This window comes from Populus alba, chromosome 19 (genome assembly GCF_005239225.2).
Source record: "Populus alba chromosome 19, ASM523922v2, whole genome shotgun sequence".
Lineage (NCBI taxonomy): Eukaryota > Viridiplantae > Streptophyta > Magnoliopsida > Malpighiales > Salicaceae > Populus > Populus alba.
The window spans coordinates 7584321-7656409 of NC_133302.1; the positions used below are offsets into that span (position 1 = coordinate 7584321).

A 72089-nucleotide genomic window follows, 5' to 3' on the forward strand; every position below is an offset into this window, starting at 1 on the left:
TTGATTTTTCTTGTTTTTTTTTTTTGTATTTTTTTGAAAACGAGCAATATCAACGTCGACTCTAATACGGAAAATCAATGATTTTAAAAATGACGCGTGAAAAGTCGAACGCGTTCGAAAGACCCTTAAAAAATTAAATTCTTTTTTTGGACGACGTTGAAAATGCTAAAATGATGAAAATATATTTAAAAAACATATTTTTTGGATTTTCTTTGTTTTTCTCTATTTTTTGGAATTTTTTTGAAAATATCAAAAAACATGGGTCAAAAATTGGGTAGCAACAAGCTTGGTTGCTTCTCATTCTTTTGAGATCAGGATTTATAGCCTTGTCAGGATTAAGTTATTATGATTATTTCTCTTTATGAGAAAGATCTTGTAATCTTTGATTTTATCTATAAATAAAATTGGAGGGATGGTAGTAAGCTCCAAGTTCTTGTTCTGCTCCTGGTTCGTTGTTCTTTGATTAAGCCAAGTTTATAATTTTTTTTAATAATATTTAATTTTTATCAAATACAGTAATGATTAAGCCAAGTTTTTTATTACTATTTTTTTATTTTGAATAAGTTATAAAATTATAAATATTTTGCAATTTCACCTTATTATTTTTTAATCTATAACTAATCTATCAAATTACAAATATTTTTATTTATTTAACCCCTACTATGTTTTAGTTTTTTCAAATTTGGTCTTTTTTTTATTGCTATTTGTTTTATTGACTATCATTTGTTAAATTATTATTATTATTATTATTTTTTACAATTTCATCTTCTCTTAGTTTTTTTTCCTGCCAAATTTTACTCTCATTTTTTTTGTAGTTACTTTTTTTCTTTGACAAGTTTTTTTATTGATATTTTTTTCATGATTTAATTACCAATTAAACCTTTAATTTCTAAACAAGTTAAGTGGGATAAATCATAACTAAGTTCCACAAATAGATAATTAAACTATGATTGATTTATTGATATTAAAAATATAAAATATAAAAACATTGTTTTATATATATATAATTAAAAATTATTTTAAGAAGTATAGCAAGACAAATATAAAAGATGCACTTCTTCTTTTTAATTTTAATTGTATTCATGAAAAAATAAAATTTTATTTCTTTTCTGTATAGATGCCTCACAACAGCCTGTTTGTTTTTACGTTTTAAAAACGTTTTTGAAAAACATTGATTTTTTATTTTATTTTTTTGCTTTGCTTCAAATTATTATTTTTTTTCTAGTATTTTCAGATCATTTTAATGCGCTGATGTCAAAAAATATTTTTTTTAAAAAAAGTATTTCGATATATTTTTGAATGAAAAATATTTTTGAAAAGTAACGACAACCACACTCTAAACACCCCTTTACACCCAATCATACTAGCCACGCATGAGCATAAGCAGGTCAACTCTCCAAATAATTAATTCAAAATCAAGCTTGACCTGAACTAGGTCACAAATTGACTAGTCACTAAATCCATCTAATGGGTAAGACTGGGTTTGATATCTTTAATTTTTAGAATCGATCTAATGTGTAAGAAGGCAATCCCAGGAACTCATGATAGGCTAGCAAGATAGGTGAGTATGGTTGATTTGTTTTGAGTAAAAATTTTTCTCAAGTAATTTTTTTCTCAAACATGGTTGAAAAATATATTTTTTATAAAATATTTTTTTTAAAAGATAATGGTTATGATAATGGTGTAATGATAGTAATGAAAGAGGTAATGGTGATGATAAAATATATTTTTTATAAAATATTTTTTAAAAAAGATAATGGTTATGATAATGGTGTAATGATAGTAATGAAGAGGTAATGGTGATGATAGAGAGATGAAGGTAATAATTAAAATAATTGGATAATATTATAAATAAATTATTATTTGTAAAATGATTTACTGAACTTCATGGAAGGTTAATTGATTAGTTTTTCTATAAAATATACTAGAAGAAACAAACACAAAAAATCCTTTAGGGAAAAAACATAAAAATCTAAAACATTTTACTTAAAACAAACAAAACTATACTATTCACTTTCAAATTCTTGTGTTCACACTTCAGATGAGCTTTTTCAAAATTTTATGTTTTGTTTTGTTTTTATTATTATTATTATTATTTATTTTTTTAAAAGAAGTTCTTAATAATTTGGTAGGTAAAAGCAACTTGGTATATAATGTTTGGTAGGTTAAGTAATTGGTTACTTCCTAGCAACTTCCTTCTTATCAAACAATACATTAATTAATTGTTATGATTGAGCTGACCATTACTAATTACTAATTACTACGTAGTGTTTGGAAAATGATGTAGATGTTATTTTTTTAAAGTATATTTTATTTAGAAATTTATTAAAATAATATATATTTTTTATAAAATTAATTTTTAATATTAATATATTAAAATAATTTAACAATATTAAAAAAAATTAATTTAAAACTAAAAAAATTTCAACTTTTTTAAAAAAACAATTAGACGTTAATACCAAACCAGACTTATGAATGCTAGCTAGCTTTAACATTATTGAGGTCTGTCAAATTTATTTGGAGTTGCTTGACCCTTGTACTCTTTTCTCTGCGCTATTACTGGAATAATCTCTTTATACCATTCTCTGCGTAAAGCAGCTTTTTCTCAATAATGTGGAAATCAAAACTTCAAAACTCTAAACCAAACAAAACTTGGAAATCAAGAAACATGCATAAGCCAACTCAAAAAACATTGGTGCCATATTTGGCAAATTTCAAATCAAAATAAAGTGTAAACTTAACATATTAAGGCAATAATCATCATGTTAACACATTAAAAACATTGCATTTAAACAATAAAAAAACAATCTAGCAAGCCTCATAAACTCCACTTTCAAACCTTGTAAGAATATATCTTCCAAGCTTGAAATCTTCAAAAGGAATGGATTTCTACTACTGCTTTCCTTTCTTATATCTCTAAACCCATCAAAAACAAAATGGATCCTTTTGAGCTCGTGAGCATAATTTTGGATCCTTTAAACATTAACCAAATTTCTTCCCTCTTTCTTTCTCTTTTTTTTCCCTCCTCTTTATTCCTCTAATTACCTCTTTTTTTATAGGCAAATTTAGAACTTCTAGATGAGTTTGCTGGAGTTCTAATAAACCAAAACTAAGTTGGTTTTATCATAGAATAAATGCTTTTGGATTTAAATAGTTATGTAACAAACTTTGAGGCTAGCGTGAAGTGTTTCACCCATTTGATCTTGAGACAAGTGTTCCCAGCCTTTGATTATGGGAGTTTTTAAGTGTGAATATATTATAAAATTAGGTGGTTTTGTGTGAATGGGTATCTCAATTAAGACTGATTGGGTTGGCCATTTTCTTGGTTTTGCTAGAAAAACTTCAACTTCAACATTGCCTAAGACCGCTTGAACTTGGTAGAAAGGATGCATACTTTCTTACTAGATCCATTTTGCTTAATTCGGAGATTTGTAGCTGCACATTCACTCGTTTGAAAGTGCCAACCCAATGAGCATAGAATCTGAAAATACAATAATGACTAATCAAGGATAAGATATTGTTGAGATCATTAGAGAAAATGGAATATAAACGTTTGATTTCATGGAAATAAGGTTGTAGAGGGAGTGTTTCTTAGTTAAATGATGGTGGTTACAACCTTAAAGTGGTCGAAAACACCATATTCATTCTCCTGAAAATGCCTACTCAATTAACAAAATTTGTTGAAGAATAAGATGCACAAGAGTGAGCGACGTGTCGTCCAGGCTAAACCCTACAAATAAGGGTTTTAAATTTGGAATTTAGTAAACTTTAATTAAATCCCTAATCTTTCAATTTCTTTTAAGCTCACTCATTATTATCTCATGAACTCTTAATTTCATGCAATTTTATCTCTGTCAAACTCAATTATCAACCCTAAAATTAAACTTCTTTTACAATTTGATCATTGGTTTCTGATTTGTTAATTGACCATCAAACTTTTAATTTTCTTCGATGTGACTCTTGATTTCACCAATTTCAAACCTTGAAGTCTTGTGCGTCTTACAAATTGGTCTTTGATTTTTTATTTGTTCAATTGGGTCTTTCATTGCCCATCAAACTTTGAAATTTATACAATTAAGCCCCTTATTTGACTAAATTAACTTTTAAAAATTGCAATCTGACTCCCAAATTTGTCTTCTTCTAATTAGAGCCTAAATTGACTTCAAAAAGTCAATTTTCTTGCAATTAAACCCTCTATAAATTCGATTAAGCTTTGGAAAAAAATGAATTGAGTTCTTAAACATCCAAACTTTAATTGTCCTCCTCGAATTGGAGTTTCTTTGTTAATAAGATTTTTATTAGTTGAAAATATACTATCAAATCCAATTTTGATCTTCCTCAAACAATCTTTGCCCATTTCCTAGACGTTCTTATATGTTCTTCTCATATATATTTTCTTCCAACATTTCTTTCGATTGTTTTTGTATTTTTTATGTGGTGTCTCAAAAATAGATATCAACATGAGGAATGTGATTTTCTCGTCAACATCACATACTTTAATTACTTGACATCTATTCTCAAATTGAAGTCCTGTGAGCAGTCTTTTTTTGCTTCAAAATGTAAGAACTAGGTTGCAAAGTCCCCTTGCAGTGCTTTGAATGCAAGAGCAAAGTGAATTATTCCTTCTACGACTGTTTGGAGTGTGATTTTTATATTCATCCCGAATGCTTTCCAATATCACGAAAGGTGAAGCATAATGAATTGCAGAATCTTAATGCTACATGCCTTGATTTAGATCTTTCAAGAGAAGATGATAATTTGCATAGAACTATCAAATTGTTAAAGAAAAAAAAATGGATTCTCATCTTAGATGATTTATGGAACTCTTCTGAACTACACACAATGGAAATTCCTGTCAATTGAAAAGGATACTAGCTGATTATGACAACTCGATCAGAAATGGTTTGCAAACGGATGAATAGACACTTTGTGAGAGGGAAGCTTGTACTTCGTCCATGGAGAAACTTGGAGATGACAAAGCACTTTCTCCAGAAGTGGAGCAAATTGCGGAAGATGTTGCAAGGGAATGTGCTGGTTTGCCATTGGAAATTATTACAGTGGCAAGAAGCTTAAGGGGAGTGAATGACCTACATGAGTGGAGGAATACATTCTCTTGTATTGTGCATTATTTCCTGAAGATCATATAATAAAAAGGGATGACCTCATAAATTATTTGATCGATGAGGGAATAATGAAAGGAATAAAGAGCAGTCAAGAAGCATTCGACGAGGGCCATACAATGCTTAATAAACTTGAAAATATTTGCCTATTGGAAAGGCTTAGTGGCGGTATTTTTATCAAGATGTATGACTTGATTAGAGACATGGCTATCCAAATACAACAAGAAAACTATCAAATCATGGTTAAAGCAAGTGTGCAATTAAAAAAATTGCCGGATATAGAGGAGTGAACAGAGAATCTTGTGAGAGTTTCACTAATGTGTAACCAAATTGAAGAAATTCCCTTAAAGCAATTCACCAAGGTGTTCCAATCTGTCAACTTTATTTCTATGTGTTAATACAAGGTTGCCATTTATTTCAGATTCATATATATTCTTCCAACATTTCTTTCAATTGTTTTTGTATTTTTTTATGGGTTCCAAAAATAGATCTCAACACGAGGAATGTGATTTTCTCCTCCACATCACATGCTTTAATTACTTGACATCTATTCTCAAATAAGTCCCGTGAGCAGTCTTTTTTGCTTCAAAATGTAAGAACTAGGTTGCAAAGTCCCCTTGCAGTGCTTTGAATGCAAGAGCAATGTGAATTATTCCTTCTACGACTGTTTGGAGTGTGATTTTTATATTGTTCTCGAATGCTTTCCAATATCACGAAAGGTGAAGCATAATACACTTACGGATTCAACAAGTGAAGATGACTCTGGAGAATTGATGTTTGTGAAATGACAAGGAACTTATATATATAGAAGTAGCCATAGCCCAATCGAGCCCTAACCCCTTGGCCTAATCTAGCCCAAAAGGAAGAAAGGTGAAGAAAATAAAGAATGAAAGGCCTAACCGAGCCTGAAAAAAGAAACAGTGAAGAAACAACGAAGAAGACAAGGCCCAATCGAGCCCGAATGAAGAAAGGGAGAGTAAGTGAGGAGAGAAAGAGAGAGGATAGAAGGGAAAACAAAGAAAAAAAAAAAAGAAGATAAAATAGCATGCCAAAATTGACCCCAAAAAGGGTCCAACTAAGACCTACCCCCTCGACCCAACTTATACCTGCCCCCTTGGCCCAACCAAGTCCCACCCTCTTGGCCCATTCGAGTCTAACAAATAGGCCCAACCAAAGCCATTTTTGTTTTGTTTAACCAAGCTTAAAAAACAGGAACAAGAGGATAAGACAAGATGGTGCACAAGAAGGGAGAAGTGAATGCAGACATGAAAACTAAGGGAAGGACAGAAAAAAAAGAGAGGAAAAAAAAAAAGAACAAACCACTAAAGTGTTACCGCTATTCTACAATTTGCACACACTAGACCATAAGAAGATTCCATCAATACCAAGAAAAGTTACATTCAAAGGAAATTGCATGTCCTGTATAAAATGGTTTTTTTCATTTGCTGATACGTGTGTTACAGGCACCATTATCTTTTTTTTTTTCTTTTTAGTTTAGTCTTTTATTCTCCAATCTATTTAATTCATCCTTGAATTTCAATCTAACTAAGCTCAATAAAGGTATAATCAAGAATAAAAGAAAGGAAGAGAAAATAAAGAGAAAAAGTGGCCCAATAGGCCTTCAATATATCCCAACCAAAGGTAGGCATCATACTAATATTTAAGACTTCCCTCTCAATAAGTCAATTTCATGTGATGTGAGATGTATAAATATTTCAGGTGATCAGATAATAACACATATACGATAATATAATATCACACACAACAATCACAACACATATAATGTATTCCCTTTGTTGTATATTATTTTTCACTTGAAGTTTATTAACTTAGACATCGAAAGACTTGCAGGAGATTATGAGTCATGGGCTCATCTCTAAAAAAAAGCATTTCTTCAGAGCTTAGGATACCAATTGTTAGGGGTGAGCATTTCCGGTTCGGTTCGGTTTTTCTCCAAAATAAACAACCAAACCGGAAAAAAAAAAAAAACAAAAAAAGACACCCGAAACCGAACCGGGCCCGGCCCAAACCGGCCAGTTTCGGTTCGGTTTGGGTCCGGTTTTTTAGCTAAAAAACCGGACAAACCTATATGCATTTTTTGGGCTTTTTTTAGACCTTTAATAGGCTTTTTAATGGGCTTTTAATGGATTTCTGATGGGCTTACAATTAATTATGCTATTATCTCATTTTCTTTGAAGATTCCAAATATATTTAATTTTTTTACCCTTAAATATTCAATTGTATTAAATTATTATTATCAATCTTATGTTTATTAATTTTTTTTGCCATTAAATATTCATTTATATGAAATTATTAGTGTCAATCTTGTGTTCAATATATTTTTAACTTACTAATATTTTTCTACTTCTGAAAAGTTTAAATAAATAACAGTATAACACACACTCACGATCACACACCAATAAGTTAAAATCTAAATTACAAAATACAAACCATTGCTTTCAAAGGGCTTAACAAAAAAATAACAAATAACATTATCATAAAACACTCCAAGCCACAAAAAATAAATCTTCATGTGCACAACTGCACATCATCTCAATAAAAAAGCACTTCAAGAGCATTGCACCTTGATTCCTGAAATTCATAATCTAGAATTATAACATGATAAATTAAATCAGAAAATATAAAAATTAAAAAAATATATATTTATACCATCCGTTTGGGGTAGTGCCACTGGATGAAGCATTTTGATTTTGAAGGTTTTCCATCTATAATTACCAAATGCAAACTACTTGGTTAGTTTACAGAATCAAATGCAAACAGAATAATGAATACTTCCATTCAAAGAGCAGTTTACCCAAATCAAATTCAAATCAAATAATCTCATGATAAACAAGACAGCAAAATGCCATATTGGAATGATGTTCCATGGCTGCAAAATTCAGTAGACATGAAACCAAGACAGAACAGAATTGTCCAAGAACCAAAATCACAAACACCAAGGCATTAAAGTTGAGAATTCAGTAGTCATATTATTGCAAATCCCAGCTCACAACAGCAGGGCTGGAACTACATGGCCGAGGCAGAAGACTATACATTTTATGAAAGACTTTCCAGATACTTGTTCTAGCACACTGCTTTGATGGAACTACAAAATGGGTTGTGAGGTTTTGGTACAAGTTTAAGGGTTACCACGCTCCTATTTTCTTCATGTGGGCATTTGGCAGCGACATGCCGACATGGATAAATGACTAAATGACTCTAAATTCTAATTTAAACCTAAACTAGAATTTATCACCCAACAAAATTTATTAAAACTAACAATAAGCTTAACTGCATGAATTAATTAGAAAGGAGAAAAAAAAATTAAAACTCACTGGTTTAATGGTTTTAAGAGGCTGATCAGGGAGAAACACTCAAACACCGAGTCACCGACCGTGTTGATCGCGATCCAGTGGAGAGTCTGGAGACTGAGGAAGAAACGTCAAAAAAATTAGCTTAACAGGATTAAAATTAACAATAACCTTAACCGAATTAATTAATTAGAAAAGGGAAAAAAAACTAAAACTCACTGGTTTTTACTTTTGAGAGGTTGAGCCGTTGAGGAAACGTCGGTCGCCGGTGGTCGGTCTAAGGAGAGTGGACACTGGAGAGTGGAGAGGGAGAGGACAGGCGAGGGGGCGAGAGGGGACAGGGGGTAAGGGGACGGGGGGGCGTTACTCGGTGTCGGTCAGTGAGTAGTGACTACACTGACTAGTGAGAGTGAGAGGCTGAGGGGCTAATAGGCCAGAGGAGACTGGAGGAGAGAATCGAGAGTTTTCAATCTTCAATTTGAAAGTTTACTGTTAGTGTTTAGGGTTAGCGGAGAGGAGAGGGGCGCGGCGTGCAACAAATGAACAAATTTTTCTATTTATATCAGGGAGTACGGAGCAGAGTCAGCGGACCTTTTTTCTTAACCGGTCCGGTTCGGTCCGGTTAACCCGGTTTTTGCACTGCAAAACCGAAAACCGAACCGAACCGGGGTTTTTTCTATATAATCTATTCGGTTCACTCGGTTTTTTTTTTTCGGTTCGGTTTTTTCGGTTAATTGTTTCTCGGTTTTCTCGGTTTTTTCGGTTTTCCGGTTTTTTTGCACACCCCTACCAATTGTGCCACAACCTGACTCAACTTTGAAGTTTTTTCTTGATTTTATAAATGGCACCATCTATGAGAACCTTAGCAAAAGGTAGCTTATTCTTATCTCGAAAACCTCACCTAAAAGTTATTTCCATGATTGATGATTTAGAAATACTAGGGCATTGGAAATTAATTGAACTAGCCACTATAGCTGCATCAACTACTTTAGATCTACAATAAATTACCCTTCAAGTAAAAATGCTCATGAAAGTTGATATAATATCACATACAATAATCATAACACTCTTTGTTTTCTTTGTTATACGTTATTTTCCACATATAGCTTACTTAAACATAAGAGGATCCCTATGCTAATAGGGGACTTGTTTTTTCTTGACTTCATCGATAGCCATTCAAAAATTCGATTCCCATTTGTTCATTGTCTGAAAGAGGATCCTCGGGAGGTAATATTCTTCTCTGCTTCTCATGTAGTTCAGAGCACAAGAAAGTGAGAAAATTAGTGTTACAAAGACACCAACTGAGGTAAGATGCAATATGTTGCAAAAATGATCCTCGAATCTCTTTAATTCCACTAGCATTATTAAACTTCCATTCTTATTTTTATGTAGTTTTTTCAAAGACATTGGCGTGAGTCCACACGTTAACTCACTAAACAATTAGCTTATGATTCTTTTGCTGAAGTTCTTAATGACTTGCAACTTGCTATATCTTGTAATAAAATGTTTGGTAGGGAAAGCAGTGGCTTCCTTCCTGGCAACTTCCTTCTTATCAAACAAACAATAATTAAATATTCCTGTAAGATTTATTAATCTTTTCTGATGATCTGTGCTTCCATTTCTGATTGAATCGAATCATCTGGAGTTCAACATCTTCCACTTCTAATCTCATTATACACCATCCCCTCTGGACGTAACAGATCTCATTATATATTCTTCTCTGATCTGTGTTTTCTGCTCTCTTTTTTCTGAATACTGCTTAAGCAAACCAGCATTTGAAGAACATCTAGAATCCAGGTAAAGTATTTATATTTCATTTTGGTGTATTTGAATCTTTCAGGTAAAACACAAGTTGTAGAGATTTTATTGAGAAACTTCGGAGTTGGGATCGTCATTAGTTTCTAAAAAAAATATTGATCTTTACCGGTTTTTATAACCCATGCCTTATGGAGTTCAAATTAAATTGAACCTAAACCTTGAATTCACTGTTTTTTTTCCTTCTTTGAAGAATTCTTTGCTGTTTTTAGCTTAATATTTTAGTTTCAGTATTGGGATGGGGTTTCACACGGTAACTCACTGAAAAATTAGCTTCCGATTCTGAAACTTGCAATCTAATCTTTGGTAGGTACAGTTAGAACTTAATCAATAATTGAACTCGACTGATATTATAGTTTTGTTATTACATGCTCGTTTTGCTATCAACTTCAACTGCTTATCTTAAAAACAAGGTTAATTTCTTCATGTTCTTATTTTAGATCACTTGGCAGGATTTCTTTTCTGACAATGACTTCAAAATCGGTTTCTATACAATATTTATTTGTATCTGCAGGGTCAAAGGAGAAAGTGTATGAAAATGGTTAGACAGATTGATCCATTTTGGAATCATGTTGAGAAGTTGGATGATGGTTCTTTCAAGTGTACATTTTGTGGGTGTGAATTTGCTGCTGCTACTTCCATTTCGAGGATCAAATGGCATTTGTCAGGAGTGAGAGGGCGTGGTGTTAAAATATGTGAGAAAGTTCCTGAAGAAGTTCAAGATGCAGCCCGTGCAGCTATTGATGGCCCTCCAGAAAAAAGAAATAAATATGAAGCAGGATCGAGCAATAATGAGGTCACTAATGCAATTTCAGCTCCTGCAAAAGAACAGAACAATGAAGTGATACATTTAGACATGGCACAACAAGAAGCAGCTTTTTCCCCTGGAGAGCTCGTATGTTGGATGGATAGCATCACTGATAAAGAGATCGAGTCTATGTTGGGACGTAGTTCTCCTGAAGAGCTTCTGCATGATGCATTGGAGACTGTACCGAGAACAGAAATGGTGCAGCATCTGGAGAGAGGTAGCTCTCATGAGAGGACATCAATTAATCAAGCTGGTGAGCCTCAAGGAGAGTCATCCGAACCAACAAATCTATTGTGTCTTGGCAATGAAAGAAGTTATGATCAACTCTGTTCTCCACCAGTAAACAATGATGTCACGATGAATGACGTGCAGAACATTGTTAATGTGTTGGAACAAAGCAATGCAGTGCATGACTGTTTGGCAGGGGATGCTGGAAGGATACTAGTGGGAGTTCAGGGCAAGGAACAAGGTGCGGGGGAAGACAGAATTTGTTCACATTTAGAAGCGGAAAATGGCATGGGAAACACTGGTGAAGAAGGATCTATTCAGCATGTTGACAGGAGTTTCTCTCTTGGGAGACACACAGTTGATGCACATGAGAAGAGAAGAGAAGCAACACAAAGAATAGATCTAGTGAATCAACTAGCTGGTTTTTCAATGGAGGAGGAGGATGATGATGTGGAGGACAATAGAGGAAGGTTAGTGCAGTCTGTCGCAGGAGCTAGCTCTTCTAGAGGCCTTGAATACAACACAAGTGAGAGTAGAGGAGATCCAATTCCTCTTAGCTCTACAAAGTTAGTGGGTCGAGCATTTGAAGAGAATAAGAATGTGATATGGTCTCTGTTAATGGATGATAAATTCTCAACCATTGCCATTTATGGAATGGGGGGAGTTAGTAAAACGGTAATGCTACAACATATCCATAACGAGCTTCTAGATACTTCTCATTGTGTTTACTGGGTGACCGTGTCTCGAGATTGCAGCATTTATAGATTGCAGAATCTTGTTGCTAAATGCCTTCGTTTAGATCTTTCAAGAGAAGATGATAATCTGCGTAGAGCTGTCAAATTGTCAAAAGAACTAGTGAAGAAACAAAAATGGATTCTCATCTTGGATGATTTGTGGAACTCTTTCGAGCTACACGTAGTGGGAATTCCTGTCAATTTGGAAGGATGCAAGCTGATTATGACAACTCGATCAAAAAAGGTTTGTAACCAGATGGATAGCCAACACAAAATCAAATTGAAGCCACTTTTTGAGGTTGAAGCTTTGACTTTATTCATGGAGAAACTTGGAGATGACAAAGCACTTTCTCCAGAAGTGAAGCAAATTGCAGTTGATGTTGCAAGGGAATGTGCTGGTTTGCCATTGGGAATTATTACAGTGGCAAGAAGCTTAAGGGGAGTGGATGACCTACATGAGTGGAAGAATACAGTGAATAAATTGAGAGAATCCAAATTCAAGGACATGGAAGATGGGGTATTCCGGTTATTGAGGTTTAGTTATGATCAATTAGATGATTTAACACCACAACATTGTCTCTTACACTGTGCATTATTTCCTGAAGATCATTTAATTAGAAAGGATGAGCTCATATATTATTTGATCGATGAGGGAATAATAAAAGGAATGAGGAGCAGTGAAGCAGCATTTGACGAGGGCCACACAATGCTCAATAAACTTGAAAATGTCTGCCTATTGGAAAGTGCTCGAATGGTGTATGATGGCAGTAGATGTGTCAAGATGCATGACTTGATTAGGGACATGGCCATCCAAATACAGCAAGAGAACTCTCAAGTCATGGTTAAAGCAGGTATGCAATTAAAAGAATTGCCGGATGCAGAGGAGTGGACAGAGAATCTTGTGAGAGTTTCACTAATGTCTAACCAAATTGAAAAAATTCCCTCGAGCCATTCACCAAGGTGTCGCAATCTGTCAACTCTATTTCTATGTGATAATATGGGGTTGGGATTTATTTCAGATTCATTTTTCATGCAATTACATGGGCTCAAGGTACTCAATTTGTCTGACACTGGAATTAAAAAATTGCCTGATTCTATCTCTGATTTGGTGAGTCTCACTGCATTATTGCTCCGTTATTGTCGATTCTTAGGCAGTGTACCATCATTAAGAAAGCTCAGGGCACTAAAGAGGTTAGATCTCTTTGAAACTGTACTTAGAAAGATACCTCAAGGAATGGAATGTCTATCCAACCTCTGGTATCTCAGACTCGGTTCATTTGATGAAAAGGAGTTTCCTAGTGGGGTAATACCTAAACTCTCTCACTTGCAAGTGTTTGAATCTGGTGCTTCGTTAACAGTTAAAGGAAAGGAAGTAGGGTGCTTAAGGAAGTTGGAAACTCTGGAATGCTGTTTTGAAGGTTGCTCTGACTTTGTGGAGTTTCTCAGATCTCGGGATCAAACCAAATCACAATGCAAATACAGAATCAGTGTAGGGCATGTGGATGAATATTTGGAATTGTCTTGGGCACATTCCAGGAGAAGTAAAGCAATTGGTTTGTATAACTTGAGTATCAACGGAGATGGAGATTTTCAGGCCATGTTCCCAAATGACATTCAAGGACTGGACATTATTAAGTGTAATGATGCAACAACTTTATGCGACATTTCACCCGTGATAATGAATGCAACTAAACTAGAGTTCCTCAACATTCGGGAGTGCAGTAACATGGAGAGCTTGGTTTTATCTTCTTGGTTCTGCTCTGCTCCACTTTCATTGCCATCTTCCAATGGTATATTTTCTGGTCTTAAAGAGTTTTATTTCTATGAGTGTAAGAGTATGAAGAAGCTACTCCCTCTTGTCTTGCTGCTAAACCTCAAAAACTTGGAAAAGCTTGTAGTTGAAGAATGTGAGAAAATGGAGGAGATAATAGGAACAACAGATGAAGAAATCAGCAGCAGCAGCAGCTCCAATCCGATCACAAAATCCATACTCCCAAAGTTAAGAATTCTGATATTGAAATATTTACCAGAATTGAAAAGCATCTGTGGTGTAAAAGTGATTTGCGAATCTCTTGAATATATTGAAGTAGACACATGTGAGAAGCTGAAGAGGATTCCAATTTGTCTTCCGTTGCTTGAAAATGGCCAGCCATCTCCTCCCCCTTCTCTTAGAAGAATTGGGATACATCCAAAAGAATGGTGGGAGACAGTAGTGGAGTGGGAGCATCCTAACGCAAAGGATGTCCTTCTACCCTTTGTACGTTTTGAATCATTGAATTTCAGGTAACCATCGTGTTTTAATTACTCTCGCCCCCTCTCTTTCTTAATCTTAGAACTTGTTTTTCTCACTGATTCTTCTGTTCATTTATTATTTATTTAATGTGGAATTGGATGGCTCTTCGTCTTTTCATGGCTTTTAACTATTTGGTGATACTTTTTATAGGCGAGACGTTGATCGTTTTTTTCGAGGATATGAAATGCTGAGCAATGGTTTTTTGTTGCCTCTTCCGGATTCGCTGCCATCAAATATTGATCCAGAGTTCTAAATTTTACTGTTGAGCAATGCTTTTCTGCAAAGAGCTTGGTTGCTTCTCATTCTTGTGAGATCGGGATTTATAGCCCTGTCAGGATTAAGTTATTATGATTATTTTTCTTTATGAGAAAGATCTTGTAATCTTTGATTTTATCTATAAATAAAATTTGAGGGATGGCAGTAACCTCTAAGTTCTTGTTCTGCTCCTGGTTCTTTGTTCTTTGAATGGTTGTGAGTGAAAGTGAGGTTTGAAAATGGAATATTTCGGTGAGTGTCTATTCAGAATTGATAAGTGAAGTTATGATCGAACATTTCAGCCAATTTTGAAAAACAAGCTGGTGCAGACCTGTGCAGGGCAAGCAATTTGCCCATCTTGGGCTCAATATATTGTTGTCTTGACTGCAACTTCTACGTTGATGAGCGATGTATTAAAAAACATCCTCAAGAAAATAAAATTTTATATTATTTTTTTTTTTAGTTATTTTTTTTTTATATATTTTTATAAGGCCATGTTTGGCAATAGTTATTTTTTTTTCTTTAGAAAAACTGTCAAGTAAAGCTTAAGGGTGTGTTTGTCAAACACCTTCCTAGACTAAAAAAGGTGATTTTTTTTATCAAAAAGGTGGCAAACCAAACAGGGCCTTAAAATGTCTGGCCCGGTTTTGACCCGACTAGGTTGACTCGAAAACAAACCAAAAAAAAAAAAAAAACAAAATCAAAACATATTAAACATGAAAAAAAACATAAAAACTCAAGATTTCTTGGATAAAACGGATCAAACACAAATCAAATGAAGAACACAAAAAACATTTAAGCTTAAACCTGGCACGTGCATCCCAAACCAGACTAGATTTCAAGCAAACAAAGGCATGGTTTTATTTGCAAGCTTGTATAGATCAAGAATCAAGCAAAAACAATTATCGATTATCACTCAAACACCATGATTTGGTCAAAGTATATTTTGAATAGTTGAAAGAAACCTAAATCTAAATGCATGAATCTGTGTTATTGATGCTTTTTAGACCTAGATTATTTGCTAATCAAGTTGTTTGAAGGATTCTATGCAAATAAATTGACAAAAAATGGTTCAAATAACAGAGTTAAGGTAATCTTCTTTTCAAGAATATGAAGACTACTGCTTTCAAAACCCAAAAACTGCATAGAAAAAGCCAGTTATTATCTAACACAGAATAGTCATTTTAAGCCTCTAAAGCGTGCTCTTTTTAATTATAACAAACCACATTGTCATGCCAAGCATAGTTGAAATAAAAGATACTAACAAAAACAATAAATTGTAAAAAATCATGTAAGAGATTCTAAACTTTAAAACTACCAACTTAAAACAGCCTATATATTTATGCATTTTTGGATTCAAAAATGTTATTTTAAACCTTCAATAAGAACCAAACAAAACTTAGAAACTTAGAAACCCAAAACATGCATAAGCCAACACAAAAAACATCATAACCTTGTTACTATATTTGGCATATTTCAAATCAAAATAAAGAGTAAACTTAACATATTAAGACAATAATCATCATATCAAAACATTAAAAAACATTGCATTTAAACAATAAAAAACAATTCAACAGGCTTATGGACTCCACTTTCCAAACTTGCAAGAATATACCTTTCAAGCTTGAAATCTTTAAAAGGAATATATTTCTGCTAGTGCCTTCCTTCTTCTTATCTCTAAACCCAGCAAGAACAAATTGGATCTTTTTGAGCTTGTGAGCTTGATTTTTGATCCTTTAAACCTTAACCAAATCTCTTCCCTTTTCTTTTCTCCTTCTTTTTCCTCCACTTTACTTCTCTGATTACCTGTCCCTTTACAGGGTGATTAAGAACTTCTAGATGAGTTTGTTAGGGTTCTAACAAACCAAAACTAAGCTGGTTTTATCATAAGATAAATGATTTTGGATTTAGATGGTTTTGTAACAAACTTGGAGGCTAAGGTAAAGTGTTTTACCCTTTTGATCTTGAGAGAAGTGTTCTTAGCCTTTGATTAGAACCTTTCTGGGAGTTTTTAAGTGTGAACACACGAAAAAATTGTGTGGTTTTGTGTGAATGGGTATCTTATTTAGCATTGACTAGATTGGCCATTTTCATGGCTTCGCTAGAAAAACTCGAAAGTCAACGTTGCCTGAGATCACCTAAAGTTGGTAGAGGGAGTGCATTCTTTTTTATTGGATCCATTCTTGCTTAATTTAAAGGTATGTAGCTCCATATTCATTCGTTTGAAAGTGTTAACCCAATCAACATAAAATCTAAAAATACAGTGATGTGTGATCGGGGACAAGATGTTGTTGAGATCACTGGAGAAAATAGGATATAAACGTTTGATTTCATGGAAATAAGATTGTAGAGGAGGTGTTTCTTAGTTAAATGGTGGTGGTTATAACATCAGAGTGGTCAGAAATGCCATAAACATTTGCCTTAAAGTGCTTACTCAATGAGCAAAAATTATCGAAGAAGAAGATACACAGTGACCGAACGATGAGTCGTCTAAGCTAAACCCTACAAATTAGGGTTTTTAATTTAAGATTTAGCAAACTTTAATTTAATCTATAATCTTCCAATTTCTTTTAAGTTCATTCATAATTGCTTCTTGAACTTTTAATTTCACGCAATTTCATTATTGGCAAACTCAATTACCAACCCTAAAATTGAGCGCCTTTTACAATTTGATTCTTGGTTTCTGATTTGTTCAATTGAACTTTTAATTGACCATCAAACTTTTAATTTTCTTTAATTTGACCCCTGATTTCACACAATTCATTATTTCTAAGAAACTACTCATTCATAGATGTTGTAGTCTCACTTTCAGATAAAACGGTCAACTGATTCAACTTGGTCAGGCCAATTGGTTGAATGGTTATTGCAGAATTCTATAATGTAATATTCTCATCATTATTTGGTATCTCTTTCTAATTTCTTGCAAGGATTTAATATCAACCATTTAGTTGTCATTTCATACAACCCAGAATTAATTCACTAGCTCATTATTTAGCTCAACAAAATTATTTCTTCAAAAATTATTATTCTCATCAATCTAAAAAATTCATTATTATTTTGATAAATTTACTTAATTCATTTGAAATAATCTTACACACACAGGCAACCCTTTTTTTTTTTCAAACATTAAATTACCATTTATCAACACCTGGGGAGCATTTCAAATAACCATCCCTTTGACCATACTTTAATTATACTAACCTTCCCAACACACAAATCAACATTCAATTGCAATACAAACAAAACTGAATTTTTTTCCCATTTATTCCACCTATTTATGAAATTGCCATTAATAATAAGTCTACATGGTATTTTTTGTTCGTCTACTGCTACCAATCTTATATGGTTTTTAAAAATTCTGATCGCTATCAAATTATAACCCAAGGTAGATAAATGTGGCATGAGACTACATGTGAAATTTAAGCTTGATCCAATAGTCGGATTAAAAGGTCAGCCTGATAGCGTAAAACTCGACTATTTGTGATTTTTCATTAGAAATCTGATTTTTCTTATTCTATCCTTGCATAAATTATACCAATTATTTCACCAAATCCTTTGGACCATTTTCTTATCCCAAGTATATTTAATTTTCCTTTTTACTAATTATCTTATTTACAAACATGTTTCCGGTTCGCGATAACTTTACCGATTTTTATTTAGGTTTACATCAATATTTTTACATGCAATTCTTTCTTAAAATTCATTCTTCATGTTCATTATAATTCCTCAGAATTATTTCTCATTCTCAAAAATAAAATTACTTTAAATTTTCCTAATTCTTCTATCCATCAAAACTCGTTGTCAGTTTCACTACCGTCATGAATTTGTTTTAAAATAAAAGTTATAATCCTTGAAATACCTTTAAATTTATTTGAGGGGAATCATTCCCTCCATTATTTTATTTTCCTCATTTATCTATCTCTTTTAGTTCCGAGTTTCCATTATTAATCAAGGTCTTATTATCGATCTTCGATCATACTTTTACGTGGAGGTTTACAGAGATGCTTCCTAGAGATACTTCAATCGCAGAGCTAATGATTTGAGATAAGCCTCGGAGATATAACTGGCAAGGAGTATTTTGGAGATGCCCTTGTAAGTGATTCTGATTTTCTGGACTAGCAGAAGTTGAAGATTTTAACAAGGGGAAAGTGACTAAAGAAGAAACAACCATAAAAAGATAGCATTAAGGTAAACTACTATATCTATTTTTTTTTTTTTGATCAAATGTAAGAATTGTATAGATCAAAAAGAAGCTGGAGACCAGCAATACAAGGAAAAGGGAACGAAGTCCCTTTTCTAAAACAAAAGCAAGACAAGCTTGCTGGTTAGAAGGCAAAAGGGAACAAACTCTCTTGTACAAACCATAATCAAGACAAGCTTACTAAATAGAAGCAAACTAAAAAAAAAATGTGATTATTCAAGCTTGAAGTGGTTTAATCATGCTAGACGACTGTTGATATGGATATCACCATTGTTGGGATAATCTTTACAGTCATTGAAATTATAGAAATGTGATTATTCTGTCTCAAGAGACCAAGCTTCTTCAATCCCAAATACTGCAGAGCTGACCATCAGTGGCTGAAGCCCTCCTGCTTAATTTCTTTGTTATTCAGTTCTCCATTTCCATTATCACAGAAACCATTGTCTTTTACTTGCTTCTTTGCATTCTCTGCAGCTGACGAATCATTCTCTTTTGCTTCTTCTTCAGCTTTTGCTTTCTCTTTCTCTTTCTCTTTCTCTTTCTCTTTTGCTTCTTCTTCTGCTTTCAATCTAGCACTCTCCTTCTCCTTTTCTTTTGCTTCTTCTTCTGCTTTCAATATAGCGTCCTCTTTCGCCTTCTCGAGTGCTCCTATGAGGCCCTCCAAGCAAACCTTGGCGTCTCCAGAAATAGTCTTCGGCATCAAATGCTCTGCTACTTCAGCAGGAGTCATTTTGGTTTCCCCCAACAACTCCTGGATTCTGGCAAACAAATGGTGTGAATCAAGTCGAAGGTAGTTCTTCGCCAAAACCTGGAATGCTTCGAAGCTACAATAGGACAATTCTATGTGCTTGTCCATCCTTCCTTTCCTGATGAGAGCTGGATCAAGTTTCTCCACAAAATTAGTCGTGAAAACAATCAGTCTTTCTCCTCTGCAAGCTGACCAGAGTCCATCAACAAAATTCAAAATCCCAGAAAGAGTGACCTGACTCTGTTTGCTATCTTCTTCCTTGGGCAGCTTCGGCTTTGGATCCTTCTCATCTCTCTCCCCCTCTTCCTCCTTCTTCTTCTTCCTTTGACCGGTTAGGTTAAGAGAACAGTCAATATCCTCAATCACAATAATGGACCTGGTTGTTGTCTCGATCAGTAGCTTTCTCAACTCAGTGTTGTCCTTCACAGCAGTCAGTTCAAGATCATATATATCGTAGTTCAAAAGATTGGCCATGGCTGCAATCATAGTTGATTTACCAGTCCCTGGTGGACCGAAAAGCAGATACCCTCGCTTCCAAGCCCTTCCAATTCTTGCATAGAAGTCTTCAGCCTTGCTGAATATGACAAGATCATCAACGATTTCCTGCTTCCTCTCTGCCTCCATTGCAAGCGTCTCGAAACTAGCCGGATGCTGAAACACCACATGCCTCCAGTACGATCCACTGTTAGTGTAAAGCTTCCTCTGACGATTCCTCACCTTGATTTCATTACCCTCTTTCAAGACATGATTCACGTAATCCCCGAGGATGAGTTGCCGGTGTCTCTTATGGAAAGTGAGCTTGTAGTACTTCTTCTCATCCGTTACAGGATAGAAAGAAACAGATTGCGTCTTGGAAATATGTTTCCCTGAAGCCCACCTAAGTTTGACTCCATTGAATTCATCCTCAACTTCTTCATAATCATCCATGCTAAGAACAACCGACTGGCTGTTCTTGACAACATCAGCCTTGAGCCGCTTTGCTTGCGTAGATGAACGAGAACCAAGATAATTCTCAATGGCAGAGTAAGCTTCACTACGCATGAAGCGATTGCCGGTGAATTCATTGAAGCTAATTTGAATGTAAGGGTAAACGAAAGTGAAGGCCCTTTTGGAGTATTTATCAAAATATTCTTGTACACTATAGGGACAATATTGCTTGAACATGGCCCAAGCAAACATAACACTTGCAATCACAGAACCTACTTGAGTAAACATATCTGCTGGGTTCATTTCTTTTGTCTGTTCGATTCTCCTCCTCCTCCTCTTTCCTCTCCACTTGTGTGTTTTGTGCAAGAATTTTATAGCCCGGCAAGCGGAGATAGCTAATCTTATTGGCTAAGTCAGCAGTGTCACAGGTGACGCATGCATGCTCAAATTTAGAGACACAGCGCAGCAATTTAAGAGGAATATACATAGAAATTAATGAGCCCTATGCAATAAGTAAGGAACAACCTTAGTAGTCCAGCTTAAACAAACAGCATGCTACACAGCGCAGCAATTTAAGAAACAAAATTAAATCAAACCATCACCACAACCATGTACCCAACAAAGCCTTATTAACTGCTTTCACACAACTAACCAACCATCACCACCACCACGTACCCAACAAAGCCTTATTAACAGCTTTCACACAACCAACCCTCCAACGTCAATTTGGAAACATCCCCGATCCCATTTAACCAAATGAGGATTAACCTCCTCATCTATTCTTGAAAAAAAAAATTGAATCTCTAAAATTTACTTTCTATATCTCCAAGAGAGGTTAAAACTCCAACTAATCCAGGGAGGGACAAACAAATGGGATTAAGCAAGTTACCTGATTCACAGAGCACATAACATGTCAAAGGGGAAGGAAATAAGTTTAGTTCTTGATGCATGGGGAAACAAAAGACAAATTATCAACGTGTGTTGCAGCGGTTCAATATTAAATGTATGACAAAAAATCAAATAGATAAGAATAAAAAAGGAAGAAGTTAATGACACAAAACATGAGTACATAAACTAGAAGGAAAGAATCTCCAATCAAATAAAAAACAAGAGAAAACACAATCGAAAACTCACTCACTTGGTAACAATGGCAACAACATAAGCCAAAGTTAATGCGAGAATGCAGTTGAAGTTATTTATATAAAAAAATGCAAATGGAATTATCAAAGAAACAGCAAGGCCATAGAAAGACGAAACTAAACCTGTAGCCCGCAAGCTATGAGTCTCAAGGACCAACATAAGCAATGAAAAGAATTCATCTTCATGGTCCAACACCTTATGCAGAAATGGTCTAGTTGAGAATAATTAAGAGGCTTAACCTAATAGGTTAGCCAACCCTTTCTATATATATGAGTAGGGCAATATACAATAGTAAAGGTGGAGATTACCATATAAGAATATGACTACAATATTTCCTATATAATTACATTCTATAATACGCCCCCTCAAGCTGAGGGTGGAGGATCAACCCGAAGTTTGAATCTAAAAGCAGTAAATGAAGCAGCAGGAAGTGGCTTAGTGAAGACATCGGCAAGTTGATCCTGAGAGGAAATAAAACGAATCTGAATCTCCTTCTTCGCAACTCTATCTCGGAGAAAATGATAATCAATCTCAATATGTTTTGTGCGAGCATGAAATATAGGGTTTGCGGACAAATACGTGGCACCAAGGTTGTCACACCAGATAATAGGGGCAGAAGGAGTCGGAATCTGAAGATCCGTTAACAAGTACTGAAGCCAGATAACTTCAGCCGTGCCATCGGCTAAGGCTTTGTACTCAGCTTCTGTCGAAGAACGAGCAACAGTGCGTTGCTTACTCGATTTCCATGAAATTGGCGTCTGACCAAAGAACACAAGATAACCACCTGTAGACTTTTTATCCTCAATACTACCTGCCCAATCTGCATCTGTAAAACCGTGTAAAGCAAAGGAAGAGCTGCGAGTAATATGTAAACCATGTGATGTCGTACCACGGAGATAACGTAAGATGCGTTTCACGGCAGCCCAATGGGATTCTGTAGGAGCATGCATAAATTGACAGACCCGGTTAACAGCAAAGCAAATATCCGGGCGTGTGAAAGTGAGATATTGGAGAGCACCAACAAGTTGCCGAAAACGAGTAGCATCAGAAAACAATGGATCCGGCATAATGGTGGCTTTGGATGCCGAAATAGGAGTATCAACTGGTTTACAGGATAACATACCAGCTCGTGTGAGGATATCAAGTGTATATTTATGTTGACAAAGCATAAGTCCCAGACCAGTACACTGCACTTCAATACCCAAGAAATAATGAACATCACCCAAATCCTGAAGTTTAAATTCTGAGCTCAGTAGCTGAATGAGTCGTTGTAGCAGAGTTCCATTATTACCCGTAAGCAGAATATCATCAACATAAACCAAAAGATAACAAATATCACTACCAACCGAGAAGATAAACAATGAGGTATCCACTTTAGAAGCACGGAAACCAATGGATAATAGAAAATCATTCAGACGAGTGTACCAAGCCCGCGGAGCCTGTTTTAACCCATATAGAGATTTATGCAATCGACATACATGACCTGGGAGTGCAGAATCAACAAAACCTGGAGGTTGTTTCATGTAAACCTCTTCATCAAGGACTCCATTTAGAAATGCATTATGAATGTCAAGCTGATGAATTTTCCAACCACTCGAAACTGCAATGGAGAACACTAAGCGGACTGTTGCCTGTTTGATAACAGGACTAAAAGTTTCTGAGTAATCAATACCTTCTTGCTGAGTGAAGCCCCTAGCAACCAGGCGCGCCTTATACCTCTCAATGCTACCATCAGATTTGCGTTTAATTTTGTAGACCCAACGGCTACCAACAACATTCATGGACGGATGAAATGGCACTAAAGTCCATGTTTTGTTTGCGCGTAAGGCCTGAATTTCCTCTCGCATAGCATTATGCCACGCCTCATATCTGTTAGCATCAGGAAAAATAAGTGGCTCATGTGAGGGAGGAGAAGTTACCCGACTGAAGGAAGCAGCAGAGGTGGCTGCCGTGTTGGTGATCAGCGTTGTCTTGGGCTGTCTCGGACGAAGAACCATGGGGTGTTTAGGAGCAGCGGGACATGGAGTAGCAACACCTGTACCTGGAATGTGCTGAAGAGGATAAGAGGAGAGATCAACACAAAGTTGCAGACCAGAAGGTGAAGCCGGGGAGGTGCGGGGTTGTGCCGCAACTGAATCCTGCAAGTCAGAACCTGTTCCTGCACAATAATCATTGGAAAGACAAGCATGTGGTGATAGTATGGCTGTGTGGGGTGGTGAGGCAGGGTCGGCTAAATCAACGGGCAGGGGAGCAAGCTGGGGGGTTGCGGCAAGGGGCAAAGGTGAGTTGGGAAGGAAGAGGCTGAAAACAGGAAGGGGGTTGCAGTGATGGAAGATAGGTAGGTGGAGTGGGGGGAACCGGGGGTGTTGTTACCTGTTCAGACTTTTGAAAAGGAAAGACACATTCATGAAAACGAACATGACGGGAGACATAGACACGACCAGACTCTAAATCAAGACACCGATAACCAAGATGAGACGAGCTATAGCCTAAAAACACACAAGGAGAAGACCAAAAATCTAATTTATGAGCATGATATGGACGTAAAAATGGAAAACAAAGACACCCAAAAGTGCGTAGAAAATTATAATCAGGAGTGCGATGAAACAGACACGCAAAAGGAGATTTATTTTAAAGAACAGGAGTAGGCATGCGATTAATAAGATAGACCGATGATTCCATAGCATAGTTCCAAAAACGCAATGGGGCATTACACTGTCCTAAGAGGGTTAGGCCCGTTTCGACAATATGTCTATGACGACGTTCAACTGTGCCATTTTGTTCATGAGTATGAGGACAAATTAATCGATGATGAATACCAATTGTTTGAAAAAATGTATTTAATTTTACGATATTCACCACCCCAATCAGTTTGAACAGATTTAATTTTAAGAGAGAAAACTGACGCTCACAAGTGTCTGAAAACGTTGAAACGTGGAAAATACATCAGATTTCGCAACAAGCGGATAATACCAGATATATTTTAGTGTGCGCATCAACAAAGATAACAAAATAACGAAAACCATCAGAAGAAAACATTGGAGCAGGGCCCCAAACATCACTAAAAATTAATTCAAGTGGGGTAGAAGTTTTGTGACCCATCGGTCGTAATGACAAACGGGATGACTTGCCTAATGGACATGCTTGACATTGAGTAAAAGATCGTTTAGACGTACAAATAATTTTATTATCAGAAACTAACAAATTTAGAATGCGAGGAATTGGATGACCTAAACGACGATGCCACAAGTCGGCAGTCGCGGAAATGCAAGGAGACCAAAAAGCTTGAGGAACTGACTTAGCCGAGGACTCGGAGAGAACATAAAGACCATCATGACTCCGACCGGAAAGAAGAACTTCCTTGGTGATGAGATCCTTCACATAAAACACAGAATCGTGAAATTCAAAATAAACATGATTATCACGACAGAATTTCTGAACAAATAACAACGGTTTGGTAATGTGAGGCACACGAAGAACATTAGTTAATGTAAACAAGCGTTTGGGGGAATATAAAGTAGTATGTCCAACATGGGATATGTCAAGGGCCTTACCATCACCAACATGCAAGAAATCATTACCAAGATAAGGAGCAGAATCAGTTAGAGTTGCAAGATCAGGCATCACATGTTGATTCGCGCCGGTGTCGGGAAACCAAGTCGTTGCAGCAGAATCATTCGCAACAGCAAGGTGAGCAGAGGGCTGCTGTATGCTGCTGCGAAACTGATAGCATTGAAGAGCTGAATGGCCAGGAGTGGAACATAATTGGCAGCGGACATGTCCAGACCACTGCCCCTGATTTGGCCGAAAATCTGCAGCAGAGGTGCGCCTGTTCTGCCACTGATTTTGCCTCCAATCTGCAGCGGAGTGATCTCTGTTTGGGGCCTGAAATCGGTTGGTGTTTGAGCGCCAATTACCTCTAGAACGTCCCCTGTTTCGGCTGTGATTAGTCATGGCATAATAAGCAGAATTCGGAGGTGTTGGCAGTAATGGTGGCTGCTGCGGCAGAGAAGAAGAAGACAGCAGTGATGAAGAGGATGAACCGACAGCCATGGAGTGAAAAGAGTTCTTGTGCAGAAACTCATGGGTAAGGAGATGGCTATGAAGATCAGCATACGATAGCGGTTCAGCCTTGGTTATGAGACTAGTTACCAAGTCTTTGAACTCACCGCGAAGTCCATGAAACACATAGAGATTGAAATCTTCAAGGGACATTGGGCGACCAGCAGCAGCCAATTCGTCAAATAACGATTTGGCTTGCTGCATATACATACTAACCGATGCATCACCTTGCCGAAGGTCTTGAAAGGAGCCATGTAGTTGCATGATCCGAGAATTAGATGGAGAGGCAAGTGCCTTCTCAAGCGTGCGCCAAACACAATGTGAAGTAGAACAATCGACTACAAGATGCAGCACATCCACGGAAAGAGAGGAGAGTAGAGCACTCAAAATAAGTTGATCTTGTTGCTTCCAACGAAGAAAAGAGGGGCTGATGGCAGAAGAAGAATCAGCCGAAGCATCAATCATATGAGATGGAGGACACGGCAAGGAGCCGTCAACAAACTGAAAAACACCTTGACCAAGGAGATATGGCTTCATCTGCATTCTCCAATAAAGATAGTTTGTGTTCGTAAGTTTCAATGACACAACATGGTGGGTGTTTGATAGAGGAACCATTGAAGATTGTGTTCCCATAAGAGGCAGAGAAACGGCAGAGCCAGCAGCAGGAAGAGGGCTAGCCGGTGATGATGCATCACCGGTGGAGGGAGAGATTGGAGCAACGGCAGCAGGAGGAGAGTCCATGGGGGAGAAAATTAGGGCCGGCTGCAAAGAGAGAAAATATTAGGAGGCTCTGATACCAAGTTGAGAATAATTAAGAGGCTTAACCTAATAGGTTAGCCAACCCTTTCTATATATATGAGTAGAGCAATATACAATAGTAAAGGTGGAGATTACCACATAAGAATATGACTACAATATTTCCTATATAATTACATTTTATAATAGGTCTTCTTAATGCCAATACCTTCAAGACGAAAAATCCACAATATTCAATAATGCAAATATTCAAAGAAACATAAGCACAAGCCAACCTTTTGAATAAAAGTAAGTCAAGTAATTGCATCTTACCAAGAACATATAAAAAAACATTTAAAAAAAGAGACTTGATTAACAAATGAAATTGACAAACTCAAACAAAAATGAGAGAATTAAGAGAAACCGAGATGAAAATCTCAAGTGGGTCACAAAAATATCAGCTCCCATCACTTAAAAACTTGAAAAATTAAGTGGGTGGGCAAACAATTATATGCAAAACGAGGAATGTGGACATGCAGGTATGTATAAGTATGGGCAAGCAATTACACCGATGGAGTAGGTGAGGGCGAGGATCTGAGATCAAGAAAAGGTGTGAAAGATACCGAGATTCCCTACTTCGGTGATGAGCACCTGCTAGTTTCCTTCAATGCCAAGCAGGAAGTTGAAAAAACTTGTACTGGATGCCAACTGATCCTTTCAGGCCCTGCCTACGGTTGCTTGGACTGTGAATTCTACCTCCATGAATCATGTAAAGACATGCCATCGGAAATACAACATCCATACCACCCTCCGCACCCTCTCCGTGCTCAAGTTGCTGAATATGGTTCAGAATGTGATGCCTGTCACATGCCAATTAGGAAGGTTTTTTATCGATGTTCTGAGTGCGACTTCAATCTGCATATTCTATGTGCTAACAGGTCTCTAAAGGTATCATCTTCCTTAAAATACAAGGGCCATGAGCACGATCTCTATTATTTTGCGGCGAGCTATTTCAACGAGTATTCTCTATGCAACACTTGCCGCAAGGTTTGCAAGGGCTCTTACTATATCTGTTTAGAGTGCAAATACTATGTTCATCTGGACTGCATTCCTTTACCGCGAGTTGTTGAGAATGATGGCCACTCCCGTGACTATTCCCATTACCTCACCCTCAAGGATTGCTTTGTTGAAGACGACTCGGGTCAGTATTACTGTGAACTTTGTGAGAAAGAAAGGGATCCAACGTATCATGTTTACTACTGTGATCAATGCCCTGATCGCAATCCATATCTCGCTCATATTGAATGCCTGATGTTGGAGGTAAGGCCAAATTTAAGCCCTTATGGAGGAAAAATGTGAAAACATGCTTGCATTATTGTCTAATTTTCAACTAGTACCATGCAACTTCAATTTGCTTTGCTATATATACATATTCAAAATCTCTTAATCAGACATAATGCTCTGAACTTCATGCGGGACTCGTCCTTTCATGCTTTGAGTTGCATTTGTTTGTGGTGTAATGATTCTCATGTTTTATTTGGTGGACATGGTGAACTTTCTTCGTGTGGAAGAAACTTCACTGGAGGCGATAACATGGGTTGTTTTACAGTTAATGAAAGCAGAGCTCAACTCTGCGAGTACCTCTGCCAAGATGGTTGATGATGGAGATGTAAAGGGTGATACGAAGTGCCTTGCTCTCGTCAAGTACACAGCTATCCCACCTGAGAATCAAATTAAGGTTAGGCCATTTGAAGCATAGGTTAATACTATCTTGTGTTTAATTTTTATCAAATAAATAAGGATGATAATATTCGAACTTGTGATCGTTTGGTCATAAAAGCTCTCATACTATATCAAAGAACTAATTCAACCCAAAAACTTAAGATATTAGATAAAATATCAAAATATGATTTATATTATTTTCTAAATATTATTTTAATAGCTATCAGGCTGAATGTCATGCTTACTCTAAATTTATGAGGTCTATTTTTGTAGCGTTTAATTACTTGAATACTACAGCAATTTACTTGAATCAACATAGAAAAAGAAGGCACTGATGCATTCAAAGCTGCTCACAATGTTTTACCCTCCAATTATATTGAATAGACGTGTAAGTTTGGTTTGTTAATTCTCTTCTTTCTCTAAGATGCAGCTTAAAGGTTTCAGGCATGAACATATCCTGGTCCCTGACGATGAGGAATCAGAAGCAAGGAGAGCTTACTGTTCTTGGTGCGATGGCAAGATTTTTGGTCCAGGCTATATCTGTCAACAATGTTCGGGAAACTGGCATATATCATGCGCTAAATCGCCCCCTCAAAAGACACACTTTCTTCACTCACAGCACACCCTAACTATGTTTTATCCTCATTATTTTGAGTACTTTATATGCGATGGCTGTAGAGATCTTTGCCATGATGTTGCCACTTATCATTGCCGTGAGTGCCACTTCTTCCTTGATATGAAATGTGCTTCTCTACCTGATGATCAGTGCGAGCAATTGAAGAAGACAGAAAGCAAAACTATATATTTTTGCCACAAGCATAAATTAACAAGAGCCAACTGTGCAAGAGGAATTAAAGAGAAATGCAAGGTCTGTCAGCTCCGTATCTCCAGTGCAACATATTGCTGCATTAACTGCAACTTCTTCCTCCATGAATCCTGCCTCGAAACACCACAAGAAATACAACACCAGTATCACCTGCAGCACCCCCTTCTTGGTCGGGACTTTGATGGAAATCCAAAAAACTGCAGAGCCTGCAATCTGCAAATTTGGGATATTGCCTATTACTGTGATATCTGCGATTTTGCTCTCCATTTTACATGCGCTACTTACTTAACTTCCACTCTCAAACATGAGTTCCACCGTGAGCACACACTCTTTTCCTTCGTAGCATCGGATCTAGGGGATCAGGGCTTTATCCAGTCGCTAGAACCACAACCTTCAAAAGGCAATTTTTGTTGCGAGACCTGTGGAAATGATTGCAGTGGCTCCTTCTATCGTTGTGTTGAATGCAACATTAACCGACATCTTGAGTGCATTCCATTGCCATTTAAAGTTCAGCAAGAAGACCATCATTTGGATCCTATTACTCATGGAAAATGTAGTCGAAGATGATTCTGGAGAATATTTGTTAGACAATTGACATTTTTAACTCTAGTGTTTCATGTTGTTTAATCAAGTATTGTTTGTTTTTCTTTTCTTTCATTTCTGTTTTGATTTTGTTAAAGTAAATCCCTTGTTTTTCTGATGTTGTTGCTGAGATTAGTGGCAGCATATTCTCCACTACAGTTAGTGGCTAGTGACAGCAAATTGTCCACTACAGTTAGTGGCTGATAACTAGGGAGGTTTGTTGTATTTAAAGACATGCAGTTAATGAAATACTCACTGAGACATTTTATCAAACACCTTGTGTGTAATTCGTGTTCTTCAATACCAGCATTGTTGTTCTTGATTGTGCATCCCTTCACCTGCACAAAACACAGCAACACAATTCTTAACAGTGGTATCAGAGCATCTCAGATCTTACAAGACCAAAACACTTTTTTTTTTTTCAAAATCTCAAAAATGACATCCAACAACTTACTTTTAAACTCCCCCATTATATTTACTGGTGAAAACTACCATATTTGGTCAGTGAAGATGCAAGCTTTTCTTGAAGCTTATGATCTTTGGGAAATTGTTTCCGAAGACAAACCAGTAGCTCCCTTACCAACAAATCCCACTATGGCTCAAATCAAGTTCAGCAGTGAGGAAAAGGCAAAGAAATCCAAGGCGAAATCAATCATCCAAAATGCTGTGGCAGAAAGCATTTTCTACAGAATTATGGCATGCAATTCAGCCAAAGAGGCTTGGAACAAACTAAAAGAAGAATACCAAGGCAGTGACAGAACAAGGCAAATGCAAGTGCTGAATTTTGAAGAGAGATTTTGAGGCACTTAACATGCAAGAAGATGAAACAATCTCTAAGTATTCTGATCGAATTTCACTAATTATCAACAACATCAGATTACTTGGAGAAGACTTTCCTGACAGTAGGATTGTGGAGAAGGTCCTTGTGACTCTTCCTGAGAGGTTTGAATCCAAAATCTCCTCTCTAGAAGAATCAAAGGACCTCAGTAAAATCTCATTAGGTGAACTAATGAGTGCTCTTCAAGCACAGGAGCAACGAAGAACAATCAGGCAAGACAGATTGACTGAAGGAGCCTTTTATGTGCAAAAACAACAAGCTGGAAAAGGAAAGAAGTTGCCTAATCTGAGATTCAAAGGCAGAAATGAAGGGGGCAGCACTAGTGAAGCTTCAAAACAAAAGAAGTTTCCTCCTTGCACTCACTGCAAAAGAAACACACATTCAGAAAAATATTGTTGGTGGAGGCCAGATGCAATTTGTGGAAATTGCAAGCAATCAGGGCACATCACAAAGGTCTGCAAGTTCAAAAAATCAGATCCAAAACCTCAACAAGCTCACCTAGCAGATGAAGTTGATACACAGGAGGAGCAATTCTTTGCTGTCACTTGTTTCTCAAACAAATGATCCAGCTGATACTTGGCTTATTGACAGTGGATGCACACATCATTTGTGCAATGATGCTGGAATGTTCAAAACCCTTGATGAATCTTACAAATCCAGAGTAAAGGTTGGCAATGGAGAATTTCTGGAGGTCAAAGGCAGAGGGTCAGTAAATGTTCAAACAAGTTCAGGTATCAAAATCATTCCTGATGTGTTATTTATACCTGAAATCAGTCAAAATTTGTTAAGTGTTGGACAAATGATGGAGAAAAACTATTCTCTTCAGTTTAAGGATCATAAATGCATTATCTTTGATCCTTCTGGAGAACAAATGTTCTGTGTAAAGATGAAAAACAGAAGCTTTGTTGTTGACTGGGATAAAGTATCCAATCATGCATATGTGAGTGCTACTCAGGATGTTTCAAATCTTTGGCATAAAAGATTTGGACATTTCAATCAAAAGGGCTTGTCAATTTTGAAACAAAAGGAAATGGTTGCAGCATTGCCCACATTGAATGGTGAGATTCAATTGTGTGAAACATGTCAACTTGGCAAGCAATCAAGGCCACCATTTCCTAAAAGGCAAGCATGGAGAGCCAGCCAAAAACTTCAGCTCATCCACACTGACGTGTGTGGACCTATGAAGACAGCCTCATTATGTGGTAACAAGTATTTCATTCTCTTTATTGATGATTATACTAGGATGTGTTGGGTGTATTTCATCAAATTTAAGAGTGAAGTATTTACAATCTTTCAAACATTCAAAGCTTTAGTTGAGAATCAAAGTGACATGCTAATTAAATGCTTAAGATCTGACAATGGTACTGAATATACTTCAAATCAGTTTCTTGAGTTTTGCAACAGCAGAGGCATTGTGCACCAGTACACTACACCATACACACCACAACAAAATGGTGTATGTGAGAGGAAGAACAGGACAGTAATGGAGATGGCTAGATGTCTCTTACTTGAAAAGAAAATGCCAAACAAATTATGGGCAGAGGCAGTCAATACCTCTGTTTACTTGTTGAACCGACTTCCAACCAAAGCACTGGAGGGCAAGACACCATACGAAGGCTGGAATGGTGTTAAACCTGCTGTAGATCATCTTCGAATCTTTGGCAGCATATGCTATTATCATATAGCTGAGCCAAAGAGGAGCAAACTTGACAACAAAGCTCAAAAGGGAGTTCTTGTGGGTTATGGAATAACGACCAAAGGATACAGAATTCTTTGCTTACAAACAGAGAAGGTAATTCTCAGCAGAGATGTGAAGGTTGATGAAGCAATCACATGGGATTGGGAACATCAGAAAAATATGATTTCTGATCAACCATTCACCATTCAGCCCCAACCAGTAGCTGATGAATCAGTGGATGATTTTCCAGTTAGAGGCACAAGATCATTGGAAGATATTCACCTAAGATGCAACATGGCAATCCTAGAACCAACCAGCTATACTGAAGCTCAAGAATTTCCAGCATGGAGGAGAGCAATGGAGGCAGAAATGGAAATGATCAACAAAAATGCAACATGGCAGCTGATTGAAAGGCCTAAGCATCGCAAGGTGATAGGTGTAAGATGGGTTTTCAAAACAAAACTCAATTCAGATGGGTCAGTATGCAAACACAAGGCTAGATTGGTGGTAAAGGGCTATGCTCAGCAATATGGTGTGGACTACCTAGAGACCTTTGCTCCAGTAGCAAGGTATGATACTATTAGACTTCTCATTACACTTGCAGCACATAACTCTTGGCAGATTCACCAACTTGATGTCAAGTCTGCCTTCTTGAATGGATTTCTTGCTGAAGAAATCTTTGTAGAGCAACCCGATGGGTATGCTGTTAAAGATAAAGAAGATCATGTGTATCTACTTAAGAAGGCCTTGTATGGGTTGAAACAAGCTCCCCGAGCTTGGTATGACAGAATGGACACACATCTGCTTCAACTTGGGTTCAGCAGAAGCCAAAATGAAGCAACTTTGTATGTGAAATCATGTGGTAACCATTTTCTAATTGTATCTATTTACGTAGATGATATGCTTATAACAGGAAGTGAACTTGGAATGATCCAAGAGTTCAAAGATGAAATGAAGAAGATGTTTGAGATGTCTGACCTTGGAATGATGAATTACTTCCTTGGAATGGAAGTGATGCAATCCAGCAATGGCATTTTTACATGCCAAAAGAAGTATGCTTCAGACATCCTAAAAAGATTCAAAATGGAGGATTGTAAACCAGTGGGGACTCCTATGACAACAAGTATCAAGCTTAGCAAGGATGATGAATCTGAAAAAGTGGATGAAAGTTTGTATAGAGGCTTAATTGGCAGCCTTCAATATCTTACAGCAAGTAGACCTGACATATTATTTGCTGTGAGTATTCTTTCAAGGTTCATGCATTCTCCAAGGGAGACTCATTTCATTGCAGCAAAAAGGATACTTAGATACATCAAAGGTACCATTGATCTTGGTATTTTCTGTCCAAGATCATCAGAAGGGGCTGTGGAACTAAAAGGTTATACTGACAGTGACTGGGGAGGCTGTGTTGATGATTCAAGAAGCACTTCAGGGTATTTATTCTCACTCAATTCAGGTGTCTTCACCTGGAGTTCAAAGAAGCAAGAGACAACAGCTCAATCCACTGCAGAAGCAGAGTACATTGCTGCTGCCGCTGCTGTCAACCAAGCAATTTGGTTGAGGAAAATGTTAAAGGATTTGGGACATGAACAGGTTGAAGCTACTAAAATCATGTGTGATAACAGTTCTGCAGTATCAATTTCAAAGAATCCAGTCTTTCATGGACGTACAAAGCATATCAAAATCAAGTTTCATTTTATTAGAGAAGTTCAACAATCTAATGAAGTGATGCTGATTCATTGTTCTTCCGAAGAACAACTTGCAGATATATTTACCAAACCACTACCTAAAGAGAGATTTGAGACATTAAGACAAATGATTGGAATTTGTCGTCAAAATGTCAAGGAGGAGTGTTAGACAATTGACATTTTTAACTCTAGTGTTTCATGTTGTTTAATCAAGTATTGTTTGTTTTTCTTTTCTTTCATTTCTGTTTTGATTTTGTTAAAGTAAATCCCTTGTTTTTCTGATGTTGTTGCTGAGATTAGTGGCAGCATATTCTCCACTACAGTTAGTGGCTAGTGACAGCAAATTGTCCACTACAGTTAGTGGCTGATAACTAGGGAGGTTTGTTGTATTTAAAGACATGCAGTTAATGAAATACTCACTGAGACATTTTATCAAACACCTTGTGTGTAATTCGTGTTCTTCAATACCAGCATTGTTGTTCTTGATTGTGCATCCCTTCACCTGCACAAAACACAACAACACAATTCTTAACAATATTACTGTGAGATTTGCGAGGATAAAAGGAACCCAAATCATCCTGTTTATTGCTGCAAGATGTGTAAGGATAACTGGTTCATTGCTCATATTGGATGCGTGATTAAAGAGGTGAAACATGTAAATTGCTTTGATTATTCGTTAAAAAACTTCCATAACAAATCATCTGCAAGCCTATATCTTTAGTACCTTATTAGAAATACTGGAATGGTGGAATAAAGATTTGGGATCAGACTATGAGGAGACCTCTAGCAAGGAGGATGATGGGACCTCCCTTTCCAGTCATTCTGATCTAGAGAGCTATGCAATGGGAGAGCATAATACGGAAGGCCCTGGAATTACTGAACTTGATTAAAACATCGAGGGTAATGCAAAGGCAGCAAGGCATTCATCGTGGAGTGATGATTTGGGATCAGACATTGGAGAGACTTCTGGCAAGGAGAATTGTGGAACCGTTCTTGAGAGTGATTGCAATGGAAAGCACTCTGCAATTGTTGAACTGGATGAAGAGCCAAGGTAACTTCATCAGGAGATTAAAGCAAACAGGTTCATCTCCAGACTCAAAGCTCATCAGAAAGTTTTTCAGGCACCCCACTGTCAAGTGAAAATCTCTAGTTAATAGAGATTTTTTTGCTGCTGCAACACTCTTATTCAATATACATTTTGTTGTTAGGTTTGCTTCAGCTGTACCCTTTCAGTCCAGTTCATGTAGCAATTGAGAAACAATGTTAAGATCTGAAACTCATATCGAGATTAGTCCTTCCTGTACCAGAAATTCTATGTATTTCCTTCAGGATAACTATACACATAGAGGTAGGAATACTAACATAAATATTTAGAAGAGGTTGACAGAGGCTAAGCATAGATTCAACCTGGGAGATATGCAGAGGCTTGTACATTTAGAATTAACTCATAAGAATTTAAATTTTATTTGAAAAATTCATAAAATTAAAAAAATTTAACTTGATGTATTTGATTTTAAAGAACATATATATATATATATATATATATATATATATATATATATATATATATATATATATATATATATATATAGTATGATTTTCAAAGTTAGGGTATGTCTTCTTAATGGCAATTCTAAACTAAGAAAAATTAAAGTTAATGGATCGATATTAATCAAAATGAAAAAGAATTAGTTCTTCTTTGACAAGATGAATATTTTACTGTCTTTATTATTCTATTACTTCAAATCACATTTTTGTTTATTGTGTATCGAGGTGATTATTTTCGGTTTGGTTCGGTTTTTATCAAAAAAAAAAAATAACTAAAAACAATTTTTTTTTGAAAAAACCGAAACCGGTTCAAAACGACCGGTTTTGGTTTTCTTTTTAAATCGATTTTTTTTTGTTTGGCTCAGTTTTGGCTTGGTTTTTTTTCGGTTTGGGTTTGGTTCGGTTTGGTTTTTTCGGTTTCAGGCTTATAAAACCAAACCGAACCGGTCTATTTTTTCAAAATTTTAATCGATTTAATCGGGTTTTTTTCACGGTTCGGTTTTTTCAATTATTTTTTTTTCAGTTTTCTCAGTTTAATTGGTTTTTCGGTTTTTTTTTGCTCAGCCACAGTGTATCCATTCAATCCTTACGAGATTTATATTCTGATATGTTAGAAGAAGATTTGAGAGGAAAGCAAGTTTTTCTCTTGTTTATATTCCTTTTTATATTTTTTAATTACAAGTTTATTTATAAATATAAAATCCTAGACAATTAAACATTTAAACTAAATAAAAAAACTAATTCTAATTTATCTGATCGAGAAAGCATGCCTAGAAAGCATACTGTTGACTTCACCTATGCACCAATTCAGACAATTCTTTACCATATCAAGAACAACAATTTCCTATTTATTTTAATTATCAAGTATCGAGAAAGCATGCTTTTAACGTTACTGCTTTGCTTTGCTGAGTCCTCGAGTCATCATCAGTTACCACTCAAGATTCCAGGTCAATATTGATAAACACGCGGCCTTGCTCCTTCTCCTTTTTCCGAAGTCAATAACGAAGCAGTTTCTTTTTCTTGTTTGGGCTCTAAAAGGAAAGTTTACGACTTTTCGACATTGCTCCTTCTCCTTTACGACTTTTCGACATTGCCTTTGGAATTTTCCGAAGTCAATAACGAAGCAGTTTCTTTTTTTGGGGGGCTCTAAAATGATTATATATTTTTCAGAACAAACTTCCTATTTTGATTTCTGAAACAAGTTAAGTGGAATTACTGAACTTGATTAAAACATCGAGGGTAATGCAAAGGCAACAAGGCATTCATCTTGGAGTGATGATTTGGGATCAGACAGTGGAGAGACTTCTGGCAAGGAGGATGGTGGAACCGTTCTTGAGAGTGATCCAGGAAAGCAAAATCACGAGATGAAAGATTGCAATGGAAAGCACCCTGCAATTGTTGAACTTCATCAGGAGATTAAAGCAAACACTCTTACTCAGTATACATTTTGTTGTTAGGTTTGCTTCAGCTGTACCCTTTCAGTCCAGTTCATGTAGCAATTGCGAAACAATGTTAAGAAGAAGATTTGAGAGGAAAGCAAGTTTTTCTCTTGTTTATATTCCTCTCTACATATTGTTCTTTTGATTACAGGCTTATTTATAAACATAAAATCCTAGATAATTAAACATTTAAACTAAATAAAAAAACTAATTCTAATCTGATCGAGAAAGCATGCCTAGAAAGCATACTGTTGACTTCACCTATGCACCAATTCCGACAATTCTTTACCATATCAAGAACAGCAATTTCCTATTTATTTTAATTACCAGTGTTTAGTATTATAATGTACTTCTTATTTAAAAATAAATTAAAATAATATTTTTTATTTTTTATTTTATTTTTAAGTCAAAATTATTCATATCTCCACGGCAAACGCTTTTAACGTTTTGCACTGCTTTGAATGATTAATCAACACGCGGCCAAGGAAAGTTCCTAGCTCCTTCTCCTTGACGACTTTTCGAAATTGCCTCTGGAATTTTCCGAAGTGAATAACGAAGCAGGTTCTTTTTTTTTTTTTAGGCTCTAAAATGATTATATATTTTTTCAGAACAAATTTCTTATTTTAATTTCTGAAACAAGTTAACTGGTATAAATCATCAACACTATTTTTTAAAAAACTAATATTTTTTTTTCATATTTTTAAATTATTTTAATATACTAACATAAAAAAACAATTTTTAAAAAATAAAAAAATATTATTTTAATATATTTTTAAATAAAATATATTTTAAAAAACATCACAGCCACATAGTTTCTAGTTTCTGAGTCCTCGAGTCATTATCAGTTACCACTCCTTCTCCTTTACGACTTTTCGACATTGCCTTTGGAATTTTGATCCAACGGGTTTCTCCATTAATGGATCCTTATACTCTTCTCTCCGCGGTATTACTGTAACAATCTCTTCCACATCTCATCTCATTATACCATTCTCTGCTCCCAGCTGTAAATCATTTCTTAAAACCATACACTCTTCTCTTCCCTGTGCTTTCTGCTCTTTTTGTCTGAATACTGCTCAGGCAGCAAAGCAGCTCTTGCAGAACATCTTGAATCCAGGTAAAGTATCTATACTTCATCTTGTTGGTGTTTTTGTTTTTCACTTCCAACTATTGTTTGAATCTTTTCAAGTAAAGGACAAGTATCACTACTAGTAAGTGGCGGAGCCATGTAAAAGCAAAAGCAAAAGGGGCAATTGCCCCTTAATTGTTTTTTAAATATTTTTTATATTAAAATATTAATATAATAATATGGTGAGGGTTGATACATTGATTTGTGTTTTAATATATATAAATATATATGCAGCATCCTAGCTCATTTCTTATTTCTCCAAACTTTCCCCTTTTCTTTTCTTTTTTTTCCGTTAATTATTCTAGAGCTTTTCTATTTTTTTTAGCTGCTCTCTTTCTTATACAATTTTTTTTTTCAAATTCAGTTAAGCAACTTTAAGTAATTTTTTTCATTTTTTTTATTTGTTTTATTATTTAATTTTAGTTTTATTTTTTAAAATTATTGAAAATATTAGGGTTTATAATAATTTAGAGGTTTTGATATATATAATATTTTGAATCAATCAAAGATAAATGATAATGGATTAGACTACAAGATTTTGAACAATAAGCATTGATTTAATTGTTTTGAATTAATTGAAGGTTATATCATTTCTAATTGAATTGGTTATGATATAAAACTAAACCGAGATAAACAATCAAACATTCAAATTGTTGTCATCAAGTAAAATTGTTTTAGCTTGAGATTGTATGATGTTAATTTCATTGTGCTCTTCTATAAAATAATCAGGACAGATGATTAAATAATTTATATTTTATTTGTTTTTTTTTCTTTTTTTTTTGTTTTCGTTAGACAATTTGTGTTTTGCTGGAAAAGAGTTAACACGTGCGTGCAAGCCTGATTTTAATCCGTGCATGTTGGTTTTTTCTTAAAAAAGGAAAGAAAAAAAATTATTGCCTAGGTAACTTCATCTGGAGATTAAAGCAAACAGGTTCATCTCAAGACTCAAAGCTCATCAGCAAGTTTCCCAAGTTCAGGTGCCCCACTGTCAAGTGAAAATCTCTAGTTCATAGAGTTTTTCTCCTGCTGCAACACTCTTACTCAGTATACATTTTGTTGTTAGGTTTGCTTCAGCTGTACCCTTTCAGTCCAGTTCTTGTATCAATTGCGAAACAATGTTAAGAAGAAGATTTGAGAGGAAAGCAAGTTTTTCTCTTGTTTATATTCCTCTCTACATATTGTTCTTTGGATTACAAGCTTATTTATTAATATAAAATCCTAGACAATTAAACATTTAAACTAAATAAAAAAAACTAATTTTAATCTGATCGACAAAGCATGCCTAGAAAGCATACTGTTGACTTCACCTATGCACCAATTCAGGCAATTGTTTACCATATCAATTACGTGTTTAGTATTAAAATGCTTTTAAAGTTTTCACTGCTTTGCTGAGTCATCATCATAAGTTACCACTCAATATTGATCAACACGCGGCCAAGGAAAGTTTACGACTTTACGACATTGCTCCTTCTCCTTTTTCCGAAGTCAATAACGAAGCAGTTTCTTTTAATTTTTTTGGGCTCTGAAAGGAAAGTTTACGACTTTTCGACATTGCCTTTGAAGTTTCCTTTTTTTTTTTTTTTTTTTTTTTGCTCTAAAATGATTATATATATTTTTCAGAACAAATTTCCTATTTTAATTTCTGAAACAAGTTAAGTGGGATAAATCATAATTAAGCCCCATAAATAGGTAATGAAACTATGATTGATTTGTTGATATTAAAAATAAAAAAATATTAAAAAACATTGTTTTTTTATATATTTCTAATTAAAAATTATTTTTAAGAAGTATAGCAAGACAGATATACAAGATGCACTTCTTCTTTTTAATTTTAATTGTATTCATGAAAAAAGAAAATTTTCTTTCTTCTATGTATAGACACCTCACAACAGCTATCCATTGAGATGAAGTGTGTTTGAGAGTGTGGTAACAATTGTTTTTTTAAAGTGTTTTTCATTTCAAAAACACATTAAAATAATTTTTTTTATTTTTAAAAATAAATTTTGACATCAGCACATCAAAATGATATAAAAACATCAAAAACATATTAATTTGAAGAAAAAAATAAAATAAAAAATTTTAATTTTTTTCAAAAGTGCTTTTAAAATACAATGTCAAACACTGAAGAGTCATGCTAGCCATGAGTATAAGCAGGTCAATAAAGAGTCATTCTAGCCATGAATATAAAATATAAAAATATTTTATATTTTTTTTCAGTATATTATTGGAAAATATGTTTTTTTTAATAATAGTAGTAATAGTAGCGATTGTGATGGTAATAAAAATAATAAAATGATAATGATGGAGGAGATAATAGCGATGATGATGAGATAGAAATAATGATTGAGAAAATTGAATGATATTATAAATAAATTATTATTTGTAAAATAATTTGTAGAATTTTATAAGTTAATATTTCAGATGAGCTTTTGTGGAAGTTCCAAAACTGGGGTGAGTTCATATGTATGATTGACCTGGCCATTACTAATACTACCGTAGTGTTTTTCAAATAAAGTAGATGTTATCTTTTAAAGTATATTTTATTTAAAATTTATTAAATTAATATATATATTTATTAAAATAATTTTTAATATTAATATATCAAAACAATTTAAAAATATTAAAAAATTAATTTAAAACTAAAAAATTTTCAATTTTTTTTTTTAAAATGCAATTAGACCTTAATACCAAACCAGACTCATGAATGCTAGCTAGCTTTAACATTATTGGAGGTCTGTCAAATTTATTTGGAGTTGCATGATCCTTATACTCTTCTCTCTACGCTGTTACTGTGACAATCTCTTTATACCATTCTCTGCTCCCAGCTGTAAATCATTTCATAAAACCATATCCTCTTCTCTTGCCTGTGCTTTCTGCTCTTTTTTGTCTGAATACTGCTCAGGCAAAGCAGCTCTTGCAGAACATCTTGAATCCAGGTAAAGTATTTATACTTCACATGTCGGTGTTTTTGTTTTTCACATGCAACTACTGTTTGAGTCTTTTTAAGTAAAGGACAAGTATCATCAATAGTTTCCAAAAATAAATCAACTGATCTTTCTCGTTTTTTACAGTCCATGTCTTACGGAGTTCACACTAAATCGACCCTTAACCTTGAACTTTTTATATATATAAATATATATGTAATTATTTTCTGTTAATTTCAACCTTTCTAATTAATGTATAGAAATTGACTTAATGATAGTTTTACAAGTTTTTTATAGGATTGTTCTTTCTAATATTGACGGAGGTCAGATTGAATTTGCAAAAGCTGCCAATTGCCAAAAATAGTGTACAAGACAAGGTGTGGGGGAACTAAAGCTAGAAATTGGAAGGAAGATGAAAATAATTAATTGCACCATAGTTTTAATCAAGTTAAAGGCTGATGACAACTTCGGTAATAAATTCAAAACTCTAAGGTTTTGAATTCATTTGCCAAGGCAAGTACCTTGACTAGAGTTAAGAAAAAAATGTATCATGAAGTTAAAAAAAGGTTTTCATAAATATTTATCTAGCGTTTAAAATTAGTTAAAATTATTTATATTTTTTATGAGAAGTTATATCTTGAAATTTTAAATTTATTGCTAAGCCAAATACCATACTAACTAGAGTAAAACAAATATGTAGATTTAAATTTATTGGGCAAATACCTCACTGACGGTTTTCATTCAACTTATCTATTGCATCAATTAAATGTTATTTATGTATTTAGTTGATTGAGAAAATTCTGAATGATGGGCTATAAAATTTTTATTCAATACTGTGACTTTATTTTTCTATAGGAAAAAAATGGTTCGATCAACCGATCCATTCTGGAATGATGTTGAAGATATGAATGATGGTGGCATGAAGTGTAAATTTTGTGGGCATTTATTTTCCCAGAATACTTCCATTTCGAGGATCAAATGGCATTTGTCAGGAGTGAGAGGGCGTGGTGTTAAAATATGTGAGACAGTTCCTGAAGAAGTTCAAGATGCAGCCCGTGCAGCTATGGATGGCCCTCCAGAAAAAAGAAATAAATATGAAGCAGGATCGAGCAATAATGAGGTCACTAATGCAATTTCAGCTCCTGCAAAAGAACAGAACAATGAAGTGATACATTTAGACATGGCACAACAAGAAGAAGCTTTTTCCCCTGGAGAGTTCGAACGTTGGATGGATAGCATCACTGATCTAGAGAACGAGCCTATGTTGGGACGTGGTTCTCCTGAAGAGCTTCTGCATGATGCATTGGAGACTGTACCGAGAACAGAAATGGTGCAGCATCTGGAGAGAGGTAGCTCTCATGAGAGGACATCAATTAATCAAGCTGATGAGCATCGAGGAGATTCATCCGAACCATCGGATCTATTGTGTCTTCGCCTTGGAAGATGTTATGATCAACTCTGTTCTCCACCAGTAAACAATGATGCCAGGATGAATGAAGTGCCATCAATTAATCAGCCTGATGAGTCTCAAGGAGATTCATCCGAACCAACAGATGTATTGTGTCTTGGCCTTGGAAGATGTTATGATCAACTCTGTTCAACAGTAAGCAATGATGTCATGATGAATGAAGTGCAGAACATGGTTACAGTGAGGACAGCACCAGTGTTACAAGTGTTGGAACAAAGCAATGCAGTACATCACTGTTTGGCAGGGGATGCTGGAAGGATACTAGTGGGAGTTCAGGGCACGGAACAAGGAGCGGGGGATGATGGAAATTGTTCACATTTAGAAGCGGGAAATGACATGGGAAACACTGGTGAAGGATCTATTCAGCATGTTGACAGAAGTTTCTCTCTTGGGAGACACCTAGTTGATGCACACAAGAATAGAGGAGAAGCAACACAAAGAATTGATCTAGTGAATCAATCAGCTGGTTTTTCAATGGAGGAGGATGCGGAGGACAATAGAGGAAGGTTAGTGCAGCCTGGCGCAGGAACTAGCTCTTCTAGAGGCCTTAAATACAACACAAGTGAGACTAGAGGAGATCCAATTCCTCCTAGCTCTACAAAGTTAGTGGGTCGAGCAGTTGAAGAGAATAAGAATGTGATATGGTCTCTGCTAATGGATGGTAACTTCTCAACCATTTGCATTTATGGAATGGGGGGAGTTGGTAAAACAACAATGCTACAACATATCCATAATGAGCTTCTAGAAAGAAGAGACATTTCTCATCATGTATACTGGGTGACTGTGTCTCGAGATTTTAGCATTAATAGATTGCAGAATCTTGTTGCTACATGCCTTGATTTAGATCTTTCTAGAGAAGATGATAATCTGTGTAGAGCTGTCAAATTGTCAAAAGAACTAGTGAAGAAACAAAAATGGATTCTCATCTTAGATGATTTATGGAACTCTTTTGAGCTACACCTAGTGGGAATTCCTGCCAATTTGAAAGGATGCAAGCTGATTATGACAACTCGATCAGAAGAGGTTTGTAGACGGATGGATAGCCAACACAAAATCAAATTGAAGCCACTTTGTGAGAGGGAAGCTTGGACTTTATTCATGGAAAAACTTGGAGATGACAAAGCACTTTCTCTAGAAGTGGAGCAAATTGCACTAGATGTTGCAAGGGAATGTGCTGGTTTGCCATTGGGAATTATTACAGTTGCAAGAAGCTTAAGGGGAGTGGATGACCTACATGAGTGGAGGAATACATTGAATAAATTGAGAGAATCACAATTTAAAGACATGGAAAATGAGGTATTCCGGTTACTGAGGTTTAGTTATGATCAGTTAGATGATTTAGCACTACAACATTGTCTCTTATACTGTGCATTATTTCCTGAAGATTATATAATTGAAAGGGATGACTTCATAAATTATTTGATCGATGAGGGAATAATGAAAGGAATGAGGAGCAGTCAAGCAGCATTTGACGAGGGCCACACAATGCTTAATAAACTTGAAAATGTCTGCCTATTGGAAAGGGTTTATGGCGGCAGTTGTGTCAAGATGCATGACTTGATTCGGGACATGGCCATCCAAATACAGCAAGAGAACTCTCAAATCATGATTAAAGCAGGTGAGCAATTAAAAGATTTGCCGGATGCAGAGGAGTGGACAGAGAATCTTGTGACAGTTTCGCTAATGTGTAATCAAATTGAAAAAATTCCCTCAAGCCATTCACCAAGGTGTTCCAATCTGTCAACTCTATTTCTTTGTGAGAATACAAGGTTGCGATTTATTTCAGATTCATTTTTCATGCAATTACATGGGCTCAAGGTACTCAATCTATCTACCACAAGTATTAAAAAATTGCCTGATGGTATCTCTGATTTGGTGAGTCTCACTGTATTATTGCTCTGTGAGTGTAAGAACTTAAGGGGTGTACCATCATTAAGAAAGCTCAGGGCACTAAAGAGGTTAGATCTCTTTAAGACTGAACTTAGAAAGATGCCTCAAGGACTGGAATGTCTATCCAACCTCTGGTATCTTAGGCTCGGTTCAATTGGAAAAAAGTTGTTTCCCAGTGGGATTTTACCTAAACTCTCTCACTTGCAATTGTTTGTATCTAGTGGTGTGTTAAATGTTAAGGGAAAGGAACTAGGATGCTTAAGGAAGTTGGAATCTTTGAAATGCCATTTTGAAGGTCACTCTGATTTTGTGGAGTTTCTCATGTCTCCACAAAATCAAACCAAATCACTAATCAGATACAGAATTTTTGTAGGGCCTTTGGATGATGAAGATTATTATGGAATGTATATGAGAACTCCCAGCAGAAGTAAAACAATTGTTTTGTGTAACTTGAGTATCAACGGAGATGGAGATTTTCAGGTCATGTTCCCAAATGACACTCAAAAACTGGAAATTTTTAATTGTAATGATGGAACAACTTTATGCGACATTTCATCCTTGATAAAGTATGCAACTAAACTAGAGATCCTCAACATTTGGGAGTGCAATAACATGGAGAGCTTGGTTTTATCTTCTTGGTTCTGCTCTGCTCCTCCTCCATTGCCATCTTCTAACAGTATATTTTCTGGTCTTAAAGAGTTTTATTGCCGTAATTGTAAGAGTATGAAGAAGCTGCTGCCTCTTGTCTTGCTGCCAAACCTCGAAAAACTGGAAAAGCTTGTAGTTCAAGAATGTGAGAAAATGGAGGAGATAATAGGAACAACAGATGAAGAAATCAGCAGCAGCAGCTCCAATCCGATCACAAAATCCATACTCCCAAAGTTAAGAATTCTGATATTGAAATATTTACCAGAATTGAAAAGCATCTGTGGTGTAAAAGTGATTTGCGATTCTCTTGAATATATTGAAGTAGACACATGTGAGAAGCTGAAGAGGATTCCAATTTGTCTTCCGTTGCTTGAAAATGGCCAGCCATCTCCTCCCCCTTCTCTTCAATACATCAATGCATATCCAGAAGAATGGTGGGAGACAGTAGTGGAGTGGGAGCATCCTAACGCTAAGGACGTCCTTCTACCTTTTGTACGTTTTCGAGCTGTATGAATTACAGGTAACCATCGTGTTTTAATTCCTCTCTCTCCCTCCCTCCCTCTCTTAATCTTAAAACTTGTTTCTCTCACTGATTCCTCTGTTCATTTATTATTTATTTAATGTGGAATTGGATGGCTCTTCATCTTTTCATGGCTTTTAAATATTTGGTGATCTTTTTTATAGGCAAATGGTGAAGGAAGGCAAGCCTCATATTCAACAAGGATTGAAAACAAGGCGTGTTTCCTCTTCCGGATTCGCTGCCATCAAATATTGATCCAGAGTTCTTAATTTTACTGTTGAGCAATGGTTTTCTGCAAAGAGCTTGGTTGCTTCTCATTCTTTTGAGATCGGGATTTATAGCCCTGTCAGGATTAAGTTATTATGATTATTTTTCTTTATGATAAAGATCTTGTAATCTTTGATTTTATCTATAAATAAAATTCGAGGGATGGCAGTAACCTCTAAGTTGTTGTTCTGCTCCTGGTTATGAATGCGGCCATGTTATGATCGAACATTTCAGCCATCTCCATGAGTTAACACTCGCCAATTTTGAAAAACATCTGTGCAGGACTGAATATACGAGTGCCCCTTCATTGCTCATGTTGGATGTGTTCTCAAGGAGGTGATATTGAGATTTATTCAAAATGTATGCCTTCAATTATATTATATAGAGAAATATTAATCTGATACCAGGTCACATATGTGAAAAAAAAAATCAAATAATTTTAGTTTGCTAATATCAAAAATAATTTTTTAAAAGTAAAAAATATATTTTTCAAGTGAAAAACAATTACTACCACATTTAAAAACCAATTCTTTACTATATCAAGAGCAACAATTTCCTATTTATTTTAATTACCAAGTGCGTGTTTAGTATTATTGTCATAACCCAATTTTTAACATTTTTATTTTAATTATTTTATTTACTGAAAAAAATGATGAAAAATAAATAAAAATAAAATAAATAAAGAATGAATTAAAATTTAGGTTAAGGGCAGGGAAGTTTAAAGATTTAATTAAATTCTTGAATAGTTTAATTAATCAAATCAAGGATTTAATTGAAGAATTGATAAGTTCTGAGACTTAATTAAGCTTGAAATTGATTTAATTAATCCAATCCAGGGTTTAATTGGAGAATTGATAAGTTTTGAGACTTAATTAAGCTTGAAATTAATTTAATTAATCAAATCAAAGGGTTCAATTGGAGAGTTGATAAGTTTGGGACTTAATTGGACTTGGATTTAATTTAATTAATGAAATCAGGGACTTAATTGAAGAAATAGCAAAGTTTGGGGTTAATTGGGGGCACAATTGCAAGAGATTAAAGTCCAAGGACTAACTTGTAAAAGGCACCGCAATGCAGGGATCTAATTACAATTTAACTAGCGGCTTAATTACAAAACTTTCCAAACGTCAAGGGCCAAAATGCATATAGCTGTGAATATCGAAAAGTCACCGTTTCCCGTTATTGTTCTTCTTCCTCACCCGACCGAAACGGACGCCCACCGCCGCACAGCCATTACTTCTGCAATTATCACACTTTATGGTTGGAAGAAACGGCATTGTTTTCTCTGGCTATAAAGCCATAGAACGACTGGGCACCAAAAAAAGAAGAAGGAGAAAAACAAAAAGGAAAAACTGGGGGAGGAAAACAGAGAACAAAAGAAGAAACTACAGAAAATAAAAAGTAAAAAAAACAGAGCGGTTGAACGGAAGGAAAAACAGAGCACAGACAGCGGCACAAATTCACAGACGAGTGGGAGAAGCAGGGTGGAAGAAAAAGATAAAAAACATAGCGGAAATACATAGTAAAAAAGCACAAAAAACACAGAAACAAGAAAGAAAGTAGGCAGGAAAGAAGATCGAAGGAAACAGGGATCAGGGTTTCTAGCCCTGCCTTGGTCTCAAAACGCAAGCAAATACAAAAAAAAAAAAGAGAACCAGTTCGGTCATTCGCCTAAGTTTCTGCTCCGAGTCATTAGCAGCAGAAGAAATAAGACCAGAAAAACGCAAGGAAAGGTTGAAAAGGTGCCCTGCCAAGCATGGTTCATTCACACAGAAGGAGCTCTGCCATCGTCTTCGTCGCCTCCTACCAGCCAGGTAAGCCGCTTCTTTTCGTCTGGGTATTGTTCAATTAGCATCACACTGTGCAAGTGAATTTTAATTCACTTGCACAGTGGAGCACACGCGTAGATTAATACGCCTGTTGCTTTGCCCAGGCCTGTTACTGGGTGGTGCTGGCTGGATTCAATCCAAAAAAAAATTAAAAATTTATATATATAAATAAAAATAATATAAATTTATTGGTTTATTTTATTGATATCAGAATTAGGAATAAAAATACCAGTTTAAATTTATATTATTTATTATATTTTATTTTTATTTAGCTAGAAAAAAAATATAAAATATGTACATGCGTAAAAATAAATTTATTTTATTTTTTTATTCATTGACACTAGAGTCAAGAATAAAAATATTGATCTAAATTTATTTTATAGCTACGTAATATTTACCAACACTAGAGTTGAAAGTATCCGTAGTTGAATATTCCTTGACACCAGAGTTAGGAATATTATAAGCAAATTATCATAGCCTAAACTAATAAAGGTTTAGCAATTTAAGACAAAATCAGCAATGTAGTTTGCCTTAAGCAGAACGTTTAAGAGGTGATAATATCTTCTCTTTTACGTAACTAGTTCCAAACCATAGAATCTCTGTTGACTCGTTAGGGTTCCTAGTGATCATAATACTAGGTGACGACTCTTTAAAGAAGATCTTTTCCCCTAAAAGAACAAGATGCCAAATAATCTGTGTTCTTTTTCCATAATCGAGATTATTTTTAGGGCCGCCATGATGTCGAGTGTGACAATTATGATGTATAATATTTTTTATTTTAAAATATATTAAAATAATTTTTTATTTTTAACATCAACTTATTAAAATCATTGAAAAAAATTAAAAAAAACTTTAAATTTAATATTTTTTTAAAAAAAAAAAATACTCTTAAAAAATATCTAAAATAAAAAATTGCCGCTTTTCCAAATGGGTTCTCGAGAAACATATCTTCGCCGCAAAAGCTTTGTGCATTTCATGATACCTTTGTTCGTTGACAATTATTGCAGTGCTAATAATTTGCAAGCAAGCAAGATTGCATTGCCAATAATTTGACATTAAAGAAGCTGTTTCCTTTTCCTTTTTCTTTTTTTCCTGAAATGATTATATAATTTTTCAAAACAAATTTGCTATTTTCAAAAACAAGTTAATTGGGATGTCAAAGGAAAGCGGTTATAAGCAATAATTAAGTTCTATAAATAGTCAACAAATTAACTGTGATTGAATCTGTCATTGCATGATACATGGAGATGAACGTAACAACATACTCAAATAAAACAAAGTCTTGACACCCAAGGCACCTCATAAACCTCAAATGGGAAATTAAAATTTTGATTAACAGTTTCGAAATCTCTTTTTCATGTGAAGAAACAGTACTTTGATAATATGCAGAACTCACTAGTTTTTCTATTTCTCCCTTGTATTCGAGGTGTGTTGTCCTACCAATTGGTGTATTAAGCCTAAATTGTTTGTTAAAACTTATAATAGGCTTTAGGCTAGTTTATTAAGTCCAAATCTTAATTTTAATAGTCCAACCCGTGGATATTTGTAGTGACCATGAAAAACTTAGCCAACCTAATATATCAAACCTATTTAAGTATAAAAAAAAATTTGAATGGATCAAATCTATAATTTTGTAAAATATCAAAAGTTGAGTTGAATATAATTATGGATCCAAACCCGACGTAACTATATTTATGAACTTTTAGAAAAGCCTTTCATGTACGCTTATTATTAGAATAAATTTTCTTTAAAATATCAAAAGTTGGTCTTTTCACCCTTTTCAAAATATTGTAATTACTTTTATACTCTTAAAAACAAAATTAACATAACTCTCTTACAAGAGCATTTTTTTTGTTGTTATCATTTCACATTGGTTTTATTGTAAATTTAAAGGTTACTTGGGGGCATTACTGTATTTGACATAAATTAAATATTATTAAAAAAAATTACGCACGCGCCAACATGTGGATAGCCCTCGTGCTGTAAGGGCGGCACATGTGAGGCTATTCGACCATCAAAAACTGCTTTTTAGGGCGGTGGTTAGAAGGTCTCGATGCCTCCTACATGATGTGGTGGCATATTGACTAGACACGCCTCTGGTTTGGTATCGGTGACCATTTCCCCCCTTTCCTTCTCTCTCTCTCCCCTCCTTGAACTCAAGACCAATCCTTTCAAAAATTAAGTGATCTCTATCCTTTTTATTACTATTTTTTTTTTATTTTGAATAAGTTATAAAATTATAAATGTTTTGCAATTTTTCCCTACTATTTTTTAATCTATAAATAATCTATCAAATTATAAATATTTTTTTATTTAACCCCTAGTATTTTTTAGTTTTTCAAATTTGGTCTTTTTTTATTGCTATTTGCTTTATTTAGGATCATTTGTTAAATTGTTTTTTTTTTTTTTACAATTTCATCTTCTCTTAGTTTTTTTTTTTCCTACCAAATTTTACTCTTATTCTTTTTGTTGTTATTTTTTTTTCTTTGGCAAGTTTTTTTATTGATATTTTTTTCATGATTTAATCATCCAAAACTAAATTGGTTGTGATCAAGTCTCCGTGTATGATATTTTTTTTCATGATTTAATTACCAATTAAACCTATAACTTGGATCTTAATTTTTTTTGTTCTTAATTTTTTTTATTCTAATATTTTTCGGAGTTCAGAAATTAAATTCATGATTTAATTACCAATTAAACCAATGACTTGTGTCTTAATTTTTTTTATTCTAATAATTTTCGGAGTTCAGAAATTAAACCATCGGAGTGTTTGTGATCAAGTTTCTGTGTATGATAAATCCCACCTCATGTGCTGGACTTTCTATTACGACTAGATGCTAGTTTTCAGTCTTGTAGAAACAATAACAAAAACTCTCTTTTTTTTTTCTTTTTCTTTTTTTATATAAATAGATGAGACAAAAAATTTAGGACATTTCTGCATTGCCTTTGGAATTTTCCGAAGTCAATAACGAAGCAGCTTTTTTTGTGCTCTAAAATGATATATATTTTTCAGAACAAATTTCCTATTTTAATTTCTGAAACAAGTTGACTGGATAAATCATAATTAAGTTCCACAAATAGATAATTAAACTATGATTGATTTTTTGATATTAAAAATAAAAAATATAAAAACATTGTGTTATATATATATATATTTAATTAAAAATTATTTTTAAGAAGTATAGCAAGACAAATATAAAAGATGCACTTCTTCTTTTTAATTTTAATTGTATTGATGAAAAAATAAAATTTTCTTTCTTCTGTGTATAGACGCCTCACAACAGCTTGTTTGTTTTTGCGTTTTAAAAATATTGTTGAAAAAAATTGATTTTTTTATTTTATTTTTTGCTTTGCTTCAAATTAATATTTTTTTTAGTATTTTTAGATCATTTTGATGCGCTGATGTCAAAAATAATTTTTAAAAAATAAAAAAATATATTATTTTGATATATTTTTAAATGAAAAATATTTTAAAAAAATAACGACAACCACACTCCCAAACACCCCCTTACACCCAATCATATTAGCCACGCATGAGCATAAGCAGGTCAACTCTCCAAATAATTAATTCAAAATCAATCTTGACTCGAACTAGGTCTCAAATTGACTAGTCACTAAATCGATCTAAGCAGTAAGACTGGGTTTGATATCTATAGTTTTTAGAATCAACCTAATGTGTAAGAAGACAATCCCAGGAACTTAGGATAGCAAGATAGGTGAGTATAGTTGATTTGTTTTGAGTAAAACTTTTTATCATGTAAAGTTTTTTTATCAAACATGGTTGAAAAATATATTTTTTATAAAATATTTTTTTAAAAATAATAATGGTGATGATAATGGTGTAATAATAATAATGAAAGAGGTAATGATAATGACAGAAAGATGAAGATAATAATTAAAATAATTGAATGATATTATAAATACATTATTATTTATAAAATGACTTCATAGAAGGTTAATTGATTAGTTTTTCTATAAAATATACTAGAAGAAATAAACACAAAAAATCCTTTAGGGAAAAAACATAAAAAAACTAAAACATTTTGCTTAAAACAAACAAAATTATACTATTCACTTTCAAATTCTGGTGTTCACACTTCGATGAGCTTTTTCAAAAGTTTATGTTTTTTTTTTTTTAAAAGTTCTTAATAATTTGGTAGGTAAAAGCAACTTGGTATCTAATGTTTGGCAGGTAAAGTAATTTGGTTACTTCTTAGCAACTTCCTTCTTATCAAACAATACATTAATTAATGGTTATGATTGACTTGACCACTACTAATACTACTTTATTAATGTTTGGAAAATGATGTAGATGTTGTTTTTTAAAGTATATTTTATTTAGAAATTTATTAAAATAATATATATTTTTTATAAAATTAATTTTTAATATTAATATATTAAAATAATTTAACAATATTAAAAAATTAATTTAAAACTACAAAATTTTCAATTTTTTTTTAAAAAAACAATTAGACGTTAACACCAAACCAGACTCATGAATGCTAGCTAGCTTTAACAATATTAAGGCCTGTCAAATTTGTTTGGAGTTGCTTGATCCTTATACTCTTCTCTCTGCGCTATTACTGTAACAATCTCTTTATACCATTCTCTGCTCCCAGTAAATCATTTCATAAAACCATATACTCTTCTCTTGCCTGTGCTTTCTGCTCTTTTTTGTCTGAACACTGCTCAGGCAAAGCATCTATAAATTCGATTCCCATTTGTTCATTGTCTGAAAGAGGATCCTCGGGAGGTAATATTCTTCTCTGCTTCTCATGTAGTTCTTATTTTTATTTTTAAACTTCCATTCTTATTTTTATGTAGTTTTTTCAAAGTTTGAACATTGGCGTGAGTCCACGCGTTAACTCGCTAAACAATTAGCTTATGATTCTTTTGTTGAAGTTCTTAATGACATGCAACTTGCTATATCTTATAATAAAATGTTTGGTAGGGAAAGCAGTGGCTTCCTTCCTGGCAACTTCCTTCTTATCAAAACAAACAATAATTAAATATTCCTGTAAGATTTATTAATCTCCACTTAGCTAGTAACCAAAATTATACTATTCACTTCCAAATTCTTGTGTTCACACGTCAGATGAGTTTATAGTTTTTGTTTTTTTGTTTTAATTTAAAGTTCTTACTAATATGATATTTAATGTTTGGTAAGTAAAGTAATTGGTTACTTCCTAGCAACTTCCTTCTTATCAAACAATACATTAATTAATGGCTATGATTGACCTAACCATTACTAATATCACGGTGTTGTTAAAAAAATATGGTATATATTATTTTTAAAATAATATATATATTTATTTAAAAATTAATTTTTAATATTAATATATCGAATTAAAAGTATTAAAAAAATTAATTTTTTTTAAAAAAATAATTAGACCGTAATACGGGGACTCATGAATGCTAGCTAGCTACTGCAACATTTTCTTCCTCGTCACATCTCATTTTACCATTCCCAATTTTCCTTTCCCCCTTCAACTTCTCTGATCTGTGCTCTCTGTTCCTTTTCAAACCATATATTAAGTTTCTGAATGGTGTTCATAGATTTATGTATACGGAGATGATAATATGATAGACTCGGAAGAAGAATCCGGATTAACTTTTTAAATTTTATAATTTAAATAATAAAATTATGATAATTTCAAATAAATAAATTCAAAACAAATTACAAAACTTAATTTTTAATAAATTTATTATTGAATAATAAAATTAAAAAAAAAATCAATATAAAATAAACACAATAAAACAACTTAACTACACTAGTGAACTCACAAAACCCATCAACCGAGTTATGAGACTCAGATGATTTTATAGAAAACAAACTAAAACAAATAGTGAAACTTAATTTATAATTAATTAAATATTAAAGATATTAAATGATAAAAACTAAAAAAACAATTAAAAAAATTAAATCAATTAAATTAACTTGTCAAACCTATAACATGAACAATAAAATTAAGATAATAGAAAGAAAACAAAAAAATACAAGAAATTATAAAATTTAATTTATAATAAATTAAAAAATAATACTATTTATAAAATGTATCAAACAGAATAAAACTGAAACATACGCGGCAAAGGATCGAAATTGAGAAGGAGAAAAAAATTATTTGGAGTTATTTTATATTTTAAAATAATACGAGAAGAACAGAATGGAAATTGAGGTGCACGTCACTCCCTCTGTCTTCACAGTTTCCACGACAACTGGGTCCACGCTTTAACATTATTGAGGTCCAACGGGTTTCTCCATTATTGTTTTTGCTTGATCCTTGTACTCTTCTCTCTGCGCTATTACTGTAACAATCTCTTCCACATACTCTTCTCATCTCTGCTCCCAGCTGTAAATCATTTCTTAAAACCATATACTCTACCCTTCCCTGTGCTTTCAGCTCTTTTTTTCTGAATACTGCTCAGGCAAAGCAGCTCTTGCAGAACATCTTGAATCCAGGTAAAGTATTTATACTTCATCTTGTTGGTGTTTTTGTTTTTCACATGCAACTATTGCTTGAATCTTTTTAAGTAAAGGACAAGTATCACCAGTAGTTTCCAAAAATAAATCAATCGATCTTTCTCAGTTTTTATAATCCATGTCTTACCCTTAAACTTGAGCTTCTTTTTTTTTATGTATATATATAATTATTTTCTGTTTTAATCCTTCTTTTTCCAATTAATGTAACTTCCATTAATTTTTATTCAATGCTGTGATTTTTTTTTTGTATAGGAAAAAATGGTTCGATCAGCCGATCCATTCTGGAATGATGTTGAAGATATGAATAATGATCGCATGAAGTGTAGATTTTGTGGGCATTTATTTTCCCGGAAGACTTCCATTTCGAGGATCAAATGGCATTTGTCAGGATTGAAAAGGCGTGGTGTTAAAATATGTGAGAACGTTCCTAAAGAAGTTCAAGATGCAGCCCGTGCAGCTATTGATGGCCCTCCAGAAAAAAGAAATAAATATGAAGCAGGATCGAGCAATAATGAGGTCACTAATGCAATTTCAGCTCCTGCAACAGAACAGAACAATGAAGTGATACAAGAAGAAGCCTTTTCCCCTGGAGAGCTCCCATGTTGGGTGGATAGCATCACTTATAAAGACATCGAGCTTATGTTGGGAAGTAGTTCTCCTGAAGAGCTTCTGCATGATGCATTGGAGACTGTACCGAGAACAGAAATGGTGCAGCATCTGGAGAGAGGTAGCTCTCATGAGAGGACATCAATTAATCAAGCTGGTGAACCAACAGGTCTATTGTGTCTTGGCAATGAAAGAAGTTATGATCAACTCTGCTCTCCACCAGTGTTACGAGTGTTGGAACAAAGCAACGCAGTACATGACAGTTTGGCAGGGGATGCTGGAAGAATACCAGTGGGAGTTCAGGGCACGGAACAAGGTGCGGGGGAAGACAGAATTTGTTCACATTTAGAAGCGGAAAATGGCATGGGAAACACTGGTGAAGGATCTATTCAGCATGGTGACAGCAGTTTCTCTCTTGGGAGACACACAGTTGATGCACATGAGAACAGAGGAGAAGCAACACAAGGAATTGATGTAGTGAACCAATCAGCTGGTTTTTCAATGGAGGAGGAGGACGATGATGATGTGGAGGACAATAGAGGAAGGTTAGTGCAGCCTGTCGCAGGAGCTAGCTCTTCTAGAGGCCTTGAATACAACACAAGTGAGAGTAGAGGAGATCCAATTCCTCTTAGCTCTACAAAGTTAGTGGGTCGAGCATTTGAAGACAATAAGAATGTGATATGGCCTTTGTTAATGGATGATAAATTCTCAACCATTGCCATTTATGGAATGGGGGGAGTTGGTAAAACGACAATGCTACAGCATATCCATAACGAGCTTCTAGATACTTCTCATTGTGTTTACTGGGTGACCGTGTCTCGAGATTTTAGTATTAAAAGATTGCAGAATCTTATTGCTCAACGTCTTTCTCTAGATCTTTCAAGCGAAGATGATGTTCTGCATAGAGCTACCAAATTGTCAAAAGAACTAAGGAAGAAAAAAAAATGGATTCTCATCTTGGATGATTTGTGGAACTCTTTCGAGCTACACGTAGTGGGAATTCCTGTCAATTTGGAAGGATGCAAGCTGATTATGACAACTCGATCAGAAAAGGTTTGTAATCAAATGTATAGCCAACACAAAATCAAATTGGAGCCACTTTGTGAGGGGGAAGCTCGGACTTTGTTCATGGAGAAACTTGGAGATGACAAAGCACTTTCTCTAGAAGTTGAGCAAATTGCGATAGATGTTGCGAGGGAATGTGCTGGTTTGCCATTGGGAATTATTACAGTGGCAAGAAGCTTAAGGGGAGTGGATGACCTACATGAGTGGAGGAATACATTGAATAAATTGAGAGAATCCAAATTTAAGGACATGGAAGATGGGGTATTCCGGTTATTGAGGTTTAGTTATGATCAGTTAGATGATCCAGCACTACAACATTGTCTCTTATACTGTGCATTATTTCCTGAAGATCATAAAATTGAAAGGGATGAACTCATAAATTATTTGATCGATAAGGGAATAATTAAAAGAATGAGTGGCATTCAAGCAGCATTTGACGAGGGCCACACAATGCTCAATAAACTTGAAAATGTCTGCCTATTGGAAAGTGCTTTGTTTTCTGGTGTCAAGATGCATGACTTGATTAGGGACATGGCCATCCAAATACTGCAAGAGAACTCTCAAGTCATGGTTAAAGCAGGTATGCAATTAAAAGAATTGCCGGATGCAGAGGAGTGGATAGAGAATGTTGTGAAAGTTTCACTAATGGGTAACCATATTGAAGAAATTCCCTCGAGCCATTCACCAAGGTGTCCCAAACTCTCAACTCTATTTCTATGTTTTAATAAAGGGTTGCGATTTATTTCAGATTCATTTTTCATGCATTTACATGGGTTGAAGGTACTCAATCTGTCTAGCACAAATATCAAAAAATTACCTGATTCTATCTTTGATTTGGAGAGTCTCACTGCATTATCTCTCTGTGATTGTCAATTCTTAAGGGATGTACCATCATTAAGAAAGCTCAGGTCACTAAAGAGGTTAGATCTCTTTAAAACTAAACTTAGAAATATTCCTCAAGGAATGGAATGTCTATCCAACCTCTGGTATCTCAGACTCGGTTCATTTGGTAAATCATTTGATATATCATTTGGTAAAAAGGAGTTTCCCAGTTGGGTAATACCTGAACTCTCTCACTTGCAAGTGTTTGCATCTGGTGCTTCGTTAACGGTTAAAGGAAAGGAAGTAGGGTGCTTAAGGAAGTTGGAAACTCTGCAATGCTGTTTTGAAGGTTGCTCTGACTTTGTGGAGTTTCTCAGGTATCGGGATCAAACCAAATCACTAAGCAATTACAGAATCCATGTAGGGCGTTTGGATTATCATGTTGAATTGTTTTGGCGACCTTTCAGCAGAAGTAAAGAAATTAGTTTGGGTAACTTGAGTATCAACGGAGATGGAGATTTTCAGGCCATGTTCCCAAATGACGTTCAAGAACTAGAGATTTTTACATGTAATGATGCAATAACTTTATGCGACATTTCACCGGTGATAATGTATGCAACTAAACTAGTGTTCCTCGACATTCAGCATTGCAGTAACATGGAGAGCTTGGTTTTATCTTCTTGGTTCTGCTCCGCTCCACTTCCATTGCCATCATCTAACAGTATATTTTCTGGTCTTAGAACTTTTTGTTGCTCTAACTGTAAGAGTATGAAGAAGCTACTCCCTCTTGTCTTGCTGCGAAACCTCAAAAACTTGGAAAATCTTCTAGTTGAAAAATGTGAGAAAATGGAGGAGATAATAGGAACAACAGATGAAGAAATCAGCAGCAACAGCTCCAATCCGATCACAGAATTAATACTCCCAAAGTTAAGATATCTGAGATTGGGAACTTTACCAGAACTGAAACGCATTTGTGGTGCAAGAGTGATTTGCGATTCTCTTGAACAAATTGACGTAGACACATGTGAGAAGCTGAAGAGGATTCCAATTTGTCTTCCGTTGCTTGAAAATGGGCAGCCATCTCCTCCCCCTTCTCTTAAAAAAATCAAGGCATATCCAAAAGAATGGTGGGAGACAGTAGTGGAGTGGGAGCATCCTAACAGTAAGGATGTCCTTCTACCCTTTGTACATTTTCAACCAATTTACATGTAACCATCGTGTTTATATTCCTCTCCTCCCTCCCTCTCTTAATCTTAAAACTTGTTTTTCTCACTGATTCCTCTGTTAATTTATTATTTTTTTAATGTGGAATTGGATGGCGCTTCATTTTTTCATGGCTTTTAACTATTTGGTGATCTTTTTTTATTGGTAAATGGTGAAGGAAGGCAAGCCTTATATTCAACAAGGATTGAAAAGAAGGCGTGTTGCCTCTTCCGGATTCGCTGCCATCAAATATTGATCCAGAGTTTTTAATTTTACTGTTGAGCAATGCTTTTCTGCAGAGAGCTTGGTTGCTTCTCATTCTTCTGAGATCGGGATTTATAGCCCTGACAGGATTAAGCTATTATGATTATTTTTCTTTATGATAAAGATCTTGTAATCTTTGATTTTATCTATAAATAAAATTGGAGGGATGGCAGTAACCTCCAAGTTCTTGCTCTGCTCCTGGTTCTTTGTTCTTTGATTAAGCTAAGTTCTCTGAATACCCTTTGATCTTCGAAGAGTTGTGAGTGACAGTGAGGTTTGAAAATGAAATCTTCAAATTGATATTTTTGAATATTTCGAATGTCTGTCTTCAATTTTGAAAAACAACTTGGTGCAGACCTGTGCAGGGCATGCAATTTGCCCATCCTGGGCTCAATATATGAGTGCCCCGTCATTGCTCATGTTGGACGTGTTCTAAAGGAGGTGAGATTGAGATTTATTCAAAATGTATGTCTTCAATTATATGATACAGAGAAATATTAATCTGAGAGATTTATTCAAAATGTATGTCTTCAAAATGTATGTCTTCAAAATGTATATATATTTCTGTCATATAAGATGTAATTTTAATTTTTCAGGGAGATATATGATGATTCGTTACAAATACGTGCATTGAATTAGAAGAACAATCTGACAGCATGTATTCGTTGAACAATTCAGAAGATCAAAGGAATTAGAATAATAAAAAGATGGTCAAATGTGTGAAGAAAAATAAAAATTCGGATAGTACGTGGCATGCTAATATAAAAAATAAATTTTTTAAAATAAAAAATTTTTATTTCAAAATATATTTCCAAGCAAAAACTATCTTGAAAAACAATTCTTTAAAATATCAAGAGCAACAATTTCCTATTTATTTTAATTACCAAGTGTGTTTAGTATTATGGTGTATAATATTTTTTGTTTCAAAATACATTAAAATAATTTATTTTATTTTTAACATCAACTTATTAAAATCATTGAAAAAAATTAAAAAAACTTAAATTTAATATATTTTTTAAATAAAAATACTCTTAAAAAACATCTAAAATAAAAAACTGCCGCTTTTTCCAAATGGGTTCTCGAGAAACATATCTTCGCCACAAAAGCTTTGTGCATTTCATGATATCTTTGTTCGTTGACAAGTATTGCAGTGCTAATAATTTGCAAGCAAGCAAGATTGCATTGCCAATAATTTGACATTAAAGAAGCTATTTCCTTTTTCTTTCTTTTTTTTTCCTAAAATGATTATATAATTTTTTAAAACAAATTTGCTATTTTCAATAACAAGTTAATTGGGATGTCAAGGGAAAGCGGCTATAAGCAATAATTAAGTGATTGAATCTCTCATTTCATGATACATGGAGATGAACGTAACAACATACTCAAATAAAAGAAAGTCTTGACACCCAAGGCACCTCATAAACCTCAAATGGGAAATTAAAATTTTGATTAACAGTTTCGAAATCTTTGTCATGTGAAGAAACAGTACTTTGATAATATGCAAAACTCACTAGTTTTTCTATTTCTCTCTTGTATTCGAGGTGTGTTTTCCTACTAATTTCTCATCCATACTGATTTTGTGTTTAGTAACGTGGTTCAACCTGTTTTTAAAAGTGCTTTTTAAACTACTTTTTGTATGAAAAAACATCACATTCATGCATTTCAAGTATTTTTTTATGGTTTTGATGTGATAATGTTAAAAAATAAAAAATATATATAAAATTACAATATTTTGATGCATTTTCAATTAGAAAGCGGTGTTGAAAAAAACCGACAATCTATAATATTGGTATTATTTGACCTGACTCAATTCATCTAAATTAGATAATATAGATATCACAAATGCTAGCGGGTCAAAAAACCTACTAAATTGATATCATGGGTCAGGTGATGGGTCATAATTTTAAAATTCGGACAACCTGATCCAACCTGTAAGTCCTATAACAATAAACATAGTTTGTTTTTATATGGTTGGTCCTCCTTTAGCAATTAATTAATCCATTTTAGTTAATTTATTTAATTGGTGTATTAAGCCTAAATTGTTTGTTAAAACTTATAATAGGCTTTAGGCTAGTTTATTAAGTCCAAATCTTAGTTCAAATAAAGGTTGTCAAACTTGCAAGTTAACTCGTAAAATTGTATGATTTTACGAGTCAACACAGATATAACGTGTTAAATCGGGTAAAAAACTCAAAAATCTGTAAACTTGGTCAAAATCGATTAAAATTGATCAAACTCGGTAAACTTGATCAGTTAGACAAAATTAACAAAATTTACCAACTCATCTCAGTTCTCTCCTCTCCATCTCGTTTGTCTCGCGGCCTCCAGTATACAAAACACCCATGTTCATGGGCACCCACCCACCACCAATGACGTGCAGCAGTCATTAGAGAAGAATAGATTTGACATGCAGACATGGTGTTTGATACAAGATCTTATGATGTGGGATTTGGTGATGACGATGGATTTGATTTTTAAGGGGTTTTTTTTCCTCTGTAATATCTGAGATTGTCGAAAAAAACTTGAACCAGATGTAGAATAGAAATACACAGTTCACGAAGAAGGAAGCTAAAGAAATGCTTATCTCAGGGCTAATAAGAAAATCCCGAACACCGTCTTCAATAACTGCTTATTTGAGAACAACAACCATGGCATTCGATGCAGCCTAGTCTCGCCTATGTCCTAACAACTGAAAATAATTAAATATTTAATGGTTGGTTCTTGAATTGCTTCAACACTAGTAGATTGTTTGTTTTAAATTTGTTAATTATTAGTTAATGAAAAGTTGCTTAAATTATGTGTGAATTTATATTTGAACCATATATTTTAAGGTATTTGAACTATGCATGAATTTTTATTTGAACCGTGTATTTTAAGGTGCTTTTATTCTATATGAAAAAAAATTTCCTTGCAATTTTACGATTTTACAATCTGTTTCTACAATCCGAGTTTATTTTGCATTTTCCATACCGTATCAAAAATACGATTTTGACAACCTTGGTTCTAATAGTCCAACCCGTGGATATTTGTAATAACCATGAAAAACTTAGCCCAACTTGAAATATCAAACCCGTTTAGGTATAAAAAAATTTTATGGGTCAAGTCTATAATTTTGTAGAATATCAAAAGTTGAGTTGAATATAATTATGGATCCAAACCCGACTCAACTATATTTATGAACACCTCTAGAAAAGCCTTTCATTTACACTTATTATTATAATAAATTTTCTTTAAAATATTAAAAGTTGGTCTTTTCAACTTTTTCAAAATATTGTGATTACTTTGATACTCTTAAAAACAAAATCAACATAACTCTCTCATAAGGGCTTCTTTTTTTTTGTTGTCATTTCACATTGGTTTTATTGTAAATTTAAAGGTTACTTAAGGGCATTACTATATTTGACATAAATTAAATATTATTAAAAAAAATTATGCACACGCCAACATGTGGATAACCCTCGTGTTGTAAGGGCGGTGCATGCTAGGTTATTCGACAATATAAAGCTACTTTTCAGGGTGGTGTTTAGAAGGTCTCGACGCCCCCTACATGATGTGGTGGCATGTTGACTAGACACACATCTAATTTGGTATCGGCGACCATTTCCCCCCTTTCTTTCTCTCTCTTTCTCCCCTCCTCGAACTTAACACCAATCCCTTCAAAAATTAAGACCAACCCCTTCAATTTATTTTGCCTTCACATTTGATCTTTATCATTTTTATTACTATTTTTTTTTTTGAATAAGTTATAAAATTATAAATGTTTTGCAATTTCACCCTACTATTTTTTAATCTATAAATAATCTATCAAATTACAATTTTTATTTATTTAACCCTTACTATTTTTTAGTTTTTCAAATTTGGTTTTCTTTTTTTTTTTATTGCTATTTGTTTTATTTAGGATCATTTGTTAAATTGTTTTTTTTTTTTTTACAATTTTATCTTCTCTTAGTTTTTTTTTTCCTACCAAATTTTACTCTCATTCTTTTTGTTGTTGCTTTTTTTCTTTGGCAAGTTTTTTTATTGATATTTTTTTCATGATTTAATCATCCAAAACTAAATTGGTTTTGAATTAAGTTTCTTAAATGAACCTGGGTGTAAGATTTAATGGGTTGTGAGTTTTAGAGATTATATAAGGTTTAAGAGGTTCACCCAAGTTTGTTTGTTTGTTTGTTTTTTTTTTTATGCTCATGTTTTCTTATTTCTTATTGTTTTTTTTTAGAGTTTTGCTTTCTTATTTCTTATAGTTTGCCTTCTATATGGTTAATCTCGAGTTTATGACTAGAATCATAGGTTTGAAAGGTTAACATATGTTGACTTTTTTTATTTCAATTTCATCCTTCAATTTTTTTTCTTGCTTTTCTTTCTATAAGATTATCCTAAACTTATGCCTATGATCATGAAGTTTGTGATTTCACCCAATTTAATAGTGCTTTTTTTGTTGTGTTTTTTTTTTTGTTAAATTTGTTTTACTGGTTCACCATTCAATATTGGATTGTTTAAGAACTTGGGTAAGCTAAGATCGGATTTCTTTTACATTTTTTTTCGTTGTTATATTTTTTTCATCTTAATTGTTACTATTGTTGATTTTTTTTGTTTATATTGTTTAAATTACCAATTAAATCTATGACTGGGGTCTTAAATTTTTTTTATTCTAATATATGTTTTACATCAATTTTTTTTTTCTCGGCCGGCAGCGAAGAAGCATGGGCAACAAATATAGTTAGCTATATAAAGCCGTTTTGAAGTTCAGAAATTAAACCATCGTAGTGTTTGTGATCAAGTCTCTGTGTATGATAAATCCCACCTCATGTGCTGGACTTTCTATTACAACTAGATGCTAGTTTTCAGTCTCATAAAAACAATAACAAAAACTCTCTTTTTTTCTTTTATAAATAGATGAGACAACAACAAAAAAATTTAGGACTTTTCGACATTGCCTTTGGAATTTTCCGAAGTCAGTAACGAAGTAGTTTTCTTTTTTTTTTTTTGCTTAAAATGATTATATATTTTTCAGAACAAATTTCCTATTTTAATTTCTGAAACAAGTTAAGTGGGATAAATCATAATTAAGTTCCAAAAATAGATAATTAAACTATGATTGATTTGTTGATATTAAAAATAAAAAATATAAAAAAACATTGTTTTTTATATATATTTTTAATTAAAAAACATTCCTAAGACGTATAGCAAGACAAATATAAAAGATGCACTTTTTTTTTTTTTTTTAATTTTAATTGTATTCATGAAAAAAGAAAATTTTGTTTCTTCTCTGTATAGACGCCTTACAACAGCTATCTACTAGCCCTGTTTGTTTTTTTGTTTTAAAAAATGTTTTTGAAAAAAAATTAATTTTTTATTATATTTTTTTCTTTGCTTCAAATTAATATTTTTTTAATGTTTTCATATCATTTTAATGCGCTGATGTCAAAAATAATTTTTTAAAAATAAAAAAATATATTATTTTGATACATTTTTAAATAAAAAACACTTTGAAAAAAAAAAACAACCACACTTTCAAATACCTCCAAGAGTCATACTAGCCACACGTGAGCCTATGCAGTCAAGTCTCCAAATAATTAATTCAAAATCAAGCTTGACCCGAACCAGGTCTTAAGTTGACTGGTCACTAAATTGATCTAATAGGTAAGATGGAGTTTGATATCTATTGTTATTAGAATCGACCTAATGTGTACGAAGGCAATCACAGGAACTCAAGATAGGCTAGCAAGATAGGTGAGTATAGTTGATTTGTTTTGAGTAATATTTTTTTTAATCTATTGGAAAATATATTTTTTATAAAATATTTTTTTTAAAATGATAATGATAATGATGATAGTGAGATGATAGTATTGAAAGAAATAATAATAATGGTAGAGAGATGGAGATAACAATTAAAATAGTTGGATAATATTATAAATAAATTATTATTTATAAAATGATTTACTGAACTTTACGTGGAAGAAAAAAACACAAAAAAATACTTTAGGGAAAAAACATAAAAAATCTAAAATATTTTACTTAAAACAAACAAAATTATACTATTAACTTTCAAATTCTTGTGTTCATACGTAGTTTCTGTTTTGTTTATTTTTATTTTTTTATAAACAAAGTTCTTAATAATATGGTGGGTAAAAGCAACTTGGTATATAATTAATGTTTGGTAGGTAAAGTAATTGGTTACTTCCTAGCAACTTCCTTCTTATTAAAAAATACAATAATTAATAGTTCTGATTGAGCTGACCATTACTAATATCATGGTATTGTTAAAAAATACGATTGATATTATTTTTTAAAGTATATTATTATTAATTATTAAGTTCTTAATAGTATGGTAGGTAAAAGCAACTTGGTATATAATGTTTGGTAGGTAGAGTAATTGGTTACTTCCTAGCAACTTCCTTCTTATCAAACAATACATTATTAATCGTTATGATTGAGTTGACCAGTACTAATACTACGTAGTGTTTGGAAAGTAGTGTTTGGAAAATGATGTAGATGTTGTTTTTTAAAGTATATTTTATTTAGAAATTTATTAAAATAATATATATTTTTATAAAATTAATTTTTAATATTAATATATTAAAATAATTTAACAATATTAAAAAAATTAATTTAAAACTACAAAATTTTCAATTTTTTTTTAAAAAAAAACAATTAGACGTTAACACCAAACCAGACTCATGAATGCTAGCTAGCTTTAACAATATTGAGGCCTGTCAAATTTGTTTGGAGTTGCTTGATCCTTATACTCTTCTCTCTGCGCTATTACTGTAACAATCTCTTTATACCTTTCTCTGCTCCCAGCTGTAAATCATTTCATAAAACCATATACTCTTCTCTTGCCTGTGCTTTCTGCTCTTTTTTGTCTGAACACTGCTCAGGCAAAGCAGCTCTTGCAGAACATCTTGAATCCAGGTAAGGTATTTATACTTCATCTTGTTGGTGTTTTTGTTTTTCACTTGCAACTATTGTTTGAATCTTTTTAAGTAAAGGACAAGTATCACCAGTAGTTTCCAAAAATAAATCAATCGATCTTTCTCAGTTTTTATAATCCATGTCTTATGGAGTTAATTGACCCTTAAACTTGAGCTTTTTTTTTAATGTATATATATAATTATTTTCTGTTTTAATCCTTCTTTTTCCAATTAATGTAACTTCCATTAATTTTTATTCAATACTGTGACTTTTTTTTTCTATAGGAAAAATGGTTCGATCAACCGATCCATTCTGGAATGATGTTGAAGTTATGAATGATGGTAGCATGAAATCTAAGTTTTGTGGGCATTTATTTTCCCAGAGGACTTCCATTTCGAGGATCAAATGGCATTTGTCAGGAGTGAGAGGGCGTGGTGTTAAAATATGTGAGAAAGTTCCTGAAGAAGTTCAAGATGCGGCCCGTGCAGCTATGGATGGCCCTCCAGAAAAAAGAAATAAATATGAAGCAGGATCGAGCAATAATGAAGCAGCTCTTTCCCCTGGAGAGCTCGCATGTTGGATTGATGACATCACTGATAAAGAGATCGAGCTTATGTTGGGACTTAGTACTCCTGAAGAAGATGATATTCATATTAAAGATTGCAATAAAGGTGATGACAATTCAATTGATGAGGAAGGTGAAGAAAATTCGACTACCTATCAAAATGAAGCCCTATGTAAAACCCTTTTTCTTATGTAATTTAGATTATGAATGATATATTTTGTAACATAAAATATTTACTGTTTAAGCAATGTTGTTATTGTTTTATGCGATAGATAGTTTATCAGTTAAGTTTTTGCAGGAAGGTAAATAGACAATACAAATATAACATTTCCTGTAAAATGCAAACTTACTAACGTCCATATCCGTTGGCATCTCACAGAGAGTTTGAAATTAATTACATGAAATGTCATTATCACCAACGCCGTTACCGACGGATTCGCCGACACCAATACCGACATATTAAAATCCGTTGGCATCTCACACAGAGTTTGAAAATTATTACGCGAAATGCCACCATCACCGACGACCTTATCGACATAATAATGTTCGTCAGCATCTCACAGAGAATTCGAAAACAATTACGCGAAATGCCACAATCACAGACGAACTCCCCAACGGTATTACGGTCGTCGGTAATTTGTCGGCGGCCAAAAATTACCAACCGAAATACCGACAGAATGTGCGAAATCCAAAGGGTCTGCATTAAATGAACCTCTGACCGAGTCAGATTACCAACAGAATTACCGACGAACCGTGAAAAATTCAAAAATAATAATTTAAATATTATTATTAGCACGTTACCGACGGATTTAATTTAAATAATAATAATTTTTTATATCCGTCGGTGATTCCATCGGTAAAACTGCCCTATAAGTTCATGAGGCCGCCCCTTTAATTCATTTTTTCTTCTCCTCCGTTTATCACCTTAAAGTTTTGATTTTTTTCCTCTCAAATCTTCAAGTTTTGTTGAATATCTAGCAAGCTTGGTTGTGAATCTTCATCACATTAAAAGGTATGTGTTTTTTTCTATTTTATTTTATTTTATTTCATTTATAGTTATTTTTATTCTTTTTATGTTTTTTGTTTTGTTGTATTTTTTTGTAATGTAGATAAAGTTTTTGTTTCAACACATTATTAAGGTATGCATATTTCTTTCCTAAAGTCTATAGTTTTTTTTTTGAATTTATTGAATATTTTTTATTGTTATATTGGCATAATTGTTATTAGTTAATTTGTTGAATATTTGTTGTTAATGTTGAATTTACCTTAGAATTAGTAATTGCATATGTTGGAATAATTAGTAATTTTACTCTATTATTGCATGATTTGTATTTAATTATTTCCATTGTTTTTAATTGTTAGTTTATAATTTTTTTTTTAATTTATTGAATATAGTTTATTGTTGTATTGACATAATTATTGAATAATTTGTTGAATTATAATTGTTAATGTTGAATTTACCTTAGAATTAGTAATTGGATATGTTGGAATAATAAGTAATTTTTTATATTATTGCATGATTTGTGTTTAATTCTTTCCATTGATTTTAATTGTAAGGATATAATTCTTTTTTAATTTATTGAATATATTTTATTGTTGTATTGGCATAATTATTTAATAATTTGTTGAATTAATATTGTTAATGTTGAATTGACGTTACAATTAGTAATTGAATATGTTGGAAGAATTATTAATTTTACTCTAACTTTAATGATTTGTGTTTAATTGTTTTCTATTAATTTTATAAAAAAATATATATTATTTTAATAAATTTCTAAATAAAATATACTTTAAAAAACAACATCTACATCATTTTCCAAACACTACTTTCCAAACACTACGTAGTATTAGTACTGGTCAGCTCAATCATAACGATTAATTAATGTATTGTTTGTTTCTTACACGTAAAGTTTAGTAAATCATTTTATAAAAAATATATATTATTTTAATAAATTTCTAAATAAAATATACTTTAAAAAACAACATCTACATCATTTTCCGAAACACTACTTTCCAAACACTACGTAGTATTAGTACTTGTCAGCTCAATCATAACGATTAATTAATGTATTGTTTGTTTCTTACACGTAAAGTTTAGTAAATCATTTTATAAATAATAATTTATTTATAATATTATCCAACTATTTTAATTGTTAATTATCTCCATCTCTCTACCATTATTATTATCTCTTTCAATACTATCATCTCACCATCATCATCACCATTATCATTTAAAAAAAATATTTTATAAAAAGTATATTTTTGATCTGATTGAAAAAAAATCACTCAAAACAAATCAACTATACTCACCTATCTTGCTAGCCTATCTTGAGTTCCTGGGATTGCCTTCTTACACATTAGGTCGATTCTAATAACCATAGATATCAAACTCGGTCTTACCTATTAGATCAATTTAGTGACCAGTCAACTTGAGACCTGGTTCGGGTCAAGCTTGATTTAGTGACCAGTCACTTAGAATTGCATCTTTAACTCTTAATTTCATGCAATTTCATCATTGTTAATCTCAATTACCAACCCTAAAATTGAGTGCCTTTTACAATTTGATTCTTGGTTTTTTATTTATTCAATTGGACCCCTAATTGACTATCAAACTTTTAATTTTTTTTAATTTAACCCTTGATTTCACACAATTCATTATTTTTAAGAAACTACTCATTCATAGATGTTGTAGTCTCACTTTCAGATAAAACAGTCAACTGATTCAACTTGGTCAATCCAATTGGTTGAACGGTTAATGCAAAATTCTATAATGTAATATACTCATCATTATTTGGTATCTCTTTCTAATTTCTTGCAAGGATTTCATATCAACCATTTAGTTGTCATTCCATATAACCCAGAATTAATTCACTAGCTCACTATTTAGCTCAACAAAATTATTTCTTCAAAAATTATTATTCTCATCAATCTAAAAACTTCATTATTATTTTGATAAATTTACTTAATCCATTTGAAATCATCTTACACGCACAAGCAACCCTTTTTTTCCAAACATTAAATTACCATTTATCAACACCTGGGGAGCATTTCAAATAACCTGACCATACTTTAATTATACTAACCTTCCCAACACACAAATCAACATTCAATTGCAATACAAACAAAACTGATTTTTTTCCCATTTATTCCACTTATTTATGAAATTGCCATTAATAAATCTACATGGTATTTTTTGTTTGTCTACTACCAATCTTATATGGTTTTTAAAAATTATGATCGCTATCAAATTATAACCTAAGGTAGATAAATGTGTCATGAGACTACATGTGAAATTTAAGCTTGATCCAACAGTCGGATTAAAAGGTCAGCTTGATAGCGTAAAACTAGACTATTTGTGATTTTTCATTAGAAATCTAATTTTTCTTATTCTATCCTTGCATAAATTATACCAATTATTTCACTAAATCCTTTGGACCATTTTCTTATTCCAAGTATATTTAATTTTCGATTTTACTAATTATCTTATTTACAAACTTGTTCTCGGTTCGCGATAACTTTACCGATTTTTATTTAGGTTTACATCAATATTTTTACATGCAATTCTTTTTTAAAATTCATTCTTCATGTTCATTATAATTCCTCAGAATTATTTCTCATTCTCAAAAATAAAATTACTTTATATTTTTCTAATTCTTCTATCCATCAAAACTCGTTGTGACGTCATGAATTTGTTTTAAAATAAAAGTTATAATCCTTGAAATACCTTTAAATTTATTTAAGGGGAATCATTCCCTCCATTATTTTATTTTCCTCATTTATCTATCTCTTTTAGTTCCGAGTTTCCATTACTAATCAAGGTCTTATTATCTTCGATCAAACTTTTACGTGGAGGTTTACAGAGATGCTTCCTAGAGATACTTCAATCGCAGAGCTAATGATTTGAGATAAGCCTCGGAGATATAACTGGCAAGGAGTATTTTGGAGATGCCCTTGTAAGTGATTCTGATTTTCTGGACTAGCAGAAGTTGAAGATTTTAACAAGGGGAAAGTGACTAACGAAGAAATAACCATAAAAAGATAGCATTAAGGTAAACTACTACGTACATCTTTAATCAAGCTTGAAGTGGTTTAATCATGCTAGAAGACTGTTGATATGGATATCACCATTGTTGCGATAATCTTTACAGTCATTAAAATCATAGAAATGTGATTATTCTGTCTCAAGAGACCAAGCTTCTTCAATCCCAAATACTGCAGAGCTGACCTTCAGTGGCTGAAGCCCTCCTGCTTATTTTCTTTGTTATCCAGTTCTCCATTTCCATTATCACAGAAACCATTGTCTTTTACTTTCTTCTTTGCATTCTCTGCAGCTGACGAATCCTTCTCTTTTGCCTCTTCTGCAGCTTTTGCTTTCTCTTTTGCTTCTTCTTCAGCTTTTACTTTCTCTTTCTCTTTCTCTTTTGCTTCTTCTTCTGCTTTCAATCTAGCACTCTCCTTCTCCTTTTCTTTTGCTTCTTCTTCTGCTTTCAATATAGCGTCCTCTTTCGCCTTCTCGAGTGCTCCTATGAGGCCCTCCAAGCAAACCGTGGCGTCTCCAGAAATAGTCTTCGGCATCAAATGCTCTGCTACTTCAGCAGGAGTCATTTTGGTTTCCCCCAACAACTCCTGGATTCTGGCAAACAAGTGGTGTGAATCAAGTCGAAGGTAGTTCTTCGCCAAAACCTGGAATGCTTCGAAGCTACAATAGGACAATTCTATGTGCTTGTCCATCCTTCCTTTCCTGATGAGAGCTGGATCAAGTTTCTCCACAAAATTAGTCGTGAAAACAATCAGTCTTTCTCCTCTGCAAGCTGACCAGAGTCCATCAACAAAATTCAAAATCCCAGAAAGAGTGACCTGACTCTGTTTGCTATCTTCTTCCTTGGGCAGCTTCGGCTTTGGATCCTTCTCGTCTCTCTCCCCCTCTTCCTCCTTCTTCTTCTTCCTTTGACCGGTTAGGTCAAGAGAACAGTCAATATCCTCAATCACAATAATGGACCTGGTTGTTGTCTCGATCAGTAGCTTTCTCAACTCAGTGTTGTCCTTCACAGCAGTCAGTTCAAGATCATATATATCGTAGTTCAAAAGATTGGCCATGGCTGCAATCATAGTTGATTTACCAGTCCCTGGTGGACCGAAAAGCAGATACCCTCGCTTCCAGGCCCTTCCAATTCTTGCATAGAAGTCTTCAGCCTTGCTGAATATGACAAGATCATCAACGATTTCCTGCTTCCTCTCTGCCTCCATTGCAAGCGTCTCGAAACTAGCCGGATGCTGAAACACCACATGCCTCCAGTACGATCCACTGTTAGTGTAAAGCTTCCTCTGACGATTCCTCACCTTGATTTCATTACCCTCTTTCAAGACATGATTCAAGTAATCCCCGAGGATGAGTTGCCGGTGTCTCTTATGGAAAGTGAGCTTGTAGTACTTCTTCTCATCCGTTACGGGATAGAAAGAAACAGATTGCGTCTTGGAAATATGTTTCCCTGAAGCCCACCTAAGTTTGACTCCCTGGAATTCATCCCCAACCTCTTCATAATCATCCATGCTAAGAACAACCGACTGGCTGTTCTTGACAACATCAGCCTTGAGCCGCTTTGCTTGCGTAGATGAACGAGAACCAAGATAGTTCTCAATGGCAGAGTAAGCTTCACTACGCATGAACCGGTCGCCGGTGAATTCATTGAAGCTAATTTGAATGTAAGGGTAAACGAAAGTGAAGGCCCTTTTGGAGTATTTATCAAAATATTCTTGTACACTATACGGACAATATTGCTTGAACATGGCCCAAGCAAACATAACACTTGCAATCACAGAACCTACTTGAGTAAACATATCTGCTGGGTTCATTTCTTTTGTCTGTTCGATTCTCCTCCTCTTTCCTCTCCACTTGCGTGTTTTGTGCAAGAACTTTATAGCCCGGCAAGCGGAGATAGCTAATCTTATTGGCTAAGTCAGCAGTGTCACAGGTGACGCATGCATGCTTGTCTTGCAAGACGGCATGTATAGTGGCTTTCATGGCAGACATCTATATAGTCAACTTCGTCTTTTCCTAGATAGTTCCTGCAAGCAAGCTGACGCCAGACGACTTCATGGACCATGGTCTTGTCTTTTCCGATACAGTTTGGACGGTGGTGTACATTACCGCTCAACCATAGATACGAAGCCATGTATCTCATGAAATTTGTGACTCAACTGATTTTTTAAGTTTAAATGGAAAATATTTTAATTTAACCAATTTAATTGACTAGAAAAACTTGATTTAAATCCAATCAAGTCAATTTAACAAATAAAAATATATTGCTTTAATGAAAATAATTAATTTGGGTTGCCGTAGTGACCCAATAAAAATAATTAATATTGTTTTATGATTTTTAATAAGCATGTGTTTATAAAAAGAAATTTTCATTAATTTTATGAAACTTTAATTTTAATTTACTTTCTGGTTGTTGTATATTAAGTTTAGAGTTATTCTTATTATTTGATATTAAAAAATATTTTAAGCAAAAGATAATAAAATTATTTTTGTTACAAGAAGCACGATATTATAATTTCTAGATTAAGAGAAAACAATATATACACGTTGTCTTCTTCTGCGCTACGCAGCATCTGTAAAATAGTTTTTAAACTCGGCTAGTTTGAGGTTTAGATTTCAAATTTTGAACAAGTTATAGACTGGATTATTAGGTTATTCCAGTTAATTTTTATTTTAAAAAAATAAAATAATATCATTTTAATTATAAAAAAAAAAAGGTACTATCATTTCTAAATTAAGGAAAAACCTTTTAGTTTTAT

General features: G+C 33.9%; 6 protein-coding genes and 2 long non-coding RNA genes across 8 annotated transcripts; 5 read left to right on the plus strand and 3 right to left on the minus strand.

The window, feature by feature from the left end:
* Nucleotides 1–7535: 7535 nt before the first annotated feature.
* Nucleotides 7536–9186, minus strand: LOC118056971 (uncharacterized). Its single transcript, XR_004688879.2, has 4 exons — nt 8651–9186; nt 8456–8548; nt 7791–7846; nt 7536–7712 (listed from the first exon to the last, which is right to left on the minus strand). It is a non-coding gene; the product is annotated as an uncharacterized lncRNA (long non-coding RNA).
* A 729-nt stretch (nt 9187–9915) lies between these two features.
* Nucleotides 9916–14747, plus strand: LOC118056968 (probable disease resistance protein At4g27220). Its single transcript, XM_035069423.2, has 3 exons — nt 9916–10228; nt 10761–14299; nt 14460–14747. The coding sequence occupies exons 2-3, from the start codon at nt 10779–10781 to the stop codon at nt 14560–14562; spliced, it is 3624 nt and encodes a 1207-aa protein (XP_034925314.1). The 5' UTR covers nt 9916–10228; nt 10761–10778; the 3' UTR covers nt 14563–14747.
* A 4230-nt stretch (nt 14748–18977) lies between these two features.
* Nucleotides 18978–20819, minus strand: LOC118056970 (AAA-ATPase At3g28580). Its single transcript, XM_035069425.2, has one exon. The coding sequence runs from the start codon at nt 20741–20743 to the stop codon at nt 19136–19138; it is 1608 nt and encodes a 535-aa protein (XP_034925316.1). The 5' UTR covers nt 20744–20819; the 3' UTR covers nt 18978–19135.
* A 6107-nt stretch (nt 20820–26926) lies between these two features.
* On the plus strand, nt 26927–29492 carry LOC118056978 (uncharacterized; the record flags this gene model as incomplete). Its single annotated transcript, XM_035069433.2, has 3 exons — nt 26927–27697; nt 27987–28115; nt 28530–29492. Coding segments are annotated over 3 exons (1863 nt in total), but the record flags the coding sequence as incomplete, so codon positions are not given.
* An 8043-nt stretch (nt 29493–37535) lies between these two features.
* LOC140955086 (uncharacterized) lies at nt 37536–38998 on the plus strand. The gene is made up of 2 exons (XR_012168761.1): nt 37536–37812; nt 38702–38998. It is a non-coding gene; the product is annotated as an uncharacterized lncRNA (long non-coding RNA).
* A 2612-nt stretch (nt 38999–41610) lies between these two features.
* LOC118056979 (probable disease resistance protein At1g61300) lies at nt 41611–45267 on the plus strand. Its single transcript, XM_035069434.1, has 2 exons — nt 41611–44899; nt 45080–45267. The coding sequence occupies exons 1-2, from the start codon at nt 41611–41613 to the stop codon at nt 45265–45267; spliced, it is 3477 nt and encodes a 1158-aa protein (XP_034925325.1).
* An 8357-nt stretch (nt 45268–53624) lies between these two features.
* On the plus strand, nt 53625–58005 carry LOC118056980 (putative disease resistance protein At4g10780). Its single transcript, XM_073406838.1, has 2 exons — nt 53625–53830; nt 54104–58005. Exon 2 carries the CDS (start codon nt 54110–54112, stop codon nt 57554–57556), a length of 3447 nt encoding a protein of 1148 aa, XP_073262939.1. The 5' UTR covers nt 53625–53830; nt 54104–54109; the 3' UTR covers nt 57557–58005.
* An 11304-nt stretch (nt 58006–69309) lies between these two features.
* Nucleotides 69310–71191, minus strand: LOC118056974 (AAA-ATPase ASD, mitochondrial). Its single transcript, XM_035069428.2, has one exon. It carries the CDS (start codon nt 71142–71144, stop codon nt 69519–69521), a length of 1626 nt encoding a protein of 541 aa, XP_034925319.1. The 5' UTR covers nt 71145–71191; the 3' UTR covers nt 69310–69518.
* Nucleotides 71192–72089: the final 898 nt, after the last annotated feature.

Excerpts from the sequence above, each read along its gene's own strand:
- LOC118056974 (XM_035069428.2), bottom strand. The coding sequence starts at position 71,144 with ATGAACCCAGCAGATATGTTTACTCAAGTAGGTTCTGTGATTGCAAGT.
- LOC118056979 (XM_035069434.1), top strand. The coding sequence starts at position 41,611 with ATGGTTCGATCAACCGATCCATTCTGGAATGATGTTGAAGATATGAAT. Across the intron at positions 44,900-45,079 it reads AAAGCTTGTAGTTCAAGAAT|ACACATGTGAGAAGCTGAAG; the intron begins GTGAGAAAATGG and ends ATATTGAAGTAG.
- LOC118056968 (XM_035069423.2), top strand. The coding sequence starts at position 10,779 with ATGAAAATGGTTAGACAGATTGATCCATTTTGGAATCATGTTGAGAAG. Across the intron at positions 14,300-14,459 it reads TTTGAATCATTGAATTTCAG|GCGAGACGTTGATCGTTTTT; the intron begins GTAACCATCGTG and ends TACTTTTTATAG.
- LOC118056970 (XM_035069425.2), bottom strand. The coding sequence starts at position 20,743 with ATGAACCCAGCAGATATGTTTACTCAAGTAGGTTCTGTGATTGCAAGT.
- LOC118056980 (XM_073406838.1), top strand. The coding sequence starts at position 54,110 with ATGGTTCGATCAGCCGATCCATTCTGGAATGATGTTGAAGATATGAAT.